The following is a 72089-nucleotide window of genomic DNA, read 5'->3' as shown; positions in this document are numbered from 1 at the left end:
CCACATTGATGTGGCATAATTGCGAAACGTGTTTAGTCCCTTGTTTGAGCCGAATCTGGGTTTAACATGATTTGTGGAGCTCCCTCTGGTGTTGTGATCGTGGTATTCACTGACCTTTGGGAAGTATTTTGACATGTACATGGGTACCTTGGTCGCGTAGTGTATCTTGTAGACCAGGCCCATTGCAAGTTGCTGTACTCTGTCGTCTACTCTAAGCCATCCTAGGTTGTCAAAGTGGGCAGGGGTGAGGTGGGTTCTAGGAGTCAGGTCAAGCAGTAGTCTGACTAGCTTGTTTTGAGATGTTTGTAATTTGTTTTTTAGTGCCTTTGAGGTGCTTTGGTACCATGAGGTGCAAGCATAGTCGTAGTACCCTTGAATGAGTGCTCCTGCTAGAGTCTTCAGGGTATTCTTGTTTACCAGAGAGGAGATCCGGTACAAGAATCGAGTTCGTTGGTTGACTTTTTTTATTACATTGGATGCCATTTTGTCACAGGAAAGATTAGCCTCTAGGATGGAACCCAGGTAGGTAATTTCATCTTTCCTTGTGACAATATTGTCACCCACTGTAACCGAGAAGCCGTCGGTCTTGCTGAGTTTGTTATTTGAACCGAAGAGAATGGACTCTGTTTTGCCCATGTGTAATGATAGTTTGTTGTCGGCGAGCCATATGCAGATTTTGCCTAGTTCCGAGCTGAGGGCTTTTTCAACCTGTAACTTGTTCTTGTCAGAGACCAGCAGGGCTGAGTCGTCCGCAAACAGGAACAAGTTGCAGTCACAAGCTGACGAGATGTCATTTGCATAAATTAGGAATAGTAGCGGTCCTAGTATGCTTCCTTGTGGAACACCACAGCTCACTGAGGGGGGGGGATAGGGTACCGTTTACCGCCATCATCTGTTCTCTCCCCTCCAGGTATGATTGTATCCAGCTCACTGATAGACTATCAAAACCAATTGCTTTTAGCTTGTCAATCAGAATGGTGTGATTGACAGTGTCGAAGGCCTTTTGTAAATACATACAATTGTTAAGGAGATGCAGACCAGAGAAAGACTTTCGTCTTGTTTACATCAGGGTCCCCCATTTTCAATTCCTCATTGGCTGTCCTGTCATTTACTAAAATATCTAGTCCATGGTAGTGACCAAAAATGATGGAAATACCAGGATATTACAGTCAGTATCATGGTTTAAATTAGATTAGATTATACCATGATGTTTTTTAAGTACAAAATGTGTACCATATGGTGATACATGACTTTGACTATGGTAGTAGTTTCACTACATGTAATTAAACTAGTAGGTTTAACTACATGTAATTCAAGTAGTAATTTTAACTACATGTAATTTACATGTAATTAAACTAGTAGGTTTAACTACATGTAATCAAATTAGTAGTTTTAACTACATTTTGCAGTAGCCTGATGGTAGTTCAACTAAATTATAAATGTGCATAGTGGTTCTAGTTGTTAGTTACTTATTTTGTGCTATTTTTAGGTGTAAACTATTTGAACTACAAACTATCTTATGTCTATAAAAGGAAGGTTAGTTGGTAGATGGTCTGTCGATCATTTCAACTGCTAAGGTTGTGCCAGACAAACAGAAAGCTAACGTTCCTTGTCGTTTTATTCTGTGAAGAACCCAGATTATAGGTTGCTCTACATCCAGGCAGCTATTAAAATGAGAAGTGTGCACTTTGAAATAAACTCAAGTACATTTTTACATATAACAGGAATTTGTGCTCTGCATTTAACCCATCCTATATATTTAGGAGCAGTTGGCAGACACAGCCCTACTATAAGTGCCTTGCTCAAGGGAACTTCAACAGTGGGTATTGGAAGAGAGGAGAGCATTATTCCTTCACTTCAGGGGATCGAACTGGCGACCTTCCAGTCACAACCAGCCCCCTTCACTAGCCATTAAGCCACCACTGCCTCATGGTGCTCCCTAATGGGGCAGGGCAAGTATGTTATTGATTAACACATTACAGTTGAAATTGTTACAACCTTATTAACTGATACATGACAGTTGAATGGTGACAACCTTATTAACTGATAAATGACAGTTGAATGGTTATAACCTTATTAACTGATAAATTACAGTTGAATGGTTATTATAACCATATTAACTGATAATTGGCAGTTGAAATTGTTATTAATTCATAAATGACAGTTGAAATGGTTATTAATTAATACATTACAGTTGAAATGGTTATTCACTCTTAAATTACAGTTGAAATGGTTATTCACTCATACATTACAGTTTAAATGGTGAACTAATAAATTACAGTTGAAATGTATTGATTGAATTCCCGTGATGAAGGCCGGGAGGTTGCGACCCCCTCTGCGTGCCCCCCTGTCTCCGGAGGTCTCGTAGTGGTGACCGGAGTGCCGGACGTCCCGCGATGATGTCGGGGAGTTCGCGACCCTCTCTGCGCCGCCCCCTATCTCCCTGTCTCCGGCTGTCCCTGAGCAATGACCGGAGTGTTGAATGTCCCGTGACTAAGACGGGGAGGACGTGACCCTCTTTGCGCCGCCCCTGTGCCTCAAATAGATCCGCTATCAGCTCTATCTTTAATCTTTCAAAATGTTCAGTTGCTATCGCTATTAGCTCTATCTTTAATCTTTCAAAATGTTCAGTTGCTATTGCATGCACTCATCTGTGTTTCACTACACACATGAGTGCATGCTTACCAACTGTCCGTCTGCAACACTACTATCACCAACATCTAAGAAGGGAGATCCCCCCTTGAATGGCCCTTCTAAGGTTTCTCTCCTCCACACTGCCTGTGGAGCTTTTTTCCCTATTGTTAGGTTTTAGTGAGTTTTTCCTTACCTTCGCGTGGGGTATGTCTGGGAGTGCTTGCATCCTTTAATTTATTTGCATTTATCTTAAATTTTTTGGACCTTATGGTGTTCTTGTTCTGTTCTTGACTTATTGTTATGTTTTCTTCTTGACTTGTTTAAAGAAGACCTGTACGGCCCATGGGGACATTAACGTGTGTTGTCGGGGCCTTATAAATAAATTTGATTTGATTTAATTCAAAGTAAGTGAATAAATACTGTAGCCTCCTGATTTGATATAAGTTACATCCTCCTATAATGCAAATGTAGCAGAGTATATGATACTAGAGCCATGTGTTGCCTGAAGCCTAGTAAGCCTAATGTATCTCTTGTCCTGAAGTCTAATACGTCTAACTAATATCTCTCATGGCCTGAAACCTAGTAAGCCTAATATATCTCTATCTATCTCTCAGCATATTAATTATATTGTTTTGAAAATGGGAAGAGCAATTGGTATTTCCAGGAAATGTGCTTCTTTTGTTGCCCGTATGTCAGTTTTATGTCATCTTGACTATTGCTCTGCGATGTGGTCATCTGCTGCCAGTGGTGACCTCAGGAAGCTCCAGGTGGTCCAGAACAGGGCAGCACGGTTGGTACTGGGCTGCTCACTAAGGTCTAATGTGAGCAGTATGCATGCCCGCCTCTCTTGGCTTAACGTTAAAAATAGATTGTCTTAATATACTTGTGCTGTTCAAGTTGGTCATGAGCAGTAAAACTCCTGTTTTTATACATAAACAGGTTGTTTTTAGTAATACTGTGCATGAGCATTACACTAGAGGTTCCAGTAGTGTGCAGCTTGATTTGCCGGTCCAAAAACCAACACGTTAAGGGAGATCTTTTATTTTTAGAGATTTAACTCTTTGGAATAACCTGCCTCAAAACCTCTGCTGCATTTACAGTAGATTCACTTTTAAAAATAATATTATTATTATTTTCTTTTGTTGTTGTCTGTTTCTGTGCTTGCATGTCATTTTAGCCATTTTAATTGTTAGTTTCATTATGCATTGTGTGTTGACTGTTGAGTACTGACTTTTAATAATTTTGTTTTGCAATAATAATTGTTTTTGTATGTTTTTTTTTGTGTGGACCCCAGGAAGACTAGCTGGTTGCTATGGCACCAGCTAATGGGGATCCGTAATAAAATCAAAATAAAAAATTAAATCTCTTGCCTGAAGCCTAGTAAGCCTAATATATCTCTTGGTTTGAAGCTGAGTGGGTGGTTTTCTATCAGAAGAGAAGGTTTCACATTGTTCTGAGAGGGTAACAGACAGTTGTCTAATGTTTAACTTTTCACAGGACATTGATTGATTGATTGATTGATTGATTGAAAATTGTATTAAGAGAGTGTAGAATGGGTACAATACAGCACGCCTCAATATACACAATTGTTAAGGGGATGCAGCCCAGAGAAAGACTTTCGTCTTGTTTACATCTCCTCTCTGGTAAACAAGAATACCCTGAAGACTCTGGCAGGAGCACTCATTCAGGGGTACTACGACTATGCTTGCACCTCATGGTACCAAAGCACCTCAAAGGCGCTAAAAACAAAATTACAAACATCTCAAAACAAACTGGTCAGACTACTGCTTGACCTTACTCCTAGAACCCACCTCACCCCTGCCCACTTTGACAACCTAGGATGGCTTAGAGTAGATGACAGAGTACAGCAACTTGCAATGGGCCTGGTCTACAAGATACACTACACGACCAAGGTACCCATGTACATGGCAAAATACTTCCCAAAGGTCAGTGAATACCACGATCACAACACCAGAGGGAGCTCCACAAATCATGTTAAACCCAGATTCGGCTCAAATAAGGGACTAAACACGTTTCGCAATTATGCCACATCAATGTGGAACGCCCTACCCAAAGCTGTAAAGGAATGTGGATCACTACCCACTTTCAAAACCTCTCTCAAGAGACACCTACGGGAGACTGCAATTCAACACTGGCCCCTGTAAATATCCTAACCCAACCCCCTCCAATGTACAGTCATTTACCTAGTATGGTTTTGTCAATAGTCCAATGTACAATTTTGTTTGTTTGTACAGAGTCTCCCCCCCCTCAATGTACAGTTTTGCTTGTTTATACAGTGTGCCCCCCCCCCCCCCCAACCACCTCCAATGTAAATTACCCAGTATGGTTGTCAATATCCCAGTGTACCCAACCCCCCCCACCCAACCTCCTCCAATGTACAGTTTCTACGTCAAATGTATATACTCCCTTTTCTTGACTCCTTCTGTATCACAAACAGTACTGTATTTGCAAATCTGGTATGTCATAAATGTATAGATGTAGCAGTACTGACTATCTGTATGTCATGTATGTCATATATGTCCTGATGAATTGAAAATGGGGGACCCTGATGTAAACAAGACGAAAGTCTTTCTCTGGTCTGCATCCCCTTAACAATTGTGTGTATTGAGCTGTACTGTATTGTACCCATTCTGCAATCTGTTAATAAAGTTTTCAATCAATCAATCAATCAAGGGTCCCCCATTTTCAATTCATAACGTTACCAGTGCCACCTCTGCGGTTGTCATTGTGTCTCATCACACTTGCTAGCAGTAGCACAGGATCTGTGATATCAAATCGTGTGACAGAATTGGAGGTAATGATTAACATGATTGTGCAGGTTGAGCCAATATGATACCAGAGCCATGTGTTGCTGGTGAAAAGGAGGACGACACACTACTGTCTGTTGGACTACACTTCCCATTGGAGCCTAGAGCAATACAGCACAGGTATAGTCACTACGGATGATTGCCTTGTCACTCATCCCTGACCCAGTCATGTGTTTTTGGGCATCCACCACAAGAGAGAGGTCCCCAACAATGAGCAGTGATTCAGACCTTTGTTTGTTTGTTTATTTATTTATTTATTAAGTATTTTCTTGAGCTATGCTAGGTATTTTGTTCTAGGTCAGGGGTTCTGTCAGATTAGAACCGTACTGTAGAATGAGGAAGGAGGTCAGGGTTCTGTCAGATTAGAACCGTACTGTAGAATGAGGAAGGAGGTCAGGGTTCTGTCAGATTAGAGCAAGCAGGTCGGGGTTCTGTCAGATTAGAGCAGAAGGAGGTCTGTGTTCTGTCAGATTAGAGCAGAAGGAGGTCTGTGTTCTGTCAGATTAGAGCAGAAGGAGGTCTGTGTTCTGTCAGATTAGAGCAGAAGGAGGTCAGGGTTCTGTCAGATTAGAGCAGAAGGAGGTCAGGGTTCTGTCAGATTAGAGCAGGAGGAGGTCAGGGTTCTGTCAGATTAGAGCAGAAGGAGGTCGGGGTTCTGTCAGATTAGAGCAAGCGGTCGGGGTTCTGTCAGATTAGAGCAAGCGGTCGGGGTTCTGTCAGATTAGAGCATAAGGAGGTCGGGGGTTCTGTCAGATTAGAGCAGAAGCAGGTCGGGGTTCTGTCAGATTATAGCAGAAGGAGGTCTGGGTTCTGTCAGATTAGAGCAGAAGGAGGTCAGGGTTCTGTCAGATTAGAGCAGAAGCAGGTCAGGGTTCTGTCAGATTAGAGCAGAAGCAGGTCAGGGTTCTGTCAGATTAGAGCAGGAGGAGGTCGGGGGTTCTGTCAGATTAGAGCAGGAGGAGGTCGGGGGTTCTGTCAGATTATAGCAGAAGGAGGTCTGGGTTCTGTCAGATTAGAGCAGAAGCAGGTCAGGGTTCTGTCAGATTAGAGCAAGCGGTCGGGGGTTCTGTCAGATTAGAGCAGAAGGAGGTCAGGGTTCTGTCAGATTAGAGCAGAAGGAGGTCGGGGGTTCTGTCAGATTAGAGCAGAAGGAGGTCAGGGTTCTGTCAGATTAGAGCAGAAGGAGGTCGGGGGTTCTGTCAGATTAGAGCAGAAGGAGGTCAGGGTTCTGTCAGATTAGAGCAGAAGCAGGTCGGGGTTCTGTCAGATTATAGCAGAAGGAGGTCTGGGTTCTGTCAGATTAGAGCAGAAGCAGGTCAGGGTTCTGTCAGATTAGAGCAAGCGGTCGGGGGTTCTGTCAGATTAGAGCAGAAGGAGGTCAGGGTTCTGTCAGATTAGAGCAGAAGGAGGTCGGGGGTTCTGTCAGATTAGAGCAGAAGGAGGTCAGGGTTCTGTCAGATTAGAGCAAGCGGTCGGGGGTTCTGTCAGATTAGAGCAGAAGGAGGTCAGGGTTCTGTCAGATTAGAACAGAAGGAGGTCGGGGTTCTGTCAGATTAGAGCAGAAGGAGGTCGGGGTTCTGTCAGATTAGAGCAAGCGGTCGGGGTTCTGTCAGATTAGAGCAGAAGGAGGTCAGGGTTCTGTCAGATTAGAGCAGAAGGAGGTCTGTGTTCTGTCAGATTAGAGCAGAAGGAGGTCGGGGGTTCTGTCAGATTAGAGCAGGAGGGAGGCAGGCTGAGTGGGGGGATTTCCTGCAGCAATACTCTGTCGTGTTACAGGAACTGTGATGGGGATATCCCAAGAAGAGGGTAGTCACTCAAAAGCAACAGCTCCTCATGTGAGAATTTGCCACGTGTTTTCTTCTAAACCAGAGACGTACAGGAATGCATCGTCCACATTCCAAAGATAGCAATGTCAGACATATACCGATGTAGGAGGGGGACAGAGACAGACCATGACAACAAGGGGACAGACACAGTGAGACAGAGACAGACCATGACAACAAGGGGACAGACACAGTGGGACAGAGACAGACCATGACAACAAGGGGACAGACACAGTGAGACAGAGACAGACCATGACAACAAGGGGACAGACACAGTGAGACAGAGACGGACCATGACAACAAGGGGACAGACACAGTGGGACAGAGACAGACCATGACAACAAGGGGACAGACACAGTGAGACAGAGACAGACCATGACAACAAGGGGACAGACACAGTGAGAGACAGAGACAGACCATGACAACAAGGGGACAGACACAGTGAGACAGAGACAGACAACAAGGGGACAGACACAGTGAGACAGAGACAGACAACAAGGGGACAGACACAGTGGGACAGAGACAGACCATGACAACAAGGGGACAGACACAGTGAGACAGAGACAGACCATGACAACAGGGGGACAGACACAGTGAGAGACAGAGACAGACCATGACAACAAGGGGACAGACACAGTGAGACAGAGACAGACAACAGGGGGACAGACACAGTGAGACAGAGACAGACCATGACAACAGGGGGACAGACACAGTGAGACAGAGACAGACAACAAGGGGACAGACACAGTGAGACAGAGACAGACCATGACAACAAGGGGACAGACACAGTGAGACAGAGACAGACCATGACAACAAGGGGACAGACACAGTGAGACAGAGACAGACCATGACAACAAGGGGACAGACACAGTGAGACAGAGACAGACCATGACAACAAGGGGACAGACACAGTGAGACAGAGACGGACCATGACAACAAGGGGACAGACACAGTGAGACAGAGACAGACCATGACAACAAGGGGACAGACACAGTGAGAGACAGAGACAGACCATGACAACAAGGGGACAGACACAGTGAGAGACAGAGACAGACCATGACAACAAGGGGACAGACACAGTGAGACAGAGACAGACCATGACAACAGGGGGACAGACACAGTGAGACAGAGACAGACAACAAGGTTCCCACATTACCTCCTTTTCCTTTTACTATTCTATTCACACAGGTGGCTTGTCTAACTTGACTTCAGCTGCACACTCTGTGGGAGTCCTTTTCAAATGAAAACAGGGCTCACGTGACTCAGGAGGTAGAGCGGTCGTCTGGTAATCAGAAGGTTCCCGGTTTGATTTCCGGCTCCCCCCGGCGGCATGTCTTTAAGTGTCCTTGAGCAAGACACTAACCCCCTAACTGCTCCTGATGAACAGGTCGACACCTTGCATTGGTCGCCTCCGCCGTCGGTGTGTGAATGTGTGTGTGAATGGGTGAATGTGAGGCATAAGTTGTAAAGCGCTTTGGATAAAAGCTGTTCTATAAATACAGCCCATTTACCATCAAACACACCTGGGGCACAGCCAGGTAGGCAAGTGCAATCTAACCCACGATGATATTTGAAAATGTATTTGCCCCATGATTTCTATTTTCATCTATTCTAGACTATGATGCCTAACTACTAACTGGTGTATCATTTGAAGAAAAGATAGGAGGAAAAAACCTGTCCGGACTCCGTCGATGCAGTTTCAACAAACTTTATTGAAGACGGGCATCTTAATAATTTCGGCAGAAATATTATTGAGTTCACAACAGCCAAACCATCTTGTGAAAGTGAACTGAACTCTTACAAGAACACGGTCCTATTTGTATACTTTTGGATAACGTCACAATGTAAGACAAGTAGACAACTCCTTGAGTTATTTTCCTATAGACACAGCGACTATGGCCATACTGTAGTTACAGCTGTGCCAGTTCAAAGGTCACTGCAGTAAGAACTTCTCTTATTCCAGTAGTGGGCAAATACCTTTTCAAGTGACCTATAGGAGAAATGTTGAAAGATCACATATTGGCTATAAGATAACATCTTTTTAAGAAAAGGGTGACATGCTCAGCTCCCCCAGGGATAATATTGGGGTTCTGGGGCCTTCTTGCAGCTGAGTCTGCAGAGAGAGAGAGAGACAGACTTACCCCACACACCTGACCACAATATAGTCCAGTATGAGTTGTCTACAAAAAATACACACACTGGCTGAGTGCCTTTGACTGACAACAGTGTGGCCAAATAGTGTCCACAGCAGGCTGTGTGCAGAGGAGTGCAGCATTAAGAAGTAAACAAGTAATGCACAAAAATGTAATATGGAATAAATGGGTTTTTATTCGTACATAAGGCGTTGAGACACATGAGCCCTCGATTTACAACTGCCTTCATACTTCATCTGCACAACTGTTCTAAGTTGTGAAACGACACGATATAGCTGCACATTAGCACACAGCCACCGCGAATAGAAACGTCCTTATTAATAATAACTAGTTAACTACTGTATACAGTACAGCAGCATGTCTATTCCACAGTGACGCGTCGGGCAAAAGCTCAGACGGAACGAATTCCAAACAGACTTTGTTCGGCCACCATCGACATGTGGATCGAGGGTAAATCATTTTGCACAGCTGTGACAAAATACAAGAACGCTGTTCTTATAAGACGAGACTAGTCTAACTCTAGTGAGTTGAGCGAAACATCATGACGACCAGTGAGGAAACCATCACTGCGGATCACAATAATACAATTGCACGAGACTGTACAGGTCTCTCTCTCTATATATATATTCAGAGAGAGAGGACACTGTCATTTTATAAACAAATATAACATTACATAACAACTCACCGTCTAACCCAGAAGAGATATGCAGGAGTCTAAACCACCAGGCCCACCGTCCACGTGGAACGCCCTACCCAAAGCTGTAAAGGAATGTGAATCCCTACCCACATTCAAAACCGCTCTTAAAGAGCACCTACGGGAGGCTGCAATTCGAAACTGGCCACTGTAAATGCCCAAAACCCCCACCACCTCCTAATAGACAGTCTCCTCCCCACCGCATGTATATATTCCCTCCCCGCCGTATGTATATTTCTCTCCCACCCACCCACCCCCTCCTAATGTACAGTCCCCTCCCCATCATATGTATATACTCTGTCAGGATCTAGGGGTAACAGTACTGTATATTTGAATACCGTTTATGTCACAAATGTATCAGTACTAAATACCTATATGTTCCTATGCCATAAATGTCATGTATCTTGTGTATGTCATAAATGTCTATATGAATTGAAAATGGGGGACCCTGATGGAAACAAGACAAATGTCTTTCTCAGGTCTGCATCCCCTTAACAATTGTGTGTATTGAGCCGTACTGTATTGTACCCATTCTGCAATCTGTTAAATAAAGTTTTCATTCATTCAACAGCTCCCTCTGCTGGCCACACGGTGAGGCATCCGGTCTGTCGCATCATAAATAACACTGTCCTTATGCACGGGGCACAGTCTGGTTTATTTGAGGATCGAGTGCAGGCATTCTGTATACATTCCCCTGTGGACTCTCAGTGTCATCTTTCTTTCCCCTATTCATCATATCTTAGATCATCATAGTAATGACACACATGAATTCTTAAATTGGGTGTCGTTCCCCTTTAACAAGGAGGGGTGGAGTGTCTATTTTTAATAAAAAATGTTATAGGGTACCTTTGTTTTGAAGGATATCCTGCCCCATTTCAGGATGATGATAAAAATCGAATTGCCCAATTTAGTCAATAAACACGTTGTCACAGGGTAGACATGTTGAGACCTCAGCACAGGCCTGGTTCAACCATTTGGTGAAGATATTCCTTTATTGATCCCCTTGGGGGGGGGGGGGGGGGGGGGGGGATAACACATAATCTATCCATATAACTCTGTACATTACTGCTGTATATACCATATATATATTCATATTTACCATATATATATATTTATCCACATCTGTCTGAATATACCTGCATATAAATCCTTTTTCCATACCTGCATATAATATATCTATATCTGTACATATCCTTTACCTACTTTTACTAGTTATACACCGCTGGCCAGTATGACTTAATACTACAAGTGTTTTTATACCTGCATCTGTGTACATAATACTATAACATATGTGACGGATCATATTGGTCTGCGTTGTGTTGATGTTAAATGTTAATGTCCCGAGGGGGAGTCGAACAGGGGGCTCCCGCGCGCGGGCGACGACACAGGCCGCTGCACTAAGAAGTGAATTAACTCCTAACTACCGTACTTATGCGTCCGTTAACCCTGTTATGAGGAAGTGAGTTTAACTTACCAGCCCGTAATGCCACAGTCACTTGTCAACACCCCTGTTTCTGTGACTGTGGATAGACTCACGGGCTTCCCCGTTACACTCACCTCCCTAAACTCACGCCCCTCAGGACATCTGGGTCACTGGGCACCACTGTGAGGGATCATATTGGTCTGCATTGTGTAGATGTTAAATGTTAATGTCCTGAGGGGGAGTCGAACAGGGGGCTCCCGCGCCACGGGCGACACAGGCCGCTGCACTAAGAAGTGAATTCACTCAAACTACCGTACCTATGCGTCTGTTAACCCTGTTATGAGGACGTGAGTTTAACTTACCAGCCCGTAATGCCAGTCACTTGTCAACACCCGTTTCTGTGACTGTGGATACTCACAGGCTTCCCCGTTACACATACATCTGATTAGCACTATTACTCAGTAGTACTAATTTATATATTTTATACCGAGTTTAATCACCTGTACATTGTATATAACTATTGCACTTTACCGTTACATTTTCACTCTGGTTGGATGACAAACGTATTTTCGTTGTACTGCACTTGTGCTGAATGATGACAATACATTTGAATCTAATATATAACGTATAAGGTATCACAGAAATATTCAGAATCATTTAGAACATATTATAGAGTGGTTAGTAACTCAAATGGACGTTGATAATGCCCCATAACCAGATGTAATTACAGCCATGTTGGGGCATGTTATGAGGATGTAACATGTTATAGGCCTGTTATGAGAGCTTTTAGCCCTTGCAGGCATAAAACATAAAAAATAAAATTCCCAGAATATAACTCCATTATATTTCAGTGACCAGTGGCTAGTGTTACATCATCGTTAGAATGTTCCGATGCCTAATCGGGTTAATTAGATACACCGTCACAAACCCTAATCTCTTATAATGTGTCATACATACCTCAGCCTATTATCTGTGTTGTGTATCTCTTATATCTGTATTCCTTAAAGGGGCACCCCCATGGTGATTTATTCTGCACAAAATCTCACACATTCCTTTAGTTTGACAGTTATTGAGAGTAAACAAGTTTGAATATGGCCACCATATGGTGATGAGATTATGTGCCAAATAAATCGGCGTTGCGTATCGATAAGTACATAAATTTAAGAGAATGTCCACACTTTGAGAATGGTTTCAGTTCAGACATTTTCTTTATTGCAATCTTCATGTGCAAAGAAAACAACAACAGCACAAAGAAAGCAATAGCTATACATCTGTAGATCTTTTGTTTTTGTCTCATGCGTAGCAGCAGTCAAAAGGGTTTGAACCACAACATACCATAATCCATCATTGTGGTGGATCACGGAAAAGAGAGATGTACAAATTAAGGGATCTAGCCAAAAAGCATTTTTAAAGGACCGCACCAACATTACAGGAAGTGCGCTTACCGTCTTCTCCAGAGCCAGACAATAAGAGATACAGTAGATATCAATCTCCTCGCTGTGCGTTCAGTAAGAAAGCTATCGGCCTGCAAGCTAGCCTAGCTTAGCACAAATTAAATGCAAGCGGATAGGGACCACTAACTCAACTTAAAACTCCGGGAGATGTGTTTTAAGCCGAGCTAGTGGTCCGTATCCGCTTCCGTTCGTTTGTGCTAAGCTAGGCTAGCTGGCATCCGGATAGCTTCCTACTGAACACACTGAACCCACAATTACAATTACTGATGAAATTGATGTATTGTTTTTCATGTAAGTTGGCTCGAGGTGGGAGGTAGATTTTAGAGACCCCCGTTACATTAGGCCTCAACGTGACAAAGACCATCGTGCGGTGGGATGAAGATCTTGGGAGAAGAGTGGCGGTGAGCTGTCTCGTTGTCGCAGCGTCAAGTTGGCAGCCATCCTTCAGTTATCACAGTACTGTACCTTCGATAGGACCAGCAGCAGCCCTGTGATAACTGAACCAGGGCAGCCTGGCACGTCTGGCCCACAGCAGATCCTGAGTCTGTTGCCGGCGTCGATCCGGCCGTCACTCCCTCCATCCCTCCCTCCATCCATCCATTTGGGGTGGTGGTGTTGAGTTGAACGTGGTGTTGAGTTGAACGTGGTGTTGAGATGAACGTGGATGTGTCGTTGAGTTTAGCACGACATCAGGGTAATAACATTCATTAAAGAAAATAAAACACGTAAAGGTTGTTATATATAACACTACAGGGTGTCCTGTTACACAAGAACACTACAGGGTGTCCTGTTACACAAGAACACTACAGGGATGTCCTGTTACACAAGAACACTACAGAGATGTCCTGTTACACAAGAACACTACAGGGTGTCCTGTTACACAAGAACACTACAGGGTGTCCTGTTACACAAGAACACTACAGGGATGTCCTGTTACACAAGAACACTACAGAGATGTCCTGTTACACAAGAACACTACAGGGATGTCCTGTTACACAAGAACACTACAGAGATGTCCTGTTACACAAGAACACTACAGGGATGTCCTGTTACACAAGAACACTACAGGGATGTCCTGTTACACAAGAACACTACAGGGTGTCCTGTTACACAAGAACACTACAGGGTGTCCTGTTACACAAGAACACTACAGAGATGTCCTGTTACACACTGATCAACAAGAAAACAACAGCTATGAAAGTGTAGCCTATGAACATTTCAGTGTCTGGTCCAACGCTGTGAAAAAAAACACTTGAAAATGCAATAACTATATAACTGCGTGTTCATATCTAGTTAGTTTATTTACAAACTAAATGTATATCATTTACGCTTTTAAAATGTCTTGTACAAATACATCAACGTGAACTGCACAAGGACAACTAGCCCTGAATATAGAGCTATGGTATATTTATATAAAAACTGCATCATTTATATATATATACCAACCACAGTGCCCAGTGACGTCAGACTTGTTATGATTCTTTCGGGACTCCGCCCCTCTCTGGCAGTCCAGTCGCGTCGCGCGCAGCTGGTGACTCCTCCCCCTCTGACTCCCGTCCGCCCTCCGCTCTTCATGTAAACAACTCGATTAGTCTGATATCACAGGCTGCCAAGGGAGGAGGCACCAGCCAAAAAAACATTTATGTTATCATTTGAAAAATATAAAACACACTATATGTCATGCAAAGTAAAATAACAAAACGACGAAAGCTATTGTTGGATGACATCATCGTGGCTTCAGTTCCCCCCTATAATAAACTCGCGCCTATAATAATACCTACATATAAAATGTCTTAGTATCGCTTCTGATAACAGTGGATTATTTATTATTACAAATATCTAAATTGGTCCCCTTTGAGAGCGAGTGACGGACAACAAGAGGACAGCGAGATTTGAATTGTTGCACGTTGCCAAAGAAGGCTTGCTTGTTTTCTATAAATAAAACTAAACTTGGGCGACCCAAAACATGTAATACGCATGCTATTGCAGACAATATTATGTATAAAGGTATTTCTTTTCTTTAACCGTGCATTCGAAGACGCCTTTGCCACGTTTAAGTGCAATGTTGTCGTTCCATAAAATCGTATTATTATTGTGCAGCCAAACGCTAACGCCCAGCACTGCACACACCCCTTTATTCTAGGTGAAGAAATAAACACGGAACGTTGTTCCGTGGATCCCAAATAACAACGACAGTAATCATTATTATATACGTTCAGGATCCCCGTTCAAAGTCACACAAACATCAGCCGTACTCACCTGCAAATCTGCCCTTTTAATTCCAGTGTTTACATGGAGATTTATTTAATGACGCAGCAAGACCACACAGTGCAACGTGATTGTCGCCATTTTTTGTTGTTATTGAAATCTCCACCGAAGCCATGTGACCAAAGCATGCTAATAATAATCATAATAATCATAATTAACGCCCAGCTAGTTGAGTGAAAAAAATAAGAAGCTGTTAATCTTTTGGAGTTCTCCCCTCCCTCCCTGCTGGGATCATCAGTCTGGTTCCGTGGAGCGGCAGACAGGTTCTGTGCGCAGCGTTTGACAGCTATGGGACACTGCAGACGCACGGCTCGCAACAAGTACATTCCATCTCTCTCTCTCTCTCTCTCTCTCTCTCTCTCTCTCTCTCTCTCTCTCTCTCTCTCTCTCTCTCTCTCTCTCTCAATTCAATTCAATTCAATTCAAAAAGCTTTATTGGCATGAAATTTCACAAATGTTGCCAAAGCACAATTATGACACAAACAACAAACAACATAACAATATAATATCAAAGAAATAAAGGAGATGGTGCGGTGAGTAAAACATGGTACATGTATGTGTCCTACTGGTTGTCCCTTTTCTTGTGACATGAATTGACATATTTTGCAGCTAAAACTGCACATTCTTTCTGCCCCCCCCCCCCTCTCTCTCTCTCTCTCTCTCTCTCTCTCTCTCTCTCTCTCTCTCTCTCTCTCTCTCTCTCTCTCTCTCTCTCTCTCTCTCTCTCTCTCTCTCTCTCTCTCTCTGTGTGTGTGCGTGTGTTTGTTTGCGCTAGTGGCCAGTGTTTGAGATTCACCGAGGCGCATGAGAAATGTGGTGATGCGTAATATCCTACTATCCTACTGTCAACAAGTGTTGGAAATGGAATGCATTGGGGGGGGGGGGGGGGTAGTAATCAACGGCTAATCGATCATTCAGCACAAGTACAGTACAACAAAAATAGGTTTGGCATCCAACCAGAGTACAAATGTAACAGTAAAGTGCAGTAGTAATATACAATGTACACAGGAGATTAAACTGGGTATAAAATACTACTATACTACTGAGTAATAGTGCTAATCATTACTTCAAATGGTTAAACCAGGCCTGTGCGCAGAGAGGGGTCTACAGGTACAGTATGAAAAAAGGGATTATATGCAGGTGTAAATCTCCCCTCTGGGATAAATAAAGGTTTTCAATTAAATTCAATACAGACAGATGTGGATAGATATACTGTATGGGGGCGACAGTGTCTCAGGAGGTAGAGCGGTCATCTGGTAATCGGAAGGTTCCTAGTTTGATTCCCGCTCCTCCTGGGCAGCGTGTCGAAGTGTCCTTGAGCAAGACACTTAACCCCTAACTGCTCCTGATGAGCAGGTGGGCACCTTGCATGGTCGCCTCCGCCGTCGGTGTGTGAATGTGTGAGTGAATGGGTTAAACGTGATGAACAAATTGTAATAAAAAAAAAAGTATGGTAAATATAATTTATATGTATGGTATATACAGCATTATTATATGTGCTATTAGACCATACCATAGGGGCAGCCATAGGCATACAGTCTTAGATAGTCTTATGCCCGCTCTTAACTGGGCGATTTTCGGCCGTCCCAGACGAAAGATGACCAATCGTGGCATAATCTGTGGTCGTGGGCGAAATCGTGGCTCCAAGACGCAGGTCGTACGTCGCACAGTGAGAGAGGTTCAAAGATGACCGACGTGCAAGTCTTGCGATCAAAGATGCCTGCGACACATATCTGACAGTGCTTGATATTCTACGACCAGCGTCAGCTACCAACCAATAGAAATGCAGCATGATGACGTGTGATCAGTGCGACCGCATGATGACGTGTGATCAGTGCGACACATGTGCGTTTATGTGGGACAGTGACTGTACAATCCAATAATGCCGCCCCGCAAACGGACGCCAATTGTGTGGAGTCGTATCAAAGAGGAGAGGCTTGTCGAGTTGTGGCAACAGAAGCCATGCCTGTATGATGTGTCCTCCAGCTGTTACCATGACCGTGTACAGAAGGACAAAGAATGGAAGGAAATGGCGGAGGAATTGCAGCTCCCGGGTGAGTTTAACGTTAGTGGCTAGCTAGCTAGCTAGCGGCTGGCTAGCTAGCTAGCTAGCTAGCGGCTGGCTAGCTAGCGGCTGGCTAGCTAGCTAGCACACACACACACACTATGCAAGTACAGTCTTGTTTCTGTCAGCCCACTTTCAGTGTACATTAACTAACGTAATGTTGTTATTGCGCTTCACAGCCGAAGAGGTGGTAACGCATGCAGCGTCCCTGCGCACCCAATACGGGAAGCTATTACATCCCAAACCCAGTGGAAGTGGGACTAAAGACCCAACCCAGCGACAGACATGGATACTGAAGTACCTGGACTTCCTAAAGCATCATGTATTGCCTCGTCAGTCCTACAGCACCCTGGAGGTATGTGTATATTTGGAAATTGACAATAATAACGTACTTACTGTACATACTTGATTGATTGATTGAAAACTTTATTAACAGATTGCAGAATGGGTACAATACAGTACAGCTCAATACACACAATTGTTAAGGGGATGCAGACCAGAGAAAGACTTTCGTCTTGTTTACATCAGGGTCCCCCATTTTCAATTCATCAGGATTGAACCACTAAAGTTGTCAGACCGTTTATTTCTTAATAATGAATACTATAGTCTGTGGTGGCCTTGACTTCTTAAATTTCTCTTTTAATTACACGTTTAAAATCAACTGGATGAACGTTTCTCTGTAACCCATTCTATTTGGAATTTTATACCAAACTATATATTTTCCATATATCTACAAACTATATACTGTAGTAGCCTTTGTAAAATACCCTGTAACCCACTGCCTCTCGTGGTTTATTGCTTAATTATCACCTTGTACTGTGTCCTACAGTTCACAAATGGTGTCACCTGCATAATCATTGTGTGTATACTTGGTCAATAAAGATTATTCTGATCCTATGTCCTTCATCCAGCTAGATGATTCAGTGACGGACAGCTGTGCTGACACTGCTGAACAAGATCCAGAGAGTGATGACCTTGGGGAATCAGCGGTGTCAGAATCATCAGCACAGGACCCACCAACCCGTACATCCACACCCGCACCCACACCCACACCGGGTGGTCAGGCAAAAGTGGTCCGGAGCAAGCCATGGGAGAGAGGGCTGAACCTTGAGAGAGAGAAGATTGACCTCCTCAAGCAAGTAGTTTCAGACAACAGAGATGATGATGATGAAGATGTAATTTTTGGTAAACAGGTGGGCAGTGAGATGCGTCACGTAACGGATCCTGTTGAAAAAATGCGAGCAAGGCGGTCCATCATGAGGATGATTTATGAATCTCAGGACAGAAGCATGTCAATACGTCAACAGGTGCAGGGTCCTGCATCACAGCCGAATCAGCCGATGTATCGCACCTTCCCACACAACACACCACACCAGCGGCAAACGCAAACCTTTCAACCCTACCACCAGCCTCCTCCCACTCCCAGTTCTCAACCGTCTAGTAGCTACATGGGGATGCTCAGTGAAAATTCAGATACGCAGGCTGAATATGATTACTGATAATCAGTACAACTGGTAGTGTGGTAGTGCCATTGTCCACTTGTTTTTTTTCTTGTAATTTTAATGATGTATATTTTCTGGGTCTGGCGGCCGTGGGCTCTGACTGGGGGGGGGCCGTGGTTCGGTGTCTCTGCGGGTCGAGGCATTAAAGAGGCGTGATGCTTTGGCCCGCGGGGGTGCCGGACACCGGGTCCTCCGTGGTTGGGGTTCGTGGCTGCCTGCCTCAGGAATCTTTTTTTTTTATAGTACGTTTTATTTTCCTCCACTTGTTTTTTTTCTTGTAATTTTAATGATGTATATTTTCTGGGTCTGGCGGCCGTGGGCTCTGACTGGGGGGGGGGCGTGGTTCGGTGTCTCTGCGGGTCGAGGCATTAAAGAGGCGTGATGCTTTGGCCCGCGGGGGTGCCGGACACCGGGTCCTCCGTGGTTGGGGTTCGTGGCTGCCTGCCTCAGGAATCTTTTTTTTTTTATAGTACGTTTTATTTTCCTCCACTTGTTTTTTTTCTTGTAATTTTAATGATGTATATTTTCTGGGTCTGGCGGCCGTGGGCTCTGACTGGGGGGGGGCCGTGGTTCGGTGTCTCTGCGGGTCGAGGCATTAAAGAGGCGTGATGCTTTGGCCCGCGGGGGTGCCGGACACCGGGTCCTCCGTGGTTGGGGTTCGTGGCTGCCTGCCTCAGGAATCTTTTTTTTTTTATAGTACGTTTTATTTTCCTCCACTTGTTTTTTTTCTTGTAATTTTAATGATGTATATTTTCTGGGTCTGGCGGCCGTGGGCTCTGACTGGGGGGGGGCCGTGGTTCGGTGTCTCTGCGGGTCGAGGCATTAAAGAGGCGTGATGCTTTGGCCCGCGGGGGTGCCGGACACCGGGTCCTCCGTGGTTGGGGTTCGTGGCTGCCTGCCTCAGGAATCTTTTTTTTTTTATAGTACGTTTTATTTTCCTCCACTTGTTTTTTTTCTTGTAATTTTAATGATGTATATTTTCTGGGTCTGGCGGCCGTGGGCTCTGACTGGGGGGGGGCCGTGGTTCGGTGTCTCTGCGGGTCGAGGCATTAAAGAGGCGTGATGCTTTGGCCCGCGGGGGTGCCGGACACCGGGTCCTCCGTGGTTGGGGTTCGTGGCTGCCTGCCTCAGGAATCTTTTTTTTTTTATAGTACGTTTTATTTTCCTCCACTTGTTTTTTTTCTTGTAATTTTAATGATGTATATTTTCTGGGTCTGGCGGCCGTGGGCTCTGACTGGGGGGGGGCCGTGGTTCGGTGTCTCTGCGGGTCGAGGCATTAAAGAGGCGTGATGCTTTGGCCCGCGGGGGTGCCGGACACCGGGTCCTCCGTGGTTGGGGTTCGTGGCTGCCTGCCTCAGGAATATTTTTTTTTTTATAGTAAGTTTTATTTTCCTTATACTTTGCACTTTATTTGAAGTTTTCTAGCCCCTGTTGAGCAGTGAACAGTAAGTTCATATACTGTAATTTCTAAATTTTTTTGATATCTTGAAGCACCTTCTTACATTCTGAAACACCTTATTTTACATTCTTTTTTTGTGATCAAAAGGGGGAGCAGAGTGAGCGAGTGCCATTGTCCACTTGTTTTTTTTCTTGTAATTTTAATGATGTATATTTTCTGGGTCTGGCGGCCGTGGGCTCTGACTGGGGGGGGGGCGTGGTTCGGTGTCTCTGCGGGTCGAGGCATTAAAGAGGCGTGATGCTTTGGCCCGCGGGGGTGCCGGACACCGGGTCCTCCGTGGTTGGGGTTCGTGGCTGCCTGCCTCAGGAATCTTTTTTTTTTTATAGTACGTTTTATTTTCCTTATACTTTGCACTTTATTTGAAGTTTTCTAGCCCCTGTTGAGCAGTGAACAGTAAGTTCATATACTGTAATTTCTAAATTTTTTTGATATCTTGAAGCACCTTCTTACATTCTTTTTTTGTGATCAAAAGGGGGAGCAGAGCGTATATTTATATTATAGTATATATTTATTATATATATTGTATTTGTATATACTGTATAGAAATACTGTAATTTCTTAATTTTTTTGATATCTTGAAGCACTTGCTAATCTTGAAGCACTTGCTATTCAAATAAAAAAATAATTACTTTGATAAACCATTCCAGTTTCATTTATTTACATTTCTCAGACAAACAAGGAAATAGAATGAAATGAATAATAAAGCAGTTATAATAAAGACAAAGAAAATGATTAATTACCACTTGTATCGGGGTTATCAATGACCCGTGTTAGATTGATATTTCAATTTTGTAGAACTTCAGGGTCAAGGTCCAGCAGTCTTACTTCCATCCAAGTAAATCTACAAGTAAGCTAGTGACCACTGTCCCTGTTGTTGGTGAGCTGTTGTTTTTGTTTACTCTAACTCTATGTGTGTTGTTTGTTCCCTTGCATTCTCCCCTCTTAATTCTCCCCAACGTTGTACTAATCGGAGACAATGCCCTTCGGCTGGGCGATGAGGTGACCCCCCCCCCCCCCCCTTGATTGGTGCACACGTCTGGTCAGCCCTGAATCAAAAGCTGTAACTTCATACTGAATATGCATTTCAATGGACAATGATGGAAATTAATTAACTTATATGCTTGTCATAAAACTGCCCTGTAGTTTGTGAGGTTAGCTGCCGACAGAGAGACAGGTGGACAGAACCAACCTGATAGGAGATAATTATTATATTATATATAGTGTAGAGGCAAAAACCAACATTCGTCTCTATGTGGGGGAATGGTATCCAACAAACAGTAAAGTAGCAACGGAGAATGAGACACTAGTCTATTAACATTATATCATATCATCAACAGTGTATATTTGCATATCGTATATGTCACAAATGTAACAGTACTATATATGTCATGCATGTCCCTATGTGCCTTTAAATAAAACAGAATAACAAGGTTAGCCTGTAGGCCTACCTATATGGTTATCGTATTTAACGTGTGGATATTTACGTAGCTTAACATGTAGGCCTACATTTGAACTCGATAGGCCCTACAAGTAGGCCTAGGCATATGTTATTTTCTTTTAGGACATGTATAATGATTTTAGGCCCAACAGTTAGGCTATGGTGTATAGGCCTAGTGTTCAAACACCATCTTTATAACCAAAAAAGTACAAAAGGACATTACAACATGTCTTCCTGCCAATGCACAGAACCTGATGGTGAGACAAAGTATTGTTTCAGTGTGTCGCGCTGCTCCTTTGCAGTTCTGTTGGCATTCCGATCCCTGCTAGCAGGCACTGATGCCAGGGCGGCATCACTGCGCCAGCTCCCAGGGATGATGTGGTGGTCCTCATCCTCCGTGTCGACCAGAGCAGGGGGGATGTAGGTGTCTGTGGCCTGGGCTCGTAGGTAGTTGTGCAGGGAGAGAGCAGCCAGGGTTATCTGGGACACTGTATCTGGTTCTAGGGGAATGATGGTGAGAAAGACTCGCCATTTGTTGGCAAGTATGCCAAACGCATTCTCTACAACACGCCTCGCTCTTGACAGTCTGTAGTTGTAGACACGCTGGTCATGGTCAAGCTGTCTGAAGGGGTATGGCTTCATCAGGTGTGTGTGGAGCGGAAAAGCCTCGTCTGCAATGAACATGAAAGGGGTGACTACATCTGTACCTGGCAGACTTTGGGCTGGCGGGACATTTAACTGGTTGCTGTCCAATGCCTTTTTCAGGTCACAGTGGGCATAAACACCTCCATCAGACACTCTGCCCTGGGTTCCAATATTCGCATAGAGGAAACGATAATTGGCGTCTACAACAGCCATCAGGACCACAGAGAAACGAGACTTGTAGTTCCTGAAGGTGCTCCCACTGTTGCCTGGTGGGCGGATGGTGATGTGTTTTCCATCTATGGCTCCGAGACAGTGAGGGAATTGCCAATTCTCCTGGAAGCCACTGGCCACTGCTCTCCACTCAGCCTCTGTAGTCGGTGTCTACACAAACAGACAGACAGACTGCATCAGAACAGTGACATGAATCTATCAATATTTATCTGATCTAGGTATGATTGTCCCATATGTTACATTCTAGCTGCTTCTAAATGGATCTTACCGTCAGGTGATCCTTCTTCAGGACCTGGTGCAACACCTTGCATGTCTCCTTGACAATCACACCAACAGTGCTCTGTCCAATACGGTACTGGAAGCTCAGGGAAGTGAACGACTCTCCTGTCAGCATGGAGAATGATTGTAGAATATCATTTATGTATGCGCGTCGACAAATAAATGTGCCAAACTGCAGCATATCAGAACTATTAGACTGACACATTCTATAGTTACATTCTGGTCACCGCGGATACACTGTAGCCTGAGTTCACTTGGGTTTACCCTCCACTACAACCCCTGATTATTACCTGTTGCTAAGTATCGCAGTGTGATGGACAGTCTCTCTCTGGCAGTGATCGCTCTCCTCATCTGGGTGTCTGCTTTGGAGATATAAGGAGCCACCAGCTGTAGCAGATGATCGAACTGTTCCACATCCATGCGGAGTAGACTTCTGAATCCACTTCGATCATCTGTCTAGAAGTACAACAGGCAGACTTTAATGGGTGCATTGAGAACAACACAAGCTAGCAGTGAGGTAAACAAGCTCAACATTCATTAGGAGGGTACGACACATGTAGCGTTAGCATGCTGACGTTAGTATCTAGAAGTACAACAGGCAGACATTAATGAGTGCATTGGGAACAACACAAGCTAGCAGTGATAACAAGCTCAACATTCATTAGGAGGCTACGACACATGTAGCGTTAGCATGCTGACGTTAATAACGTTACTTACCTCAAGTTCCATTTGCAGGACTGGCATTCCCAGTTGGCCTCTTTTCCCTAGCCACGACTTTGTTCTCTTTCTCTTTTTTTTAAATATAGCCGGCCTCTCTAGGCACATAAAAGCCACTATGGCAAGTGTTCGCTTCCTGGACATTGGCATGTTCACAGTCTGCTTCTTCTTCGTATCACGACCGTCTTGTTTACAACTCGTCAGGTTGACGCACACTGATGACACACAGGATAACGCTTTATGATGATGCTACGCTTTATTATGACGCTACGTAGTCTGCGTCGTAGCCTACGACTCTCATCGCACAGTGTACATGCATCAGATTGATGGTCGTACCCAAGATTATTCAATTTGTGTCGCACAGTGTGGCTTGCAAGGAACTTATAAGATGCAAAATATCTCCCAGTTAAGAGCGGGCATTAGACCAGTACGACTATGGTTATTACAGTCTTAGATAGTCTTAGACCAGTACGACTATGGTTATTACAGTCTTAGATAGTCTTAGACCGGTACGACTATGGTTATTACAGTCTTAGATAGTCTTAGACCAGTACGACTATGGTTATTACAGTCTCTTAGATAGTCTTAGACTAGTACGACTATGGTTATTACAGTCTTAGATAGTCTTAGACCAGTACGACTATGGTTATTACAGTCTCTTAGATAGTCTTAGACCAGTACGACTATGGTTATTAGAGTCTCTTAGATAGTCTTAGACCAGTACGACTATGGTTATTACAGTCTCTTAGATAGTCTTAGACCAGTATGACTATGGTTATTACAGTCTTAGATAGTCTTAGACCAGTACGACTATGGTTATTACAGTCTCTTAGATAGTCTTAGACCGGTATGACTATGGTTATTACAGTCTTAGATAGTCTTAGACCAGTACGACTATGGTTATTACAGTCTCTTAGATAGTCTTAGACCAGTACGACTATGGTTATTATTACAGTCTTAGATAGTCTTAGACCAGTAAGACTATGGTTATTACAGTCTCTTAGATAGTATTAGACCGGTACGACTATGGTTATTACAGTCTTAGATAGTGTTAGACCAGTACGACTATGGTTATTATTACAGTCTTAGATAGTCTTAGACCAGTAAGATTATGGTTATTATTACAGTCTTAGATAGTCTTAGACCGGTACGACTATGGTTATTATTACAGTCTTAGATAGTCTTAGACCAGTAAGATTATGGTTATTATTACAGTCTTAGATAGTCTTAGACCAGTAAGATTATGGTTATTATTACAGTCTTAGATAGTCTTAGACCGGTACGACTATGGTTATTATTACAGTCTTAGATAGTCTTAGACCGGTACGACTATGGTTATTATTACAGTCTTAGATAGTCTTAGACCAGTAAGACTATGGTTATTATTACAGTCTTAGATAGTCTTAGACCGGTATGACTACGGTTACATTTTTAACATATCAGGGGCTTAATGGTGTAAGATATATATATATATTTGTATTATTATTATTAATTTTTTATCCTAAGGAAGGAGATTCGTCTGCGTGTGTCCAAATATCTCCTGCTAATAATAAGTAGACACTCCTCTAACTATGGGAGCTGCACTGGGCTTGGCTAACATTGCATCTGTGCTCATAGCTACTCATACCGAGCTAACCAAGTGGCTAAATATGGAGCTCAAACAAGGAGGAGGTTTCACATGCAGGTGCAGGTGGATCTACAGTTCAGTCAGTGTATACCCTAAATGTGACCCCCACCCATTTCTCTCTCTCCGTCACACACACACATACATACACACATACATACACACAGACACACACACTCCCCTTAACCTACAGTACATCACCCTCCTCCTGTCTTCCCTCGGATGTGTAAATGCCAGTAGACGTCTCTCTATCTCTCTGTTTCTATTTATTTTTTATCTCTCTCTGTTTCTCTGTCACACTATACCTACTGTTTTTTTTTTATCTACTTTTTCTCCCATTTTCTATTTTTCTCCCATCCCAATTTCGTATTTGTCCAATTATACCCTCTCCTGTCTCGAACGCTGTTAGACCATGCCTCCCACTGGTCGGCTGCAATGTGGACGAAGCCTTGCATCACGTGTCCCCTCCGGTACACGAGGAGGCAGCCGTCGCATCTTTTCACCTGCACAGCGCGATCTCTCAGCGGCGGGGGTCTGCGTGGGAGGGACACGCCGCCCCCGTCGCTTCCTGATTCTGCTGCGCAGGCGCACCAACCGACCTGTAGGTCTGATCCCCACCCACCAGCTTCCCACCCCTAACACTGCCAATTGCGTTAGTATGAACGACCAGCTAAGCTGGTAGCAATGCCGAGAGCTGGGCTCGAACCCAGCATCTCCTGCATTAGTGGCGAGCGCCTTGCCCACTGCGCCACTTAGCCGTCCCTTACACACTATACCTACTGTATAACCCTAATCCCCTTACCCTATCCCAACCCCAGTCCACACCCTCATCCACCACCCAACCCCCCTTCCACCACCACACCTCCCAGGCAACACTGATCATCCTCACCACTATCATCTTGAGCATTAACCCCCCCCCCCCCCCACAAAGTTGCTAAATAAACAAGCCATTTCAATTACCTGTAGCTTGAAGCATCACAATCTTCATGTTTCTTCACTGTATTAGAAAGCAGCTTTCTCAGGTGGTTCATTTTCAGCACTTCTTGATTGACAATTATTCTTTGCCAGATTATCTTCTCACAGAAGATTTTGTAGCTGACATCAACATGCACACGCACGCACACACGCACGCACACACACACACACACACACCTACACACACACACACACACACACACACACACACACACACACACACACACACACACACACACACACACACACACACCTACACACACACACACACACACACACACACACACACACACACACACACACACACACACACACACACACACACACACGCACACACACACTTAATGAATGCATGTGCCCAGGGTTGGGCAGTCATGATTGCTACAGACAAACAGAATAAGTGGTCAAGCTTCACTTTTAAAATGTGCAATGTGCCGGAATTATGAATTGCTCATGAATGATATAATAACTCACTCTGCTTCCGTTTCTTCTAAGGTCCCAGTAGCTGTTGCAGTTGATTTAGTCAAGAATCTGGTGTACTCTCTGTACAGGACTTGCACCTCCAAGGCCACAGTCTTTTTCTTGGATATGCAAAAGAATGCTGGTGTCTTGCTTCATCTGGGCAGCTTTCAGCAACCGGCCTTTAAATAAAATTGGAAAATGACATGAGTGTGTGTTGTGACTGGGAGAATTTCTTTGATTGTATTTGATAATTAACTCAACAAGCAGGCCTGTGGCCTCACTCACCCCCCCCCCCCCCCCCCCCCACACACACACACACACTAGGTCCTAGGACAATAGAGCTACAGCATGCTGTGTGTGTGACTGTGTGTGTGTGTGTGTGTGTGTGTGTGTGTGTGTGTGTGTGTGTGTGTGTGTGTGTGTGTGTGTGCGTGTGGAGACTCAGGCGTATAAAAGTATATTGGATCATGTCTCCAGCACCCCCACAGCCGTAGCTACAACCACTTAATGTCAAGGCTCTCATCCACATTCATTCATTGTCCCTATATAAAGACTACAGCAACCAGGTCCCCCCGCGTGCCGCACCACTTCCTGCGCACAAGAAAGTCGTCCGCATTTCTTCTGGATGTCGGGGAGGCGCTGAAAAGTAGGGCGTCAAGGAAGCTCCTTCATTCATTCGCAGAGAACGATTTTTAAAGACGCAGGCGACCCTCCTGCAGGGAACGGAAAAAAAGACGTTCATCTCCATAGTTCATCTGAGTTCATCTGAGTTTCCGTGTCTGTGGTATCTGGTGCAGGTCGTGTCTTCTGTGTGTGACGCAGAAGTAACTATAGTAACACATTCCTGAGAATTCCGCGACAATTACACGTTGGTAAGCGAGTACATTATCTCTAAACGGATGGTTTCTTTGGAGTTTTTGCACGTTTGTAAACGAGTCAGATTGCGCTTTTTATTTCTCCGATCACATTTTTGTTGTTGCTTTGAGTCAAGAAGATGCAATGGAATGCATTGTAAACAAAGAAAATCGAATGACTAATAATAATAATAATACTAATTGTGTTTATCATCATCGTATTTTTGTGTGTGTGTGTGTCTGTCATGAAAATATGTGATGTCGCAGCAACAAGGAATAGTTTGGAGAGAAAATGGCCAAATTGTTCCGAGCCGCTATCATGGGTCCGCCGGGCTCGGGCAAGGGCACCATCTCGGAGAGGATCGCGCAGAGGTTCGGGCTCCAGTACATGTCCAGCGGACACTTCCTGAGGGACCATGTAGCGGCCAATACAGGTGGGTCAAATGTATATATACTCTCTTTTCTGGACTCTTTTTGTATCACAAACAGTACTGTATTTGAAAATATGGTACGTCATAAATGTATAGATGTAGCAGTACTGTCTATCTGTATGTCATGTGTGTCATATGTTATGATGAATTGAAAATGGGGGACCCTGATGTAAACAAGACGAAAGGCTTTCTCTGGTCTGCATCCCCTTAACAATTGTGTGTATTGAGCCGTACTGTACTGTACCCATTCTGCAATCTGTTAGTGTTAATAAACTTTTCAATCAATCAATCAATCTCCAAATGGACCGAGACAAGAGTCATCATCGAACGAAATGTGTAGGCTGTGTTCTTATAATAATAAATTACAATACGAATGGATAATAACGACATCATAATTATTGTTGCTGTTATTGTTATTATTATTAATAATAATAATGTAGACTATAGAATCATCAGTCATAATATTACTATCATTATCGTTGTTGTTGTTGTTATTATAACAGCTTCCACCGAGACAGCCACAACTTTCAACACCAGCCGCAGTTTCGCAGCTCAGGTTCATCCGAGGTGACGCGGCTCGGCGGACAGCAACTTGTCGTTGTTATTATTATTAGCGCGCATTATTATAACAGCTGTCATTAGCACGATTAAAGGGGTATTCCACTGAATTTCAGGGTTAAAATGGGTTTCTCACATCGGATGCACGTTGCAAAACTCCCGTGGAAAACAATAGAGAGAGAGAGTTTAGAGTCCCTCCCCTCTTTGTGGCGTTGAGTCACCGGAGTATGTTACAGCTCCATTGGGATTTGGATTGAAAATAAATGGATTTAGGGACTTTCCTCTGGGAACTATTAGCACGAGGGCCTACAAACTCGTAAAAATGCCAGCAAACATTCAACGACCCAAAAAAAAAAAACAGTCTCCCCCAGTTTCCTCTGAAGCGCTCCCATTTAAAGCATGAGCTCCAGGCGAGTGGAGGGGAGAGACCAGAGCAATACCTGGTCTGCAGCTCCTCTGAGAGAAACCTGTGCACAAATATGAACCGACCAGTCCTAGCAGGTCTGGTATGCAAATCTGGTATGTCATAAATGTATAGATGTAGCAGTACTGTCTATCTGTATGTTATGTTATGATGAATTGAAAATGGGGGACCTTGATGTAAACAAGACAAAAGTCTTTCTCTGGTCTGCATCCCCTTAACAATTGTATGTATTGAGCTGTACTGTACTGTACCCATTCTGCAATCTGTTAATAAAGTTATCAATCAATCAGGCCTATGGTATTAATACGTGAATTCTCAAATTGAGTGGTATTCACCTTTTACGATAGTTACAACTTAGTAGGGTAGCCTAGGTTAGGTATATATATATTTCATAACATTTCAACCCTTTATTTCAACTCGTGAGACACATGAGGTTACCCTCATTTACAGCATCGACAAGCTCACAAAACAAAGAGACAGTTTATCGGCAAATTCATACATATAGGCACAACAAATACAAATAAACAATTAAACAAACATGACAGTTACAAGTCGAGACACGTGGTGGTCGGAGATCATACTTTAAAATGCAGCAAGAGAAGGAAGAACCTTCTGCTTCCAGAGTCAGCTGGAGGACATTCCAGGTGTTGGAAGCGTCAAAGGAAAAAGCTATTATTTTAAGTTATATTCTTTATATTATATTCTTTGCTGTCAATGTAGCCCAAACGTACCCTCTTCCGTTCTAGAGCTGTACTTTAGTTTAAAGCATCTGAGCATCTGAGACTCTGACCTGCCATCAGAGTCTTGAACACTGATCTCTCCACACACAAGCACACATGAGCACACACACAACACACACACTGTATACGCTCACACACTAGCAGTCACATTAGCATGAACACACACACACACATGCTGCACACGCTCACACTCAACGGTCACTTTACACAATGAAAGGTCACTTTAAAAACAAGAACAGGAGTGGTTCTTGTATAGTAAACAGATGGATAGCAAGCTAGCATAAGGACACATAGTATAACTGTAGATTGTATAGTATATCATTGTATAGTAGTGTACTCAAGGGGTTTATCCTTCCAATAAATTTCAAACATAAGACCCAGTGCCCTCATCCGTAGCTAACAGTGTATTGCACTATCGCAGGACCTTAGCATGTCTTACCATGCTTTTTGTAAACTTTATGTACATATACCTGTTATGTCTTATTCTTATTACTTGTATTATTGCACAAATGTCTTATTCTCATCCTATTCTTATTATTGTATTATTGCACAATCGTTGCGGGCAAGACCCCCCGCATTTCACTGTATGCTTGTATGCCGTGACAAATGAAACTCTTGACTGACTTGACTTGACATCTCTGTCGTCCTGCTTGTTAGCTAGTGGGACTAATTCTGAACCACGGTGTGTTGCCAGAGTTCTATGCACCACTAACGACGCTGAGCAGCGGCCTTGAGTAAAAACACATGTGCATGGCAGTGATAGACTGGAGCTGTTCCAAGACCCTGCCTTACAGTAACACAACCTACTGTAACAGTACAGTAACACAACCTACTGTAACACAACAGTAACACAACCTACTGTAACACTACAGTAACACAACCTACTGTAACACTACAGTAACACAACCTACTGTAACACAAAGTAACAGTACTGATGTGGTCGGAATCACCATAGATTTATAGAATCTTCATCCATATTTCATTAGTAATGTAGCCCTGATCATGTCCTCCCTGAAGAGACAACTAGAGTCTCTCTTGCACTAGTGTCAGGTTGTAACATTCCTAAGAACATAGTTCATGTTAGGTGACCTCTGACCCTCGCCTGGGGTGTTCATTAGATCTTCATGTTACATTTACACATGGAACGATAAAAGACAGCAGGTGAATCAAACAACTAACCAGTATGTCACCCTGGTCTCAGCACAGAGATCTAAAGGTTCCACTTCTAAAATGGTCAAATAATAGCTGTTTTACTTGTAGATCAGCACTGTAGGAAGACAAGACCACATGACCCTTAGGGGAGTCAGCAACAGGTGTGGCTAAAAATGATTGGAACCTCAGGTCTCTCACGGGAGACCACCTTGTTTACTTAAATAGAGGAAAAACCGGATGCTTTTATAGAACTCATTCAGCAGAAAAGGAGGACAAACCAGAAAGTCTAGGATGCTTCATTGAAGATTTTGGACAAAGAGAAACGAACTAACTGGGTGAAACTAACCTCTCTGGTGTTGCTTGTTCTGTGTTAGGCTTAATAGTGAATGCGGTATCAATTGATTCAGTCTCTCCAATACAATAATTCATATTTAATAATTGATTTGTTGATGTTATGTGATAACGTCATAGCGTCATTATTGTAAAATTGTCGTAATATACAGTATGTAATAATTAAAATGGAAAATGGATAATTGAAAGAAGTCGTTTTGCAACCTATTTTAGACAAGTACATACGATCACAGGTCACTGCAGCAGTCAGGTCAGAGTGTGCCTGGCACAAAAACAAAAGAGGGGTGGGGGGCTCACAGTTTCAAAAATGAGTGTGTGGGGGGGGGGGGCATTCACAAGCCTGATGGCCTGTGGGTAGAAACTGTTTGGCAGTCTCGTAGTCCTGGCTTTCAGACTCCTGTATCGCCTGCCTGATGGCAGGAGGTTGAAGAGTCTGTGTGCTGTCTTAATTATTAATGATGTTGTGTGTGCTCTCCTGGTGGCCCTGGTAGAGTATAATTTATGTCCTGAAGTGAGGGGAAGGCTGCTCCAGAGATGTACTGAGCAGTTTTATATAATCACTCGCTGGAGTGCCTTCCTGTCCTTAGCAGTGCAGTTTCCATACCAGACCGTGATTGAGCTGGTAAGGACACTATCAACCGTACTTCTATAGACATTTTGGGTGGCATGCCAAATTTTCTCAGCCTTCTTAGGAAGTACAGTTGTTGCTGGGATTTTTTCATTATCTGTTGGGTGTTGTGAGCCCAGGTGGCCTGAATACTTTCCACAACAAATTTGTGTTTCCGCGTCTCTGATTGGCCATGCGCGTTTCTGGTCATGTGACATGTGCGCCAATCGTGGGACCACAAGTTTTTGGATGGTTAAGCTTAGGCGCTCTTTCGAAGTTGGTTAAGGTTAGAGTTTGTCTTAGAGCATGGCGATAGAACGCCTGCCCTGATTCCAAACTCTAACCTTAACCAACTGCGAAAGAGTCGCCTAAGCTTAACCAGTGATAAACTAGGCGTTAGGTAGTTTGCAGGCTGTTAGACCCGGAAATAGGCGTAGAACTTGCCGTCCCACGATTGGCGCACATGTCACATGACCAGAAACGCGCATGGCCAATCAGAGCACAAAACTCGAACGCGGAAACACGAATTTGTTGTGGAAAGCATAGACGCGCCCAGGTGAGGTCCTCGCTGATGTGGGTTCCGAGGAATTTAAAGGTTTTCACCCTGTCCACCTCTGTCTCTCACCTATGTACAGAGGTGTGTACTGTACACTCCTCCGTGGGTCAATGTAGTGATGTTATGTAAACAGTGGAAGCCATGGTAAAACCTCCTCCACCCTGCATCCACTCTGCTTTAAGACTGTTTATACAACAGTTAGTTCCAACCAAGCCACCTGATTGGATGAGAGAGTTCCATGAGTGCTGATAGGGCTGGGCGAGGCCAAAAATTATATCGCGATAACGATAACAATATCATATCACTTGATATAGATAATTATCTATATTGTTATAAGTATAAAAAAATATATATATATGTATATATATTACTTTAAGTTGCAGGCAAGAAAGACAAGTATGTCCACTGTCTCTGGTTTTAAAACTGCCCTGTTGCAGGTCAAAAATAAATATTAAGATAAAGATAAAGATATTCCACCCCCCCCCCCCCCCGATATAGATTATTAAAATATATCGCGCTAATTATCGTTATCGTTATATCGCCCAGCCCTAAGTGCTGATATTCAGTACAAACAGCACTGGGACTTTTAACTATATGTATCACTCCACCGCACAGGTGTTCTATTAATAACCGCTAATTAGGCAACGGTCCAAGTTCAAGAGCGCAGCTGTGGAACTATTTGTTAACGGAGCTAAATAAATTATAACTAATAACTAATACATGGCAATTGTAGAACTCTTGTATAAAAGCAATATCACACGAGAGGTCGTGCTGTTATACTGAATATTTCATTTAATTTCAAACCTTTATTTAAACTTGAAAAGGCAACTGAAGTTTCCCTCATTTACAGTCACGTCGAGCGTACATACAGAGTTAAGCAAAAAAGGCATATAAAATCACACAGCATATACAATCATAACACTTTTACACAAGTAAGGATAACAATCAATTAAAACATGTACAACAACGTACAAAAAAGAAAAATGTTGTCATGTGTTTCTTTTATTCATCCCCTCGGGGGAAATTCAGGTGTCATAGCAGCCTTGGGGGGGGGGGGGGGGGGGGGGGGGCAGGCAGAAGAGGTACCTACCCTGTTCTTATAGCAGCCTGGGGGAGGGGGGTACAGGCAGAAGGGGTGTCTACCCTGTTAATATAGCAGCCTGGGGGGGGGGGGGGGGGGGGGGTACAGGCAGGAGAGGTATCTACCCTGTTCTTATAGCAGCCTGGGGAGGCGGGGGGTACAGGCAGAAGGGGTGTCTACCCTGTTAATATAGCAGCCTGGGGGGGGGGGGGGGGGGGTACAGGCAGGAGAGGTATCTACCCTGTTCTTATAGCAGCCTGGGGAGGCGGGGGTACAGGCAGAAGGGGTGTCTACCCTGTTAATATAGCAGCCTGGGGGGGGGGGGGGTACAGGCAGGAGAGGTATCTACCCTGTTCTTATAGCAGCCTGGGGAGGCGGGGGTACAGGCAGAAGGGGTGTCTACCGTTAATATAGCAGCCTGGGGGGGGGGGGGGGGGGGGGGTACAGGCAGGAGAGGTATCTACCCTGTTAATATAGCAGCCTGGGGGGGGGGGGGTACAGGCAGGAGAGGTATCTACCCTGTTCTTGTAGTAGAAGAATGTCACTGCTTCCCATAAACAAGGCTCACCTCTCCCATATGCGCTATGTTGTTTTGCATACATTGTGATGACCTTCTTGCAAAGGTACCGTAACCGTAGTGCGTATGGATGTTGCTGTCTCTTGGCCAAGGTCTCTCTTGAGAAACAGAGTTCATCTCAACGGGACTTTCATTTACATTTTGTAATTTAGCTGAACGCTTTTATCCAAAGCGACTTACAAGTTCTGTAAGACAAGTCAGCAGGAAGGGTACGATTCTTACAACTGAGTAATGTCAGATCTATCTATCTATCTCTATCTATCTATCTATCTATCTATCTATCTATCTATCTATCTATCTATCTATCTATCTATCTATCTATCTATCTATCTATCTATCTATCTATCTATCTATCTATCTATCTATCTATCTATCTATCTATCTATCTATCTATCTATCTATCTATCTGTCTGTCTGTCTGTCTGTCTGTCTGTCTGTCTGTCTGTCTGTCTGTCTGTCTGTCTTCTGTCTGTCTGTCTGTCTGTCTGTCTGTCTGTCTGTCTGTCTGTCTGTCTGTCTGTCTGTCTGTCTGTCTGTCTGTCTGTCTGTCTGTCTGTCTACCTACCTACCTATCTATCTATCTATCTATCTATCTATCTATCTATCTATCTATCCATCCATCCGTCTATATTTGTATCCATTGTAAATAACTTAAAGAACTGTTATTCACTGTGTTAAAGCTGACAATTGTCACAACTATGTGTGCACACAGGGCATGCCTTCGCATTCCTCACAACAGCTCCTGTTAGGAGCTCCTGTTACCACCTTCTGTAGTGTGGTAATGAAAGGTTAACCTTCTGTAGTGTGGTAGTGAAATGGTTAATCCTTTGTAGTGTGGTAGTGAAAGGGTTAACCCTTTGTAGTGTGGTAGTGAAAGGTTAACCTTCTGTAGTGTGGTAGTGAAAGGGTTAACATGTAGTGTGGTAGTGAAAGGCTAAATAAAAAAATTTTATTTGAATTTTTTACTTTTTCTCCTGTTTTTCTGTGTTTTTCTCCCATCCCAATTTAGTCGTCATGCCAATTCCCCCCTCCCCTTCCTGGTCGTTGCTCGCATGTGCCCCCCACTGGTCGGTCTATGGAGGGTTGATAGATACTATCACATGTCCCCTCCGATACATGCGGAGTCAGCCAGCCACTTCTTTTCACCTGCCAGCGCGAACTCTCATTGGTGAGGTGTAACGTGTGGGAGGCTCACACTACCCTCACCATCTCCCTTCCTCGCTGTGCAGGCGCACTGACCGACCTGTAGGAGTCGCTGTTTACGACAACCAGACTACCACCCTTCGACTCCCCTCCCGCTGACTCTGCCAAATGAGTCAGTATGACGGCCGGCCCAAGCCGGAGGCAAAACGCTGACAGCTGGATTCGAGACCGGTGTCTCTTGCGTTGGTGACAAGCACAATGTCCGCTGCGCCACCCAGCCGCCTAATAGTGAAAGGGTTCTGAGCCAGATTTATTTCATGTATTTCATATGTATTGCTGTGTCTGTGTGTTGTATGTCTTGTGTTCCACCGCGAAGACAGCTTCCTCTTGGTGGTGAGGAGGCCTCTGTGTCCCTCCATGAAGACAGCTTCCTCTTGGTGGTGAGGCCTCTGTGTCCCTCCATGAAGACAGCTTCCTCTTGGTGGTGAGGAGGCCTCTGTGTCCCTCCATGAAGACAGCTTCCTCTTGGTGGTGAGGCCTCTGTGTCCCTCCATGAAGACAGCGTCCTCTTGGTGGTGAGGAGGCCTCTGTGTCCCTCCATGAAGACAGCTTCCTCTTGGTGGTGAGGAGGCCTCTGTGTCCCTCCATGAAGACAGCTTCCTCTTGGTGGTAAGGAGGCCTCTGTGTCCCTCCATGAAGACAGCTTCCTCTTGGTGGTGAGGAGGCCTCTGTGTCCCTCCATGAAGACAGCTTCCTCTTGGTGGTGAGGAGGCCTCTGTGTCCCTCCATGAAGACAGCTTCCTCTTGGTGGTGAGGAGGCCTCTGTGTCCCTCCATGAAGACAGCTTCCTCTTGGTGGTGAGGAGGCCTCTGTGTCCCTCCATGAAGACAGCTTCCTCTTGGTGGTGAGGAGGCCTCTGTGTCCCTCCATGAAGACAGCTTCCTCTTGGTGGTGAGGAGGCCTCTGTGTCCCTCCATGAAGACAGCTTCCTCTTGGTGGTGAGGAGGCCTCTGTGTCCCTCCATGAAGACAGCTTCCTCTTGGTGGTGAGGAGGCCTCTGTGTCCCTCCATGAAGACAGCTTCCTCTTGGTGGTGAGGAGGCCTCTGTGTCCCTCCATGAAGACAGCTTCCTCTTGGTGGTGAGGCCTCTGTGTCCCTCCATGAAGACAGCTTCCTCTTGGTGGTGAGGAGGCCTCTGTGTCCCTCCATGAAGACAGCTTCCTCTTGGTGGTGAGGAGGCCTCTGTGTCCCTCCATGAAGACAGCTTCCTCTTGGTGGTGAGGAGGCCTCTGTGTCCCTCCATGAAGACAGCTTCCTCTTGGTGGTGAGGCCTCTGTGTCCCTCCATGAAGACAGCTTCCTCTTGGTGGTGAGGAGGCCTCTGTGTCCCTCCATGAAGACAGCTTCCTCTTGGTGGTGAGGAGGCCTCTGTGTCCCTCCATGAAGACAGCTTCCTCTTGGTGGTGAGGAGGCCTCTGTGTCCCTCCATGAAGACAGCTTCCTCTTGGTGGTGGTGAGGCCTCTGTGTCCCTCCATGAAGACAGCTTCCTCTTGGTGGTGAGGAGGCCTCTGTGTCCCTCCATAAAGACAGCTTCCTCTTGGTGGTGAGGAGGCCTCTGTGTCCCTCCATGAAGACAGCTTCCTCTTGGTGGTGAGGCCTCTGTGTCCCTCCATGAAGACAGCTTCCTCTTGGTGGTGAGGAGGCCTCTGTGTCCCTCCATGAAGACAGCTTCCTCTTGGTGGTGAGGAGGCCTCTGTGTCCCTCCATGAAGACAGCTTCCTCTTGGTGGTGAGGAGGCCTCTGTGTCCCTTGCAATTGATTTGGTCTGAGGGGCAGTGTAACTGTTTAAGGAGCACGCCAACATTATGGGAAATGCATTTCTCCGTCTTCTCCAGAGTCAATAAGATAGATACCAATTTCCTCTCTGTGCGCTCAGTAGAAAGCTGGTCCCTAACCGCTTCCCATAACGTTACCGTGTTCCTTTAAACAGACCTCTCCAACTCTTCTCACCCCTACCCAAAAGGCATGTGCACTGTGAATCTTCCTGGTTTACAAAAACGTAAAGAGCTCTATATATGGGCGTGTTTCCACCTCCCATCTTAATTCCATGCCCGGAACCTGCGCCTCTTCCCCCCCGCGCTCCTTCACCCACATCCTGCAAACTAGTCCGACCCACAGGATGTTACACATGGCGGGATTCTCCTCCCCTTCCTGTTTCGCACCAACACAGTTTCCTGGCCCTTGGAGTTCATTCAGTGCTGCCCTTGGATGACTTTGATTTGATTAATTTAAGAAATCCAGTCCAAAATGCTTGTTTTTCCATCTATTCATAAATGCCAATGGAGCTCTGCCAGAACTTCCCTCTGCACTGGGACAGTGCTAAACACTGTGAAGACTGGTCTGAGGTCTGGGCAGAGCGAGACTAAAAGCAAACAAACACTATAGCTACTCTAACGGGACTGCATTTACAGCAGGGCTTTTTCTGGTCTTCTTAACGCACTTAACAACTTATGCCTCACATTCACCCATGTGGCCAAGGCATCCATGCACAGCTGGTCGGGAGCAGTTAGAGGTTCAGTGCTTTGCTCAAGGGCAACTTTGACATGAAGTTGGAAGGAGCCGGGATGGAACCGGGAACCTTCAGATTACCAGACATCCGCTCTACCTAGGGATGGGTACCGAATTCGGTACTTTTAAAGGTACTTACCGAAACACGTCGGTACTACCGAGTATCGATTCACGTGAGATACCGTTGTTGGTACTGAAAAAAAAAATGTCAACGTTCACACGCACAATATACGCTTACCTAGGATTTGACTTGATTCAACAACAAAGCAGTCGGGGCAATGGCAAGCCGAACACGGTCGCAAGTGTGGTTATTTGAAGTTTGGATATTTTTTTTTACAACTGAGGTGGGTAGATTACATTTTTAGAGACTAATGTACAGAAAAAAGGTACCGTTGGGTACCGCTATCGATTCACAGGTACCGGTACCGTATTGGTTCAAATGTGAACGGTACCCATCCCTAGCTCTACCTCCTGAGACCCTGCTAACCCTAACCTTCAGATGACCGCTCTACCTCCTGAGACACTGCTAACCCTAGCCTTCAGGTTACCAGATGACCGCTCTACCTCCTGAGACACTGCTAACCCTAACTGTTGGCCAAAAACACCTCTCCCGGGTTTTTTTTTTTTTTTTAGCTTTTTTTTTTTAGCGTTTATCGCTTTTCTGGTCAAGCATGACCGACAGAAACAGGTTGAAATGGGATGTAGAGCAGGGGAAGACACTCTGAGAAAATACGGCGGGTCCGGGAATCGAACTCGTGTACCCCAGATCCGTGACGAGCACGGTTTTCCCCGACGCAGAAATAGCGCCGAGATATGCGGTGAGCTACGGGAGCTCCCCCTCTCTCCCGGGGTTTTAAGCTAAGCTAGGCTAGCTTGCAGCCGGATAGCTTTCCACTGAACGCACAGAGAGGAAACTGGTATCTATCTTCTTGTCTGACTCTGGAGAAGACGGTAAGAGCATTCCCCATAATGTTGCCGTGTTCCTTTAAGAATGAATTATGTGTCTTTCTTTCTCTGTCTGTTGCGCATCAAAGGGAATCACTTATTATCTCTTTCAGTCAATCATAGACAGGAATGTAAACATCCCCCTCTGTTGACAGCAGAGCTGACACATCCTACGAGCAACCGGGCACTGCGCCTAGTGTTTTTTGTATTCAGTATACTTTTATGTAGGGGTGGACGGTATAAACGGTATACGGTATAAACGGTATGAATTTGCTCTACGGTATGGATTTTGAGTATACCGTGTAACCGGTAGTGCAGCTCTAAAATAGCAATGACGTCATGTAACCACAGCGCGACTATTTCACTGGCATTTGCCCCTAAAAATAGATAGAATTAGTCATAGATAATAGATATGTGCGAACTGGAAAAAGTTATTTAGGAGGCTTCGCGCAGTGGGCGTGCCAGCCCCTACCGCACGCATGTAAACACGGGTCTAGTAGTCTAGTGGGACGGGACACGGGAGCTGTCGGCGTCTCCCTGAGCTAACGTTAGCTTAGCTACCGTTACAAAATGACCCAGTCAACTATTCACTTTTAGTTTAATACATGATGGGGCATTGTCTAACCGAACGGTATCTAGTCGGCCAGCTACCGATAGCTCCTGACATCAACAAACGCTCCACAAAGTCTAGTACTAGAGACGTGTATGCTACCTGTTAGCTCACGTTAACACAAGTTAGTTCACCGTTCAAAACGAAATGTCCCATTGAACTAAATAATTCACTGAGGCGTTGTATTAACGTTATATATGCAGTAGCTACAGATAGCTCATGATATCAATGTCTTATAACACTGATTCGATGCGTATTCGAGCTGAGGGCTTGCTAACGTTATAATACCAATACAATAGGGTCCAGGTGCAGCGCCGGAGAATCCTGGCCGTAGCTCTGCTCGAGGCTACTCGAGTATAGGTCCAGGTGCAGCTCCGGAGAATTCTGGCCGTAGCTGGAGGCTACTAGAGTACACACAGACAGTGGAGCTTGTTGCGTGGTGGCGATGTCTCGCAGATAATACCAGTACAAGTCTAATTATATAATATATATATTTTATAAAAAAAATATATATATATAAAATAAAATAAAATTTTTTATCAAAAACGATGATACCGTGATATATACCGTTACCGTCTATGCTTCAAATTATACCGTGATATAAATTTTAGACCATACCGTCCACCCCTACTTTTATGTGATTGACAGCATTATTTGTATATATATATTGTAGTGACCTTGTTTTTGTGAGATCTGATTCGTTGGGTCAGCCTGTCGCCCGCTCTCTGCTAACCCTGGAATTGCATGTAATGTTGGTCTTCATGTGAGATTGTTGGAGCTGAGGGGGGAGGGCTGACCTACCTGGGTTGTGTGTAGACTGGTGGGTGTGTTCCAGGTGAGCCTGGAACAGTGAGCCAAAAGTACCATAATGCTCTTAATTATTGCGGCTTGTATTTCAGTTCAGTTCAGAGTTTTTATTTGCCACATGGAATCATACAATCAAAGTTTCTTCATTACACAATCATAAGTAGTCATTCCATGGACAAAAGGAGCAGGAAGAAGAATAAATCTTATAGTTACCTGCCCCTTATTCCTAAACTAACAAGTATTTACTTAATGGTCGGCGTACAACCTAATTTACACAAATAATCATTTATACCATTATAAAAGAAACACACAATCCACAGTTAAACAAGAAAAAATTAAATAAATGTATGCCAACGTTGTTGAGGTTAATAAATAGTTTAATCGGTAAATATAACTTTTGTCATTACAGTATTACTATATTGTAGGAGAGGAGACAGTGGCTCGGGAGGTAGAGCAGCCGTCTGGTAATCCAGAGGTTCCCGGTTCGATTCCCACTCCTCCGGGGCAGTGCGTCGAAGTGTCCTTGAGCAAGACACTTAACCCCTAACTGCTCCCGATGAGCAGGTTGGCACCTTGCATGGTCGCCTCCGCTGTCGGTGTGTGAATGTGTGAGTGAATGGGTGAATGTGAGGAACAAATTGTAAAGCGCTTTGGCTAATTTGCACCATTTATCATTTACTATAGTTGTTCCAGGTGTGGGATTTACCACCTTTCTTTCCCTGTTTGTAATGTACCAGAGGCAGATGTTTAATGTGTGCTTCTTCTTCTTCTTCTTCTTCTTCTTCTTCTTCTTCTTCTTCTTCTTCTTCTTCTTCTTCTTCTTCTTCTTCTTCTTCTTCTTCTTCTTCTTCTTCTTCTTCTTCTTCTTCTTCTTCTTCTTCTTCTTCTGCTTCTCCTCCTTCTCCTTCTCCTCCTCCTCCTTCTCCTCCTTCTCCTTCTCCTCCTCCTCCTTCTTCTTCTTCTCCTTCTCCTTCAGAGGCGGGTGTTCTGGTGAGGAGCTATGTAGAGAGAGGCATGCTGGTTCCAGATAACGTAATGACCCGTCTGATGCTGCCCAGGTTGAAGCAGATGACCAACCACAGCTGGCTGCTGGACGGTAAGACGACAGATATAAATGTAAAAAAATGTAAAGATGTAAAAGATATCAATCTAATCTATATATATATTTATATCAACACATAGCAACGGTTGTTTTGCACATAGCAACAGTTGTTTCTTCCAACGTGGAGGACAAATGGGCATTTCAACCATTCTGTGCAAACCCTCTATTTAGGCCTATTTCATTGGATTGATGGTTGTTAGTTTTGTTTGTATTGTCTACTGACTGATTGACTACTCTTGTTACAGTAGCTGTCAGAATATCAGTTGTGGATGTGAGCAAAACCAGTTTTAAATGTGTTTCTGAAGTAACGGGGCACCAGCGCTAGCGCATAAAGATGGCAGCCGTCTGGTATTCATAGGCCGTGTGTCCAATTCATGCTTCATACTACCTGTGCACAGTTCTCAGTATGGGTTCTGTTTTCACACAGAGCATAGTATGCAAAAAGAAAAAATAACCCATCCTACACCGGAACCACTCCCAACTGACGACCTTCGCTAATATACGCCAGCCCACGGAAAAACACACAACAGCATCTATAATTCACGAGCATTTAACATGCACAGCAGCCTGACGAAACCACCCATTGAAACTAAGGGAGTGGCCACACTCATCTGTCACCAGAGAGGAGAGACGGAGAGTAATGTTGTCCGTCGGTTTATTATTGAATTACAAGCCAACGGAATAGCGCGCTTGCAGAAACAACAGCTAACTTATAGCGACGCGCCGCCAGCGCTATAGACATTGTTTGCCGTATACGTCAGGCTCAGTGTGCGCACGCATCAGTGGAGTGTCATGGTTTCTCCATAGAGCCCTGTTGTATTCTTTTGGCGCAGCAGCTCGCGCAGGTAGGGGGAAACTTTAGTCACGTGATTCAGTTGGTATTGCTGATCACGGTATGTTTGTAAACGGGTCTATGGGAAATGCACTTGCCGTCTTCCCCAGAGTCGGACGAGAAGATGGGTACAGATTTCCTCTCTGCGCGCTCAGTAGGAAGCTATCCAGCCGCAAGCTAGCCTGATCCATATCTGCCTCCGTGCTTCCAGAACTAGGGACTTTTTCAGGACATCGCTTGCACTGCGCGGGGACCAGGGCTGTGTGATGTTCAAGTCACAATGTAAAGTACTTGTACTGAGATTGTGATTCATACAGTAAAACAAGTAAAAAATAATAAAGATAAATAAACAATGAAGTACAAAATGCTAACTTTTTAAAACGCTAAATGAGGTATGGATGTAGTGCAAATCTTTTGTAATAAATAGATCAAATATGGCGTAGTGTTTAAAGGGTTTAAAGTGTCTAAAGTGAGTGTTTAAAGTGAGTGTGCATGTGGATGTGTGTGCAATGGATGTCGATGGATGGGTTAGTGTTGCGTAGAGTCATTGAGCACACTGATGGCCTGGGGATAGAAGCTCCTTTTGAGTCTCTCTGACTGTAGCAGTGCAACAAGGCAGTTGTTTGGGTGGCTAGAGTTGACTATTCTCTTAGCCTTGGCCCCGCAACGCCTGGTGTAAATGCTATCATAAAATTATATATCTAGTGATCTATGCACAAAAGCCATTATTTCCTTCAGCAAATCTCTTAGTTACAATTAGATTGTGTGAAGTAAACAGGTGAAATGTTTGCTGCTCAAGTATTTAAATATTGTTATTGGCTATTACTAGACAGCATGGGCAATGACACTACAAGCCCTGCAACGTGTAATGCTACTAAAAACTGATATATCTATTAGCTAGTGATCTATTCACAAAAGCAATAGTTGTTTTTCCCCCAGCAAATCTCTTAGTTACAATTATATTGTATGAACTAAGCAGGTGAAATGTTTGCAGCTCAAGTATTTAAAGATGGTTATTAGTAGGCAATTCGGTCATGCCTCGCTTGGTAAAAAGAGTCATGTCATTGGCATTGTGCAGTCTGTTGCACATTCCCGTTCAATGTGAGGACCGATATATGGCAAAAGAGTCTGCAGGGAACATTGATCTGGTCATTTAACTGCGATCACGAAGATCTGATCAGAGAAAAGTGTCCTTCTGTGTTCTAACGAGACGCTGGAATGTCTAGAGACCTTTTCCACACGTCAGCGCCGCGGACTCAATCACCTAATCTTTGCCGATCTTTTCATCACCGGGAGAACAATGGGCTGACAGAAACTCCACGCAATGCAGTCCCTGGAGACTTTAATCACAACACCATCTCTGATGCCAATAATGCTAATGCTAATAACTTCCTTCAGTCTCCCCTGTCTGCTGGTCACACTGTCTACAGTGTGGTGTAACCCTTCATAGTCTTTGACTCACTAGTGATGTAACAAATGGCAGGTCCCTATCCACTATTCAATTGTAAAGGGTGGTGCCACCCATTTTAAGAATTTGCATGTTAATCCTGTACCTCGGGTGTGGAGGAATCCCTTTGTTTGTCCTATCAATAGCTTGAATCTGACACCTAGTAGAGAGTCCCCAATGTCCCCCCCCCCCCCATGCCCCACCTTTCTCAATCCACAGAGATGGCACTCCTCTTATGATCAGAACACACCAATGTGACACAAGAGCTACCACAGACAAAAGGCGACACCTATCGTCACATTGAGTTTGCAGCGGTCCGAGAAAGTGAAATTAACAGTGTGAACAAGCCCTGGCTATTTGTGTTGTGACTTCAGCCAATGAGAGTGGTCTCGCTTTGACCGATTGCTCCGCGCCGATTCAATGCCAAAATGTCCCAAGTCGCCCAGACAAATAGCCGAAGTTCGGGACACACCACTCCCGACCCTAACCGACGTTCCAGACGGCTTGGTGTGTGCCCCCCTTCAAACAGCCACTGCTCATTTAACCTACATGTAAATGGACTGCATTTATATAACAGCTTTTATCCAAAGCAACTTTCACAACTTATGCCTCACATTCACCCATTCACCCACACACCGACAACGGAGGTAACCATGCAAGGTGCCGACCTGCTCATCGGGAGCAGTTAGGGGTTAAGTGTCTGACATGTACTTTGTTGCTATGTGTTTCACTATTAAATCTATATTGATCATGAAGATCCGTCTACGACCATAATCGATGAGTCCGGGTTCCACTGCACAGGGCACAGGGTTTTGTGGACCCACCCCCCCCCCAAAAAACCCATGTCTGAACCAGAATTTAAACCGCATTTCAGTGTGAGAGCTCACACCAATACTACACAGGCTCACAAAACCAGCGCCCCCATTCATTGTCTATGTACCTCAGATGCTCAACATTTTACACCTGGGTGATATCACTGGGGCTAGCTTCAGGAGCGAGAGGTGCTCACACACACCGCTGACGTCGCTCTGTCCCGGGGCACAGGAATACACGGGGCTTTACTACTCACTTCTAAATTGGACGTCTCTACACTTGCGTAGGACTCTCTTGCACACCCAGCAAGTTCACTACACCTGAAGACAGCATGAGGCAGCATCTTTAGATGATCATCTCTCACAGGAAGCATACTCTCCATCAAGATCTCTCTCTCTCTCTCTCTCTCTCTCTCTCTCTCTCTCTCTCTCTCTCTCTCTCTCTCTCTCGCTCCTCTCTCTCCCCCTACTGCTTCATCTATAAATCTCTCCTCGGTCTGTTCCCTTCTTACCTGTCGTCCCTCGTGGTGCAGAAACAGAGTAGTTTTGGCCTGTGGTCACAGGCTCTTTTAACTCTCTCTGTACCATTTGCCCGCACAGAACTCAGAAAAACAGCCGTTTCCTATTCTGCCCCATCTACGTGGAACTTATTGCAAAAGGAACTGAGGCTCCCGATCCTAATTCCCATTGGGGAATTTTTTTCTTTCACATGACATTACATTTACATTTAGTCATTTAGCTGACGCTTTTATCCAAAGCGACTTACAAGTTCTGTACGACAAGTCATCAGGAAGGGTACAACTCTATCAGCTGAGTAACAATGTTCATCAAAGTGTTGCGTGTTACAGTGTAGGCAGGGGTGTAAAAAGTACCCAGAAATTATACTTAAGTGAAAGTATGGGTACCGTCTCAAAATCATACTCAAGTAAAAGTCAGAGTATCTGGCTAAAAACACACTTGAGTAAAAGTCAAAAAGTTTCTACTTTTAAATGTACTTAAGTACTAAAAAGTAAAAGTCAAAACTTTTTTTTATTGCAAGGGAGAGACCAGGGGTCTCAAACTCATTCCATCGTGGGCCAAGTTTTCATTTTAACTACACATTGCACCAGGTGAGTTAGTTGAAGAGGTGAGCCAATTAGTGAAATCATCAGCTGGTGTTTAGGCAAGGCTGGAATGAAACCAAGCATACACTCACACAAGGACCAATCAGCATGGGTATGGGCGGGTTAATTTACCATTGATGGGGATTTGATTGGCTGTTTTTAAATAAAGTGCGGCCGCAGGATTAATAAATTAATAACGTTAACGTTAGTCTGGCCAGAGAAACAAATATATTACTAATTAAAATGGTTGGACCTGCGAGATTTGTACTTTGTACTTTGTAGGTCTCCATTTTAAATGTAAGGAGTAAAAAGTATGTTTTTTTTCTTCTCTGAAATGTAATTGAGTAAAAGTACAAGTATACAAACCTAATAATACTCGAGGAAAGTACAAATCCCCCAAAACAGTACTTAAGTATTGTAACAAAGTACAATTACTCAAGTATTTTACACCCCTGAGTGTAGGTTAGTTTATTAGGACAAGTGCATGACAGTAAGGTTAGTTAGGGTTAGATATTTTATTTTTAAATTTAATTTTTTTTTTAATTTCAGATAATGGTTGAAGAAGTGTGTCTTTAGTCGACAGCGAAAGATTGGGCTGGTTTCGGCTGTCCTAACTGGGGTGGGTAGTTCATTCCACCATTGTGGGGCAAGGACTGAGAATAGGCGACTTCTCTTTGATGACCCTCCCGGAGCTTGGATAGGAGTGGGTCTGAGACAGCCAGAAGATGCAGAGCGTAGGGGTCTTGAGGGTGTGTAGACCATTGACCGGACGTAGGCGGGAGCGGTTCCCTTTGCCGCACGGTATGCCAGGTCGAGGGCCTTGAAGCGGATTCATGCGGCAATGGGGAGCCAGTGCAGGTCCCTAAGAAGTGGGGTGACATGGGCCGACTTCGGTAGGTTTGAGATCAGGCGGGCCGCTGCGTTCTGAATGAGTTGAAGAGGCTTGGTGGCGGTGGCCAGGAGGCCAGCAAGCAGTGCGTTGCAGTAGTCGAGGCGGGAGATGACTGTTGATTGGACGAGGAGTTGGGTGGCTTCTTTTGTCAGGAAGGGGTGGATCCTTCTGACGTTGTTCAGGAGGAATCTGCAGGTTCTGGTTGTCGCTGCGATGTGAGCAGAGAAGTTCAACTGGTCGTCGAGGACAACACCAAGGTTCTTGGCGGTCAGGGGCGCGGTCACAGCTGCATTCTCGACTGTGATGGAAAGGTCGGTCAGGGGGGAGGATTTGGCCGGCAGGTGGAGCAATTCTGTTTTGCTTAGGTTCAGTTTGAGGTGGTTGGTCGTCATCCAGGCGGAGATGTCGGACAGACAGGCCGAGATCCGCTCAGAGACGTGGATATCTGAGGGAGGGAAGGAGAGGAAGAGTTGAGTATCATCGGCATAACAATGATACGAGAAGCCATGAGACGTGATAATGTTACCCAGTGATTTAGTGAAACAACATGAAACAAGACAAAACACAATACAGTAATAATAATAACAATAAACAAGACTTCACAGGACAATAACAGCAATAATAATAATAATAATAATAACAATAATGACGACAATAAAGTTTTTTTTAAAGCAGCCAAAAATATATATTCTTTTAAATAAAATAAATAATGCATGACGTTAACTGAATGATGCCACCAAACTCAGTTTTGTAGTTGACATCATTTTCCTCCCTGTATTTTATATACAGAACTAGCATTTTGTGCACTGTGATGTCTGTGCTCTCATCTACTATCAAAGTATGAAACGGGGCATTTCGAATATTTCACATAGTCTCATTCTGTACAATTGCATTGATTGACTTCACAAACTCCAAGGCATAGTTCTTGCTCCGCCAGTGTTCTGGGATACTCACATATTTTGCCACATGATCATGGATCTGTTGAACAGACAGCATCAATGCGTTCATTTGAATGCCGAGTAGGGGAACATTGTCAATGAGCACTTTCACTTGCTGGCTGTCAGATCTGTTCTTTTGCAACTGCTCATTCCTGTCGCGTCTTTCCTTTCCTATTATTTGTCTCGCCCGTCCGCGTGTATATTTTCCCTAACGCTTTCATCTCCGCGTCGGCTGCTGCAGATTCAGGAAGGGCCAAACGTTTAGGCAAATCACAGACGCCGATACTAAAACGTCTCTCTGTGGTGCCACACAATAGGTTGGATCGTATCCAAGAGCTAGCCAACCCAGAACATGTGAATTACGTGCATCCAAACAAACGTATTATTTTTTCTTTTTTACACAAACGTTTCTGTGCGCGACCGATTTCAGATGTGCACGGGAGCATTTGGCCATGTGCGCACGCGCGCACGGGCGCACCTTAGGGGGAACATTGCCCCTAACCCTGTCAAGGGTAAAAACATTTACTGTGTGTTATTGTTTGCACATTGAGTCCACAGGTCATGTCATTGTATTTGACCTCAGTTTGTGTTGGATGGATCCTGTGTGTGTGTGTCTGTGTTTGTGTGTGTCTGTGTGTGTGTCTGTGTCTGTGTGTGTGTCTGTGTCTGTGTGTGTGTGTGTCTGTCTGTGTGTGTCTGACTGTGTGTTTGTGTGTGTGTTTGTCTGTGTCTGTCTGTCTGTCTGTCTGTCTGTCTGTCTGTCTGTCTGTCTGTCTGTCTGTCTGTCTGTCTGTCTGTCTGTCTGTCTGTCTGTCTGTGTGTGTGTGTGTGTGTGTGTGTGTGTGTGTGTGTTGGATGACTACAAAGACCTACATAGGAGTAAGCTTTTAGGTTAAAAAGTTACCACCTTGCATGCAAACACGTGTTATTTGTGTTCCCAGAGTTAATATATTATTTATTATTATTATTATTATTATTATTATTATTATTATTATTATTATTATTATTATTATATGTTGTATAAACTCACTCACTGACTGACTGACTCACTCACTCACTCACTCACTCACTGATTGACTCATTCACTCAATCAATCACTCACTTTTCTTTCTCCCAACATTGATTTACTCTTGTACACACACACACACACACACACACACACACACACACACACACACACACACACACACACACACACACACACACACACACTCTCTCTCTCTCTCTCTCTCTCTCTCTCTCTCTCTCTCTCTCTCTCTCTCTCTCTCTCTCTCTCTCTCTCTCTCTCTCTCTCTCTCTCTCTCTCTCTCTCACACACACACACACACACCCAAAACACAAGCCCCCCCCTCCCCCCAATTTTTTTTTTATGTTGGCGGGTCCAAAATTAATGTTGTTGTTTACATGTTGCAGTGCATGTATCCCCTCCATACTTCCCATTTCCCCACATGGAATGCACCTGATTGGATAAATGACATGCTGGTGCTCTTGTGCGACATCTAGTGGCTGAATCTTATCTACATTAATGAATCATGACACCTCTAATGTAGTTTCAAGTGTTGTTTTATTTGTCACATATAATGTACATTACAGTGAAATGCTTGGTTCCGTATGAGCCCCCTGAGATGTAGACTCAACCTTTAAATGTCAGTGTAAATGGTTGAATCCATATGGTCCTCATTCCAAACGATCGGAAATCTTACTGAGCGCAAACGAACAAGCAAACATACAACCAGAAAATAAACTAAATGCATGATTGCATTCTCACATTATCTCTAGCGTTCCCAAGCTTCCTATTATTCCTACTGTATATACTAGACAATCACCCACATTCCTCTCTGATAGTCTATCTAATAATAGACAAACATCCACTTTCCTCTGTGATAGTCTATCTAATAATAGACAAACATCCACCTTCCTCTGTGATAGTCTATCTAATAATAGACAAACATCCACCTTCCTCTATGATAGTCTAATCTAATAATATACTCAAACATCCAATTTCCTCCGTGATAGTCTATCTAATAATAGACAAACATCCACCTTCCTCAGTGATAGTCTATCTAATAATAGACAAACATCCACCTTCCTCTGTGATAGTCTATCTAATAATAAACAAACATCCACCTTCCTCTATGATAGTCTAATCTAATAATATACTCAAACATCCAATTTCCTCCGTGATAGTCTATCTAATAATAGACAAACATCCACCTTCCTCTGTGATAGTCTATCCCAATAAAAGACAAAAACTAAATGCAATATTAATTTACAAATCCAATAATACGACACAGTCAAAAACACATGCACTTCCTCCAAATAGCAACACCTGAGTCAAACAAATCCCACTGATTATATTGACCCCTGACCTGAACGCCATGACCGTGGCTCTGCTCCTTCAAGTGGTGGGAGGTTTACAAAACCAAAAAATTAAATACAACACAAATGGCTCTTACACCTGGTATGAGTCATATGTCTCAATTTTAAACAGCTGTCAAACTGCTTTTGGGCTGCGGAGAGGACACTGCTGAAGCCATTCTACAACTTTATCTCCCTCTGAATAATGAGACATTGTGTATTCTCTCAGTATGCTGTGTTATCAGTACCCACTTTTCATGTTCTTACGTAAAGATAGTCATACGAATTTCCTATTGGATTTCCTTGCCTGAACACGGAGTAGGGAAACGCCTGCTCTGAACTAATACTGTTAGGACTGAGGAGGTACCACATGTGTGTTGTGTAGTTTACCAAACTACTAACATAGCTACTTCACAATGAAACTACTCTAAAACTAGTTTACCAAACTACTAGCTACTTCACAGTGGAACTACTCTAAAACTGTAGTTTACCAAACTACTAGCTACTTCACAGTGGAACTACTCTAAAACTGTAGTTTACTAAACCACTAGCTACTTCACAATGGAACTACTCTAAAACTGTAGTTAGGGGCACTGCTATGGAAGAGAAGTGGGGGACAAATCGGCGGTAGTAGCTAGCGAGCCCTATAAATGTCCCTACCTTTTTCTTGGTCTGGGGACGGGGCCAACTCTGGAATCTGGATCGCCTCAAACTTTCTTACCTGGGGTCTGACATGACCGCGGCCGATGGTGTACCCCAGGTAGTCTGCATCTCGGAGGCGACACTTTTTGGGGTTCGCCGTTAGCCCCACCTCCCTCAGGGCTTGCAGCACCGCCTCCACCTGTTGGAGATGCGTCCCCCACTCCTCCCCATGGATGACTATGTCATCTAGATAGGCCGCCGCATATTACTGGTGGGGTCGGAGGACTCTGTCCATGAGCCTCTGGAACGTGGGTGGGGCCCGTGTAGCCAGAGCGGCAGCCGGACATAGTGGAAGAGTCCCTCCGGCGTAGCGAACGCTGTCTTCTCCCGGGCTGCCGGGGCTAGGGGGACCTGCCAGTACCCCTTTGTGAGGTCCAGCGTTGTGATGAAGTGGACCTGGCCCAGGCGCTCGATCATTTCATCAACCCTAGGCATAGGATAGGCATAAAACTTTGCTATCTCGTTTAGTTTCCTGAAATCATTGCAGAAACATGTCGATCCCAGTTTAATCACCTGTACATTGTATATTTCTATTGCACTTTACTGTTACATTTGCACTCTGGTTGGATGCCAAACTTATTATCGTTGTACTGTACATGTGCTGCATGATGACAATACATTTTAATCTAATCTAATGTAATACAACTGTAGTTTACCAAATTACTAGCTACTTCAACATGAAAATAACTCCTAGCCTTAAAGGGCCACTTCACGAAAAAAAACAATGTTGATTTATTTTGCGAATATTAATCTCGCACACAAATAATTTTGCACACATTCATTACACAGAGAGTTAATGAGTTTGAATATGGTCACCACCAGTGATGTCATCAGGGACATTGCATCCTTGTATTGTGTTAATTACAGCTCAATTAAATGATAAGGTAGCAGTACCTATAAGCAAGGTATTGCTTTATGTACCGGTAGATGTATTTCCATCTACATATTTGAATGTAGTTAAAACCACCACCTAACTGCTGCAACATGTAGTTGAAGTGGTTACCTGCTCCCCAACACTAGTGTTCTTTCAGACACCTGAACACCTGTCTCCCTCCAGGCTTCCCCAGGACGCTAACCCAGGCCAAGGCTCTGAATAGCGTGTGTGAGTTAGACCTGGTGATCAGCCTCAACATCCCCTACGAGACGCTGAGGGAGAGGCTGAGCGACCGCTGGATCCACCCGGCCAGCGGCAGGGTCTACAACATGGGGTTCAACCCACCGCGCGTACAGGTCAGGGAGCGCTCCCATCTATGTTGTGTTTGACTGTGTTGTGTTTGATTGTGTTGTGTTGTGTTTGACTGTGTTCTGTTGTGTTTCACTGTGTTGTGTTGTGTTTGACTGTTGTGTTTGACTGTGTTGTGTTGTGTTTGACTGTGTTTTTTTTTTTTTTTTTATCCACTTTTTCTCCCATTTTTTCTATATTTTCTCCCATCCCAATTTCGTATCATCCAATTCAACCCTCCCCTGTCACGAACGCTGTTTCTTGCCTCCCACAAGCCGGCTGCAATGTGGACTAAGTCATACATAGCACAAGTCCCCTCCGGTACTTGAGGTAACAGCAGTCGCATCTTTTCACCTGCGCAGCTCGATCTCTCAGTGTCGAGGAGTAACGCGTGGGAGGCTCACGCTGCCCCCGACACTTCCTGATTCTACTGCGCAGGCGCACCAACCGACTTGTAGGAGTCGCTTGTTCACAACGCCCGATCCCCACCCTTCAGTTTCCCTCCCCGTAATACGGCCAATGTGTATTACTGCGGACGACCAGCTAAACTGAAAACAATGTGCAGAGCTGGATTCGAACACGCGAATCCTAGCGTCTCCACACTGGTGGCGAGTGCCTTGCCCACAACACCACCTAGCCGCCCGTGTTTGACTGTGTTGTGTTGTGTTTGACTGTGTTGTGTTGTGTTTGACTGTTGTGTTGTGTTTGACTGTGTTGTGTTGTGTTTGACTGTGTTGTGCTTCACTGTGTTGTGTTGTTTGACTGTGTTGTGTTTCACTGTTGTGTTGTGTTTGACTGTGTTGTCTTGTGTCTGACAATGTTGTGTTGTGTTTGACTATGTTGTGTTGTGTTTGACTGTGTTGTGTAACTTGTGTTTTGTTGTGTTTGACTGTGTTGTGTTGTGTTTGACTGTGTTGTGTTGTGTTTGACTATGTTGTGTAACTTGTGTTGTGTTGTGTTGTGTTAACTTTGACTGTGTTGTGTTGTGTTGTGTTTGACTGTTGCATTTTGTCTGGCTGTGCTGCATTCTGTCTGGCTGTGCTGCATTCTGTCTGGCTGTGCTGCATTCTGTCTGACTGTGCTGCATTCTGTCTGACTGCTGCATTCTGTCTGACTGTGCTGCATTCTGTCTGACTGTGCTGCATTCTGTCTGACTGTGCTGCATTCTGTCTGACTGTGCTGTGTTGTTTCTGACTGTGCTGCATTGTGTGTCATCTCCCCAGGGCAGGGATGACATCAGCGGAGAGCCTCTGATCCAGCATGATGATGACAAGCCAGAGGCCCTGGTGGCCAGACTCAGACGCTACAAGGACGTGGCCAAGCCTGTCATAGACCTCTACAAGTCAGTACTCATCAGACTGTTATTAAGCCTGTCATAGACCTCTACAAGTCAGTACTCATCAGAACTGTTATTAAGCCTGTCATGGACCTCTACAAGTCAGTACTCATCAGACTGTTATTAAGCCTGTCATAGACCTCTACAAGTCAGTACTCATCAGAACTGTTATTAAGCCTGTCATGGACCTCTACAAGTCAGTACTCATCAGAACTGTTATTAAGCCTGTCATAGACCTCTACAAGTCAGTACTCATCAGAACTGTTATTAAGCCTGTCATAGACCTCTACAAGTCAGTACTCATCAGAACTGTTATTAAGCCTGTCATAGACCTCTACAAGTCAGTACTCATCAGAACTGTTATTAAGCCTGTCATGGACCTCTACAAGTCAGTACTCATCAGAACTGTTATTAAGCCTGTCATAGACCTCTACAAGTCAGTACTCATCAGAACTGTTATTAAGCCTGTCATGGACCTCTACAAGTCAGTACTCATCAGAACTGCTGGTTCATCATAAACGGATTTCTCGTCCATGTCAGACCCGGTGTGTTGCGCACATCAAGTAGGCAGAAATGTATGTAATCCTGTTCAGAACAACGGAGCAGACTACAAGATATTTGCATTTGTTATCCATGCTAGCTATTTAAACAATCACTCCATGCCAAAGCTATGTAAAAGGTGAAAGACTCACACTCACAGCCATGCTGATTTGGCTAAATGACATCCAGCCGTTTTTATTTTTAATACTCAGGGGGAGTGCCATGGTTTCTCCATAGAGCTCCATTATACTTTTAGTCAGAGGAGTGTCATGGTTTCTCCATAGAGCTCCATTATACTTTTAGTCAGAGGAGTGTCATGGTTTCTCCATAGAGCTCCATTATACTTTTAGTCAGGGGAGTGACATGGTTTCTCCATAGAGCTCCATTATATTTTAGTCAGGGGAGTGTCATGGTTTCTCCATAGAGCTCCATTATACTTTTAGTCAGGAGTGTCATGGTTTCTCCATAGAGCTCCATTATACTTTTAGTCAGAGTAGTGTCATGGTTTCTCCATAGAGCTACATTATAGTTTTAGTCAGAGTAGTGTCATGGTTTCTCCATAGAGCTCCATTATACTTTTAGTCAGAGGAGTGTCATGGTTTCTCCATAGAGCTCCATTATACTTTTAGTCAGGAGTGTCATGGTTTCTCCATAGAGCTCCATTATACTTTTAGTCAGAGGAGTGTCATGGTTTCTCCATAGAGCTCCATTATACTTTTAGTCAGAGGAGTGTCATGGTTTCTCCATAGAGCTCCATTATACTTTTAGTCAGAGGAGTGTCATGGTTTCTCCATAGAGCTCCATTATACTTTTAGTCAGAGGAGTGTCATGGTTTCTCCATAGAGCTCCATTATACTTTTAGTCAGAGGAGTGTCATGGTTTCTCCATAGAGCTCCATTATACTTTTAGTCAGGGGAGTGACATGGTTTCTCCATAGAGCTCCATTATACTTTTAGTCAGAGGAGTGTCATGGTTTCTCCATAGAGCTACATTATGCTTTTAGTCAGAGGGGTGTCATGGTTTCTCCATAGAGCTACATTATGCTTTTAGTCAGGGGAGTGTCATGGTTTCTCCATAGAGCTCCATTTTACTTTTAGTATACATTTAATTAACACATTTAGTGTTACTTTGGTGAACGTACAGCATGAATCTCCTGATCGAGTGTTACTTTGGTGAAAGTCCGGCATTCAAAGGTGTTAAAGTAGCGTAACAGTTTAGTCTCAAATGTAAATGTTCTCGTTTGCTTCGCTCTCTCCCTCTCTCTCTCTCCCTCTCTCTCTCAGGTCCCAGGGTATCCTGCTCTCCTACTAAATGTAAATGTTCTCGTTTGCTCTCCCTCTCTCTCTCAGGTCCCAGGGTATCCTGCGCTCCTACTCAGGCACGGACACGGACCGCATCTGGCCCTTCATCAACTCCCTCCTCAGCAGCAAGATGCACGCGGTGCCGGCGGACGCCTAAGCCTTTAACCCTGCGCCGCCCGGAGCATCTGGCGGGAGGAGGCGGGGACACACACACACACACACACCAGTCAGACCAGGATGTGTTGAAACAGCGCCGGACACGGCATCCCCTGAATGCTGCTAGATACGCGGGTTGGAGAAAAACGGTGTGCCGGCACCAACACACAGCTTTAATTCACATTGTGCCTATTCGTCGACGTGTCTGTCTATTTAGAGATCACTCATCCTGGGTTGTTTCAACACATCTACTGAAGAGCCCCCCCCCCCCAGGCAGGGCTATTTGACAGAGGGAGTTTGGCCGAGTTGCACTATGGGCACCATGTTCGTCGCTCCCTCTTTGTTTTACGCTATTGTCAACGACAGACGTGATTGATTGTTTTTCATCTTGACCAAAGAAATCTGTAATTGTCTGTAAATATGTAACAGTACACTCCATGCCGTTGTGAAGTTCAGAGGTCCAACGTCCTTCAGGTCGGCTGGCATACGACCGCTAGTCGGCTTCCCTCATGGACTGTGAACCTAATATGGCTGCCACTGAAAATGATGATGGTCCAACCTCTCGTGTCTATCAATGGGTCCTCAAGTGTATTTGTGTATGCAAGGCGTTTCACTTCCATTATAAATCGCTGACAATGGCAGCTGCTCGCAGAAGCCATGTTGTTTTCATCAGAGACATGTACCACGACAATCAAACATTTGTTAATCGAATGCACGGGACAACAAGACACTCCACCTCTGGGACAAAGCGTTCCAGAATTCACTTCATATACAGTCAGCTGTTTAGATCAAAGTTCTTTATGATGCAATGATACTTCATACTTGGAATGAAAAACTGTTAGCTAATGTGTCAGTTAATGTGTCAGCTAAATCATTGGTGGTTGGGTTGGACCAAATGTCTGTTACCCTTCTTCACGTGCTTCTATCTCTCTCTCTCTCTCTCTCTCTCTCTCTCTCTCTCTCTCTCTCTCTCTCTCTCTCTCTCTCTCTCTCTCTCTCTCTCTCTCTCTCTCTCTCTCTCTCTCTATATATATATATATAATATATATAAAATCTGCACTTGGGTTCTCAACCACAACCCTTACATAATATGAACATTGTATACAAACATCGTCACCAACATTTTTCTTGATTTTATGCAGTAGTATATTGTCATTAAAGTCAAGAACGATGTTGGTAACAATGTTTGTACGTGTGAAGGTTGTGGTCGAGGACCCAGAGACGAAGGCAGGAGGAGGCAGAGGACAGACGCCCCAACTGAGGGGATATCATACGAGACACCAGAGAGGAGAGACCAGGGGGACCAACGAGAGGGGGAGACAGGACAGAAAGACGAGAGGGAGGGACATGATAGAGAGAACAGAGGGAGAGACGAGAGGGAGAGACCAGGGGGACAAACAAGAGGGAGAGACAGGACAGAGAGATGAGAGGGAGAGACAGGACAGAAAGACGAGAGGGAGGGACATGATAGAGAAAACAGAGGGAGAGACCAGGGGGACAAACAAGAGGGAGAGACAGGACAGAGAGACGAGAGGGAGAGACAGGACAGAGAGATGGGAGGGAGAGACAGGACAGAGAGACGGGAGGGAGAGACAGGACAGAGAGACGGGAGGGAGAGACAGGACAGAGAGACGGGACAGAGAGATGAGAGGGAGAGAAGACAGACGAGCGGGAGAGACAGGACAGAGAGACGGGAGGGAGAGACAGGACAGAGAGATGGGAGGGAGAGACAGGACAGAGATGAGAGGGAGAGACAGGACAGAGATGGGAGGGAGAGACAGGACAGAGACGAGCAAGAGACAGGACAGAGAGACGGGGGCTGGATGTCACAACCATGACAATATATCTTCAGGCTGTTTGTCATCTGAAATGCATCTAGTACTTTCTTAGCAGAGAGATGTTACGCTACACTTAGGGTTCTTGGAGCTGAAGATGGTATATCTGTAAGGCCTTTTTTTTGTTGCTTTTTTATTATCTAAACATGTAAACTTAAACTTTGTGTGCTCGGTTGAAAGGTCCTTGTTACATCCCAATGTATGTGACCCACAGGGGTCGTAACAGTCCTACTCATAGGATTTCCTCATGTCACTGTGACATTAGCTGTGATGAAGCATTCTATCGCTAGCAAAAAACAACACTCTGCACCCTGTCGCCGTGGGAACAGAGCGATGGTCAGAATTCAAAATCGTAGTCCCAATGACCCCATTTCTGCTTTTTTCCGTCCCAATTTGGGAGATCTTTCTGATGTTAGCGGCACATTAATAGCATCGGGGACGTGTTGAAATCTACCATTGGAATGCAGGTCAAAGAGGTCACAGAGAAGGGGGATGATTACAGCACTGAGGGTCATTTTGACAACAGTATAAACCGCAGAACGTCCCACAAGTGAAAAGTTTTAACATTACTGTTACTTTGTGATTAAATGTTGCTTTTAGTTTGGTAGAGACGTGTGAATACAATGAAACTTGAACAGTTATGACATCATAGATAGTGGTCAAAGCCTTGTATTCAAAAACAAGTTATATCATGTGAGACGTTGTGAAGTGAAGAGTTAAAGGGGCACTTCGCCAAAAAACTGCTGATTTAATCTCACATACGTCCAAAATCGTTTAATATAGCCACCGGTGATGTCATCCGATCCTGGACATTGAATCCTTGTGTTGGTAACAGTCCATATAAGACAAGGTATTGCTATTGTTTCATTTGCATCGTTTCATAAGGATTCAATGTTACTGATTATTTTTTATTTTTTTCAATACTAAGCAAAACTGATTCCATGCTGGAGTTGTATTTGTGTCTTGCCTATTGGACGCCATCAGGAAGCATTTCACAACAAGTCACAGGGGTTTCTAAGATAGAACGGGTTAAAACCATGGATTAATAAAATCATATACTGTATTTATTTTTCTTTTTTTTTTAACACTGAGCAAGACTAATGTCCCAGTCACGCCATTATAGATCAATTCAAAACAGAACATTATAATATAAATCAACCAATCAATCAAATTGCACATTTAAAATCAACAAACATTGACCAAAGTGCTGTACAAGTGATTAAATTATAAAACAACTTCAACACAAATCAATATAAATGTTAATTTTGTATATGGTGTAATGTTAGTATACTGTACGGGGTGGAGGTGGAGGTGGTATCCAAGAATTGCACTTCCTTCCCCTGGTGAGTCACTTCCGGCAGCAGACTGACTCAGGGTCAGTGTGTTGTAACACAGGGTCCTGCTTCACTCTGCAGCAGACTGACTCAGGGTCAGTGTGTTGTAACACAGGGTCCTGCTTCACTCTGCAGCAGACTGACTCAGGGTCAGTGTGTTGTAACACAGGGTCCTGCTTCACTCTGCAGCAGACTGACTCAGGGTCAGTGTGTTGTAACACAGGGTCCTGCTTCACTCTGCAGCAGACTGACTCAGGGTCAGTGTGTTGTAACACAGGGGGTCCTGCTTCACTCTGCAGCAGACTGACTCAGGGTCAGTGTGTTGTAACACAGGGTCCTGCTTCACTCTGCAGCAGACTGACTCAGGGTCAGTGTGTTGTAGTGTTGTCAAAAATATCGAAATATCGATACATATCGATACTGAATATTTAAAATGGTTTCGATACTCATTTCCCGAAGTATCGATACTTTCTGCAGTACCGATACCAGCTGGCTTGCTCCCACAAGTTGTTGACAGACAGACGCGCTGCCAGAGCACGCTTGCCCTTCCGCCTCCTCCTCAGAGACCGGCAACAGACACAAGCTGCTGCTGCAGCCTCCTCCCCCTCACAGCCGGGAGTTTGTAAACAAAGCTATTATTAGCTAACGTTAGCTGTCGTTCCTCCGTTAGCTTATGCTAGCTAGCTGGCCACATTTATAATTACTTCATGGAAACGGAGTAACGTTAAGCCGAGCACACCCACACTACACCAGTACACGCATGAACTCGACACAACTACCCCGTTTCCAACGTTAGGTCGAGCGGAGCCCATCCTACACTAGTACACGCATGAACTCGACACAACGTTACCCCGCCTCCATGAAGTGTCCAATTAGCAGCAATGTTGTTGAAAATGTAACGTTAATAAATGCTCCGAGCATAGCTCCGGAGAAATCTCTCTCTCTCTCTCTCTCTCTCTCTCTCTCTCTCTCTCTCAAGTACCCTTGTTTTCGGGTCATAACTAGAAAGGTGCGCTCAGTAGACCTCAAATCTCCAGCAGCCACTCTCTCTTTCTCTCTCTCTCTCTCTCTCTCTCTCTCTCTCTCTCTCTCTCTCTCTCTGATCTAAAGATAAACAAAGGGTTTTAAAAGTGTTATATTTATCTTCTCTTATAGTACCAGAGAGAAGCTGAGGAGAATCAACCAGCAACAAAAGCTAAATTTGTTTAAAAAAAAATATATATATATATATATATATTTTTTTTTGGTATCGAAATGGTATCGAATTATCGATACTTTTCAAGGTATCGTATCGAAGTCGAAATTCCAGTATTGTGACAACACTAGTGTGTTGTAACACAGGGTCCCGCTTCACTCTGCAGCAGACTGACTCAGGGTCAGTGTGTTGTAACACAGGGTCCCGCTTCACTCTGCAGCAGACTGACTCAGGGTCAGTGTGTTGTAACACAGGGTCCTGCTTCACTCTGCAGCAGACTAACTCAGGGTCAGTGTGTTGTAACACAGGGGGTCCCGCTTCACTCTGCAGCAGACTGACTCAGGGTCAGTGTGTTGTAACACAGGGTCCCGCTTCACTCTGCAGCAGACTGACTCAGGGTCAGTGTGTTGTAACACAGGGTCCCGCTTCACTCTGCAGCAGACTGACTCAGGATCAGTGTGTTGTAACACAGGGTCCCGCTTCACTCTGCAGCAGACTGACTCAGGGTCAGTGTGTTGTAACACAGGGTCCTGCTTCACTCTGCAGCAGACTGACTCAGGGTCAGTGTGTTGTAACACAGGGTCCCGCTTCACTCTGCAGCAGACTGACTCAGGGTCAGTGTGTTGTAACACAGGGTCCTGCTTCACTCTGCAGCAGACTGACTCAGGGTCAGTGTGTTGTAACACAGGGTCCTGCTTCACTCTGCAGCAGACTGACTCAGGGTCAGTGTGTTGTAACACAGGGTCCCGCTTCACTCTGCAGCAGACTGACTCAGGGTCAGTGTGTTGTAACACAGGGTCCCGCTTCACTCTGCAGCAGACTGACTCAGGGTCAGTGTGTTGTAACACAGGGTCCCGCTTCACTCTGCAGCAGACTGACTCAGGGTCAGTGTGTTGTAACACAGGGTCCCGCTTCACTCTGCAGCAGACTGACTCAGGGTCAGTGTGTTGTAACACAGGGTCCTGCTTCACTCTGCAGCAGACTGACTCAGGGTCAGTGTGTTGTAACACAGGGTCCTGCTTCACTCTGCAGCAGACTGACTCAGGGTCAGTGTGTTGTAACACAGGGTCCTGCTTCACTCTGCAGCAGACTGACTCAGGGTCAGTGTGTTGTAACACAGGGGCCCGCTTCACTCTGCAGCAGACTGACTCAGGGTCAGTGTGTTGTAACACAGGGTCCCGCTTCACTCTGCAGCAGACTGACTCAGGGTCAGTGTGTTGGAACACAGGGTCCTGCTTCACTCCGCAGCAGACTGAATCAGGGTCAGTGTGTTGTAACACAGGGTCCTGCTTCACTCTGCAGCAGACTGACTCAGGGTCAGCGTGTTGTATCACAGGGTCCCGCTTCACTCTGCAGCAAACTGACTCAGGGTCAGCGTGTTGTAACACAGGGTCCTGCTTCACTCTGCAGCAGACTGACTCAGGGTCAGTGTGTTGTAACACAGGGTCCTGCTTCACTCTGCAGCAGACTGACTCAGGGTCAGTGTGTTGTAACACAGGGTCCCGCTTCACTCTGCAGCAGACTGACTCAGGGTCAGTGTGTTGTAACACAGGGTCCTGCTTCACTCTGCAGCAGACTGACTCAGGGTCAGTGTGTTGTAACACAGGGTCCTGCTTCACTCTGCAGCAGACTGACTCAGGGTCAGTGTGTTGTAACACAGGGTCCTGCTTCACTCTGCAGCAGACTGACTCAGGGTCAGTGTGTTGTAACACAGGGTCCTGCTTCACTCTGCAGCAGACTGACTCAGGGTCAGTGTGTTGTAACACAGGGTCCTGCTTCACTCTGCAGCAGACTGACTCAGGGTCAGTGTGTTGTAACACAGGGTCCTGCTTCACTCTGCAGCAGACTGACTCAGGGTCAGTGTGTTGTAACACAGGGTCCTGCTTCACTCTGCAGCAGACTGACTCAGGGTCAGTGTGTTGTAACACAGGGTCCTGCTTCACTCTGCAGCAGACTGACTCAGGGTCAGTGTGTTGTAACACAGGGTCCTGCTTCACTCTGCAGCAGACTGACTCAGGGTCAGTGTGTTGTAACACAGGGTCCCGCTTCACTCTGCAGCAGACTGACTCAGGATCAGTGTGTTGGAACACAGGGTCCTGCTTCACTCTGCAGCAGACTGACTCAGGGTCAGTGTGTTGGAACACAGGGTCCTGCTTCACTCTGCAGCAGACTGACTCAGGGTCAGTGTGTTGTAACACAGGGTCCTGCTTCACTCTGCAGCAGACTGACTCAGGGTCAGTGTGTTGTAACACAGGGTCCTGCTTCACTCTGCAGCAGACTGACTCAGGGTCAGTGTGTTGTAACACAGGGTCCTGCTTCACTCTGCAGCAGACTGACTCAGGGTCAGTGTGTTGTAACACAGGGTCCCGCTTCACTCTGCAGCAGACTGACTCAGAGTCAGTGTGTTGTAACACAGGGTCCCGCTTCACTCTGCAGCAGACTGACTCAGGGTCAGTGTGTTGTAACACAGGGTCCCGCTTCACTCTGCAGCAGACTGACTCAGGGTCAGTGTGTTGTAACACAGGGTCCCGCTTCACTCTGCAGCAGACTGACTCAGGGTCAGTGTGTTGTAACACAGGGTCCCGCTTCACTCTGCAGCAGACTGACTCAGGGTCAGTGTGTTGTAACACAGGGTCCCGCTTCACTCTGCAGCAGACTGACTCAGGGTCAGTGTGTTGTAACACAGGGTCCTGCTTCACTCTGCAGCAGACTGACTCAGGGTCAGTGTGTTGGAACACAGGGTCCCGCTTCACTCTGCAGCAGACTGACTCAGGGTCAGTGTGTTGGAACACAGGGTCCTGCTTCACTCTGCAGCAGACTGACTCAGGGTCAGTGTGTTGTAACACAGGGTCCTGCTTCACTCTGCAGCAGACTGACTCAGGGTCAGCGTGTTGTAACACAGGGTCCCGCTTCACTCTGCAGCAGACTGACTCAGGGTCAGTGTGTTGTAACACAGGGTCCTGCTTCACTCTGCAGCAAACTGACTCAGGGTCAGCGTGTTGTAACACAGGGTCCTGCTTCACTCTGCAGCAGACTGACTCAGGGTCAGTGTGTTGTAACACAGGGGGTCCCGCTTCACTCTGCAGCAGACTGACTCAGGGTCAGCGTGTTGTAACACAGGGTCCCGCTTCACTCTGCAGCAGACTGACTCAGGGTCAGTGTGTTGTAACACAGGGTCCTGCTTCACTCTGCAGCAGACTGACTCAGGGTCAGTGTGTTGTAACACAGGGTCCCGCTTCACTCTGCAGCAGACTGACTCTGGGTCAGTGTGTTGGAACACAGGGTCCTGCTTCACTCTGCAGCAGACTGACTCAGGGTCAGTGTGTTGTAACACAGGGTCCTGCTTCACTCTGCAGCAGACTGACTCAGGGTCAGTGTGTTGTAACACAGGGTCCTGCTTCACTTCCGGCAGCAGACTGACTCAGGGTCAGTGTGTTGTAACACAGGGTCCCGCTTCACTCTGCAGCAGACTGACTCAGGGTCAGTGTGTTGTAACACAGGGGGTCCTGCTTCACTCTGCAGCAGACTGACTCAGGGTCAGTGTGTTGTAACACAGGGTCCCGCTTCACTCTGCAGCAGACTGACTCAGGGTCAGTGTGTTGTAACACAGGGTCCCGCTTCACTCTGCAGCAGACTGACTCAGGGTCAGTGTGTTGTAACACAGGGTCCTGCTTCACTCTGCAGCAGACTGACTCAGGGTCAGTGTGTTGGAACACAGGGTCCTGCTTCACTCTGCAGCAGACTGACTCAGGGTCAGTGTGTTGTAACACAGGGTCCTGCTTCACTCTGCAGCAGACTGACTCAGGGTCAGTGTGTTGTAACACAGGGTCCCGCTTCACTCTGCAGCAGACTGACTCAGGGTCAGTGTGTTGTAACACAGGGTCCTGCTTCACTCTGCAGCAGACTGACTCAGGGTCAGTGTGTTGTAACACAGGGTCCCGCTTCACTCTGCAGCAGACTGACTCAGGGTCAGTGTGTTGTAACACAGGGTCCTGCTTCACTCTGCAGCAGACTGACTCAGGGTCAGTGTGTTGTAACACAGGGTCCCGCTTCACTCTGCAGCAGACTGACTCAGGGTCAGTGTGTTGTAACACAGGGTCCTGCTTCACTCTGCAGCAGACTGACTCAGGGTCAGTGTGTTGTAACACAGGGTCCTGCTTCACTCTGCAGCAAACTGACTCAGGGTCAGCGTGTTGTAACACAGGGTCCTGCTTCACTCTGCAGCAGACTGACTCAGGGTCAGTGTGTTGTAACACAGGGTCCTGCTTCACTCTGCAGCAGACTGACTCAGGGTCAGTGTGTTGTAACACAGGGTCCTGCTTCACTTCCGGCAGCAGACTGACTCAGGGTCAGTGTGTTGTAACAGGGTCCCGCTTCACTCTGCAGCAGACTGACTCAGGGTCAGTGTGTTGTAACACAGGGTCCCGCTTCACTCTGCAGCAGACTGACTCAGGGTCAGTGTGTTGTAACACAGGGTCCCGCTTCACTCTGCAGCAGACTGACTCAGGGTCAGTGTGTTGTAACACAGGGTCCTGCTTCACTCTGCAGCAGACTGACTCAGGGTCAGTGTGTTGTAACACAGGGTCCTGCTTCACTCTGCAGCAGACTGACTCAGGGTCAGTGTGTTGTAACACAGGGTCCCGCTTCACTCTGCAGCAGACTGACTCAGGGTCAGTGTGTTGTAACACAGGGTCCCGCTTCACTCTGCAGCAGACTGACTCAGGGTCAGTGTGTTGTAACACAGGGGTCCTGCTTCACTCTGCAGCAGACTGACTCAGGGTCAGTGTGTTGTAACACAGGGTCCCGCTTCACTCTGCAGCAGACTGACTCAGGGTCAGTGTGTTGTAACACAGGGTCCCGCTTCACTCTGCAGCAGACTGACTCAGGGTCAGTGTGTTGTAACACAGGGTCCTGCTTCACTCTGCAGCAGACTGACTCAGGGTCAGTGTGTTGGAACACAGGGTCCTGCTTCACTCTGCAGCAGACTGACTCAGGGTCAGTGTGTTGTAACACAGGGTCCTGCTTCACTCTGCAGCAGACTGACTCAGGGTCAGTGTGTTGTAACACAGGGTCCCGCTTCACTCTGCAGCAGACTGACTCAGGGTCAGTGTGTTGTAACACAGGGTCCTGCTTCACTCTGCAGCAGACTGACTCAGGGTCAGTGTGTTGTAACACAGGGTCCCGCTTCACTCTGCAGCAGACTGACTCAGGGTCAGTGTGTTGTAACACAGGGTCCTGCTTCACTCTGCAGCAGACTGACTCAGGGTCAGTGTGTTGTAACACAGGGTCCTGCTTCACTCTGCAGCAGACTGACTCAGGGTCAGTGTGTTGTAACACAGGGTCCCGCTTCACTCTGCAGCAGACTGACTCAGGGTCAGTGTGTTGTAACACAGGGTCCTGCTTCACTCTGCAGCAGACTGACTCAGGGTCAGTGTGTTGTAACACAGGGTCCTGCTTCACTCTGCAGCAAACTGACTCAGGGTCAGCGTGTTGTAACACAGGGTCCTGCTTCACTCTGCAGCAGACTGACTCAGGGTCAGTGTGTTGTAACACAGGGTCCTGCTTCACTCTGCAGCAGACTGACTCAGGGTCAGTGTGTTGTAACACAGGGTCCTGCTTCACTTCCGGCAGCAGACTGACTCAGGGTCAGTGTGTTGTAACACAGGGTCCCGCTTCACTCTGCAGCAGACTGACTCAGGGTCAGTGTGTTGTAACACAGGGTCCCGCTTCACTCTGCAGCAGACTGACTCAGGGTCAGTGTGTTGTAACACAGGGTCCCGCTTCACTCTGCAGCAGACTGACTCAGGGTCAGTGTGTTGTAACACAGGGTCCCGCTTCACTCTGCAGCAGACTGACTCAGGGTCAGTGTGTTGTAACACAGGGTCCTGCTTCACTCTGCAGCAGACTGACTCAGGGTCAGTGTGTTGTAACACAGGGTCCCGCTTCACTCTGCAGCAGACTGACTCAGGGTCAGTGTGTTGTAACACAGGGTCCCGCTTCACTCTGCAGCAGACTGACTCAGGGTCAGTGTGTTGTAACACAGGGTCCCGCTTCACTCTGCAGCAGACTGACTCAGGGTCAGTGTGTTGTAACACAGGGTCCTGCTTCACTCTGCAGCAGACTGACTCAGGGTCAGTGTGTTGTAACACAGGGTCCTGCTTCACTTCCGGCAGCAGACTGACTCAGGGTCAGTGTGTTGTAACACAGGGTCCCGCTTCACTCTGCAGCAGACTGACTCAGGGTCAGTGTGTTGTAACACAGGGTCCCGCTTCACTCTGCAGCAGACTGACTCAGGGTCAGTGTGTTGTAACACAGGGTCCTGCTTCACTCTGCAGCAGACTGACTCAGGGTCAGTGTGTTGGAACACAGGGTCCTGCTTCACTCTGCAGCAGACTGACTCAGGGTCAGTGTGTTGTAACACAGGGTCCCGCTTCACTCTGCAGCAGACTGACTCAGGGTCAGTGTGTTGTAACACAGGGTCCCGCTTCACTCTGCACTGCCTCTGCAGCAGACTGACTCAGGGTCAGTGTGTTGTAACACAGGGTCCTGCTTCACTCTGCAGCAGACTGACTCAGGGTCAGTGTGTTGTAACACAGGGTCCCGCTTCACTCTGCAGCAGACTGACTCAGGGTCAGTGTGTTGTAACACAGGGTCCCGCTTCACTCTGCAGCAGACTGACTCAGGGTCAGTGTGTTGTAACACAGGGTCCCGCTTCACTCTGCAGCAGACTGACTCAGGGTCAGTGTGTTGTAACACAGGGTCCTGCTTCACTCTGCAGCAGACTGACTCAGGGTCAGTGTGTTGTAACACAGGGTCCTGCTTCACTCTGCAGCAGACTGACTCAGGGTCAGTGTGTTGTAACACAGGGTCCTGCTTCACTCTGCAGCAGACTGACTCAGGGTCAGTGTGTTGTAACACAGGGTCCTGCTTCACTCTGCAGCAGACTGACTCAGGGTCAGTGTGTTGTAACACAGGGTCCTGCTTCACTCTGCAGCAGACTGACTCAGGGTCAGTGTGTTGTAACACAGGGTCCTGCTTCACTCTGCAGCAGACTGACTCAGGGTCAGTGTGTTGTAACACAGGGTCCCGCTTCACTCTGCAGCAGACTGACTCAGGGTCAGTGTGTTGTAACACAGGGTCCTGCTTCACTCTGCAGCAGACTGACTCAGGGTCAGTGTGTTGTAACACAGGGTCCTGCTTCACTCTGCAGCAGACTGACTCAGGGTCAGTGTGTTGTAACACAGGGTCCCGCTTCACTCTGCAGCAGACTGACTCAGGGTCAGTGTGTTGTAACACAGGGTCCCGCTTCACTCTGCAGCAGACTGACTCAGGGTCAGTGTGTTGTAACACAGGGTCCCGCTTCACTCTGCAGCAGACTGACTCAGGGTCAGTGTGTTGTAACACAGGGTCCTGCTTCACTCTGCAGCAGACTGACTCAGGGTCAGTGTGTTGTAACACAGGGGGTCCCGCTTCACTCTGCAGCAGACTGACTCAGGGTCAGTGTGTTGTAACACAGGGTCCCGCTTCACTCTGCAGCAGACTGACTCAGGGTCAGTGTGTTGTAACACAGGGTCCCGCTTCACTCTGCAGCAGACTGACTCAGGGTCAGTGTGTTGTAACACAGGGTCCCGCTTCACTCTGCAGCAGACTGACTCAGGGTCAGTGTGTTGTAACACAGGGTCCCGCTTCACTCTGCAGCAGACTGACTCAGGGTCAGTGTGTTGTAACACAGGGTCCTGCTTCACTCTGCAGCAGACTGACTCAGGGTCAGTGTGTTGTAACACAGGGTCCCGCTTCACTCTGCAGCAGACTGACTCAGGGTCAGTGTGTTGTAACACAGGGTCCTGCTTCACTCTGCAGCAGACTGACTCAGGGTCAGTGTGTTGTAACACAGGGTCCTGCTTCACTCTGCAGCAGACTGACTCAGGGTCAGTGTGTTGTAACACAGGGTCCTGCTTCACTCTGCAGCAGACTGACTCAGGGTCAGTGTGTTGTAACACAGGGTCCCGCTTCACTCTGCAGCAGACTGACTCAGGGTCAGTGTGTTGTAACACAGGGTCCTGCTTCACTCTGCAGCAGACTGACTCAGGGTCAGTGTGTTGTAACACAGGGTCCTGCTTCACTCTGCAGCAGACTGACTCAGGGTCAGTGTGTTGTAACACAGGGTCCTGCTTCACTCTGCAGCAGACTGACTCAGGGTCAGTGTGTTGTAACACAGGGTCCCGCTTCACTCTGCAGCAGACTGACTCAGGGTCAGTGTGTTGTAACACAGGGTCCTGCTTCACTCTGCAGCAAACTGACTCAGGGTCAGTGTGTTGTAACACAGGGTCCCGCTTCACTCTGCAGCAGACTGACTCAGGGTCAGTGTGTTGTAACACAGGGTCCCGCTTCACTCTGCAGCAGACTGACTCAGGGTCAGTGTGTTGTAACACAGGGTCCCGCTTCACTCTGCAGCAGACTGACTCAGGGTCAGTGTGTTGTAACACAGGGTCCTGCTTCACTCTGCAGCAGACTGACTCAGGGTCAGTGTGTTGTAACACAGGGTCCCGCTTCACTCTGCAGCAGACTGACTCAGGGTCAGTGTGTTGTAACACAGGGTCCTGCTTCACTCTGCAGCAGACTGACTCAGGGTCAGTGTGTTGTAACACAGGGTCCTGCTTCACTCTGCAGCAGACTGACTCAGGGTCAGTGTGTTGTAACACAGGGTCCCGCTTCACTCTGCAGCAGACTGACTCAGGGTCAGTGTGTTGTAACACAGGGTCCCGCTTCACTCTGCAGCAGACTGACTCAGGGTCAGTGTGTTGTAACACAGGGTCCCGCTTCACTCTGCAGCAGACTGACTCAGGGTCAGTGTGTTGTAACACAGGGGGTCCCGCTTCACTCTGCAGCAGACTGACTCAGGGTCAGTGTGTTGTAACACAGGGTCCTGCTTCACTCTGCAGCAGACTGACTCAGGGTCAGTGTGTTGTAACACAGGGTCCTGCTTCACTCTGCAGCAGACTGACTCAGGGTCAGTGTGTTGTAACACAGGGTCCTGCTTCACTCTGCAGCAGACTGACTCAGGGTCAGTGTGTTGTAACACAGGGTCCTGCTTCACTCTGCAGCAGACTGACTCAGGGTCAGTGTGTTGTAACACAGGGTCCCGCTTCACTCTGCAGCAGACTGACTCAGGGTCAGTGTGTTGTAACACAGGGTCCTGCTTCACTCTGCAGCAGACTGACTCAGGGTCAGTGTGTTGTAACACAGGGTCCTGCTTCACTCTGCAGCAGACTGACTCAGGGTCAGTGTGTTGTAACACAGGGTCCTGCTTCACTCTGCAGCAGACTGACTCAGGGTCAGTGTGTTGTAACACAGGGGGTCCTGCTTCACTCTGCAGCAGACTGACTCAGGGTCAGTGTGTTGTAACACAGGGTCCCGCTTCACTCTGCAGCAGACTGACTCAGGGTCAGTGTGTTGTAACACAGGGTCCTGCTTCACTCTGCAGCAGACTGACTCAGGGTCAGTGTGTTGTAACACAGGGTCCTGCTTCACTCTGCAGCAGACTGACTCAGGGTCAGTGTGTTGTAACACAGGGTCCCGCTTCACTCTGCAGCAGACTGACTCAGGGTCAGTGTGTTGTAACACAGGGGGTCCCGCTTCACTCTGCAGCAGACTGACTCAGGGTCAGTGTGTTGTAACACAGGGTCCTGCTTCACTCTGCAGCAGACTGACTCAGGGTCAGTGTGTTGTAACACAGGGTCCTGCTTCACTCTGCAGCAGACTGACTCAGGGTCAGTGTGTTGTAACACAGGGTCCCGCTTCACTCTGCAGCAGACTGACTCAGGGTCAGTGTGTTGTAACACAGGGTCCTGCTTCACTCTGCAGCAGACTGACTCAGGGTCAGTGTGTTGTAACACAGGGTCCCGCTTCACTCTGCAGCAGACTGACTCAGGGTCAGTGTGTTGTAACACAGGGTCCTGCTTCACTCTGCAGCAGACTGACTCAGGGTCAGTGTGTTGTAACACAGGGTCCTGCTTCACTCTGCAGCAGACTGACTCAGGGTCAGTGTGTTGTAACACAGGGTCCTGCTTCACTCTGCAGCAGACTGACTCAGGGTCAGTGTGTTGTAACACAGGGGGTCCCGCTTCACTCTGCAGCAGACTGACTCAGGGTCAGTGTGTTGTAACACAGGGTCCTGCTTCACTCTGCAGCAGACTGACTCAGGGTCAGTGTGTTGTAACACAGGGTCCTGCTTCACTCTGCAGCAGACTGACTCAGGGTCAGTGTGTTGTAACACAGGGTCCCGCTTCACTCTGCAGCAGACTGACTCAGGGTCAGTGTGTTGTAACACAGGGTCCCGCTTCACTCTGCAGCAGACTGACTCAGGGTCAGTGTGTTGTAACACAGGGTCCTGCTTCACTCTGCAGCAGACTGACTCAGGGTCAGTGTGTTGTAACACAGGGGGTCCTGCTTCACTCTGCAGCAGACTGACTCAGGGTCAGTGTGTTGTAACACAGGGTCCTGCTTCACTCTGCAGCAGACTGACTCAGGGTCAGTGTGTTGTAACACAGGGTCCCGCTTCACTCTGCAGCAGACTGACTCAGGGTCAGTGTGTTGTAACACAGGGTCCTGCTTCACTCTGCAGCAGACTGACTCAGGGTCAGTGTGTTGTAACACAGGGTCCCGCTTCACTCTGCAGCAGACTGACTCAGGGTCAGTGTGTTGTAACACAGGGTCCCGCTTCACTCTGCAGCAGACTGACTCAGGGTCAGTGTGTTGTAACACAGGGTCCTGCTTCACTCTGCAGCAGACTGACTCAGGGTCAGTGTGTTGTAACACAGGGTCCTGCTTCACTCTGCAGCAGACTGACTCAGGGTCAGTGTGTTGTAACACAGGGTCCTGCTTCACTCTGCAGCAGACTGACTCAGGGTCAGTGTGTTGTAACACAGGGTCCTGCTTCACTCTGCAGCAGACTGACTCAGGGTCAGTGTGTTATAACACAGGGTCCTGCTTCACTCTGCAGCAGACTGACTCAGGGTCAGTGTGTTGTAACACAGGGTCCCGCTTCACTCTGCAGCAGACTGACTCAGGGTCAGTGTGTTGTAACACAGGGTCCTGCTTCACTCTGCAGCAGACTGACTCAGGGTCAGTGTGTTGTAACACAGGGTCCCGCTTCACTCTGCAGCAGACTGACTCAGGGTCAGTGTGTTGTAACACAGGGTCCTGCTTCACTCTGCAGCAGACTGACTCAGGGTCAGCGTGTTGTAACACAGGGTCCCGCTTCACTCTGCAGCAGACTGACTCAGGGTCAGTGTGTTGTAACACAGGGTCCCGCTTCACTCTGCAGCAGACTGACTCAGGGTCAGTGTGTTGTAACACAGGGTCCTGCTTCACTCTGCAGCAGACTGACTCAGGGTCAGTGTGTTGTAACACAGGGTCCCGCTTCACTCTGCAGCAGACTGACTCAGGATCAGTGTGTTGGAACACAGGGTCCTGCTTCACTCTGCACTGCCTCTGCAGCAGACTGACTCAGGATCAGTGTTGTCACTGGAAACGTCTCTGTCAAAAAGGTCATCATCACTGTGCAGCACAGGCCCTCTTCACAACAGCCATTTTGACTTGTAATAGATGGTAAATCTATGGTTACATGATCATGACTATTCTATATCTGGTTACAGAATAATGACTATTCTATATCTATGGTTACAGAATAATGACTATTGTATATCTGGTTACAGAATAATGACTATTGCATATCTGGTTATAGAATAATTACTATTCTATATCTATGGTTACATAATAATGACCATAGAATAATGTTTAGGTTACAGAATAAGGCATATTCGATATCTATGGTTACAGAATAATGCATATTCTATATCTATGGTTACAGAATAATTAATATTCTATATCTATGGTTACAGAATAATGACTTCTATATCTATGGTTACAGAGTAACAGATATTCTATATCTACGGTTGTTTACCCATCTATGACGAGTCAAAATGGCTGCCGTGAGAAGGGCCCATTGTCGCAAGTCACCGGGTGGCACAGAATTTCAAATGGTTTCTCGAGACCTCTTGGCAAGAGCCAGAGCAGTGGCTAATGCTACGTTATGCAACACAGGACGCATGCCTCTCAAACTACTGGCTGTCAGAACATTCCTTCTGCCTCATAACGGCTGAAAAAGATAACAGAATCAGAATGTCCAAATAGGTCCTCCTGGGAGGGCCGACCAGCAGAGAGGCAGCAGTACTGTACTGCAACAGGAATGTTGGACTTGTGTTATGCCTGGGAATGTTTGTGGGTGTGTCTGAGGGCTTTTAAATAAAGGTTTGATGGTGATGATGATGATCATGTCTGATTTAACGAGTGTAGAATGTGTTTCATTGTCCTTCAGTAGTCCTTGGTTGTGTTCCAAACTGGGCGCCGATGGCAACGTTGCGGGTTTTAAATGGAATGTTTTGGCTGTAAAAGGATTTTGAATACTGTGCACTGTGTGACCACACCCCTCTGTTGTTGTGCAATAAGCCAACGGCCAATGGTCGTCACACCAGTCACACTTCCACGTACAATAAAGTTATTTTCTCAGAACTGTGAACCGTGTTGCTTCATACAACAAGTCACCACGCCGTGCTTCGCTCCAGGCCAGGAAACGTGTTGGATGCACGAGATAAGATAAGATCATTTAAGATACAAGATAATATAAGATAAAATAATAGAATATATAACATAAGATAAAATAATAGAATATATAAGATAAAACAAGATAAGATATTCCTTTATTGATCCTCTTGGGGAAATTCAGGCTTCATAGGGGGGGGGGGGTACAGTTATTGGCAGGGTAATAGTAGGAAGACATAAATATAAGCAATAAAGACATTTTATATGAATATAAATGTGTATATGAGTATAATACAGTAGGCC

At 45.9% G+C, this 72089-nt stretch overlaps 2 protein-coding genes across 2 annotated transcripts; one reads left to right on the top strand and one right to left on the bottom strand.

The window, feature by feature from the left end:
• Positions 1 to 20950: 20950 nt before the first annotated feature.
• On the bottom strand, positions 20951 to 23840 carry LOC311224812 (uncharacterized protein). The gene is made up of 4 exons (XM_084309938.1): positions 23614 to 23840; positions 23187 to 23352; positions 22886 to 23001; positions 20951 to 22767 (listed from the first exon to the last, which is right to left on the bottom strand). The coding sequence occupies exons 1-4, from the start codon at positions 23761 to 23763 to the stop codon at positions 21961 to 21963; spliced, it is 1239 nt and encodes a 412-aa protein (XP_084166064.1). The 5' UTR covers positions 23764 to 23840; the 3' UTR covers positions 20951 to 21960.
• A 3527-nt stretch (positions 23841 to 27367) lies between these two features.
• On the top strand, positions 27368 to 57717 carry ak4 (adenylate kinase 4). Its single transcript, XM_084310866.1, has 6 exons — positions 27368 to 27546; positions 27796 to 27962; positions 41055 to 41174; positions 51322 to 51494; positions 52710 to 52828; positions 54712 to 57717. Exons 2-6 carry the CDS (start codon positions 27821 to 27823, stop codon positions 54818 to 54820), a joined length of 663 nt encoding a protein of 220 aa, XP_084166992.1. The 5' UTR covers positions 27368 to 27546; positions 27796 to 27820; the 3' UTR covers positions 54821 to 57717.
• Positions 57718 to 72089: the final 14372 nt, after the last annotated feature.

Source organism: Notolepis coatsorum (genome assembly GCF_963971535.1).
Source record: "Notolepis coatsorum genome assembly, chromosome: 3".
Taxonomy (NCBI): Eukaryota; Metazoa; Chordata; class Actinopteri; order Aulopiformes; family Paralepididae; genus Notolepis; species Notolepis coatsorum.
Note: the sequence above shows the minus strand (reverse complement) of the source record. Positions and strands in the feature narration are given on the sequence as shown.

What these genes read in the sequence shown, in the direction of transcription:
- LOC311224812 (XM_084309938.1), bottom strand. Translation starts at nt 23,763, where the DNA reads ATGCCAATGTCCAGGAAGCGAACACTTGCCATAGTGGCTTTTATGTGC. An exon ending in ACTGCGATACTTAGCAACAG is followed by an intron (nt 23,002 to 23,186) that starts GTAATAATCAGG and finishes CCATGCTGACAG; the next exon opens with GAGAGTCGTTCACTTCCCTG. An exon ending in TGAAGAAGGATCACCTGACG is followed by an intron (nt 22,768 to 22,885) that starts GTAAGATCCATT and finishes CTGTTTGTGTAG; the next exon opens with ACACCGACTACAGAGGCTGA.
- ak4 (XM_084310866.1), top strand. Translation starts at nt 27,821, where the DNA reads ATGGCCAAATTGTTCCGAGCCGCTATCATGGGTCCGCCGGGCTCGGGC. An exon ending in CCACAGCTGGCTGCTGGACG is followed by an intron (nt 41,175 to 51,321) that starts GTAAGACGACAG and finishes GTCTCCCTCCAG; the next exon opens with GCTTCCCCAGGACGCTAACC. An exon ending in CCTGTCATAGACCTCTACAA is followed by an intron (nt 52,829 to 54,711) that starts GTCAGTACTCAT and finishes TCTCTCTCTCAG; the next exon opens with GTCCCAGGGTATCCTGCGCT.